We start from the raw sequence: 70,145 nt of genomic DNA on the forward strand, positions 1-70,145 counted from the left end.
CGGACCTTTACAAACAAGGTTGGGGCAATCTCCACAACTTAATTGGAGGCTCCCAACGACACCACAAAGCTTCACCACAATGGACTATGGCTCCACGGTGACCTCAACCGTCTAGGGTGCTCAGACACCCAAGAGTAACAAGATCCGCTAGGGATAAGTGGGGGGAATCAAATTTCTCTTGGTGGAAGTGTAGATCGTGGCCTTCTCAACCAATCCCGAGCAAATCAACAAGTTTGATTGGCTAGGGAGAGAGATCGGGCGAAAATGGAGCTTGGAGCAACAATGGAGCTTTTGGGGGAAGAGGTAGGTCAACTTTGGGGAAGAAGACCCCCTTATATAGTGGGGGGAACAATCCAACCGTTACCCCCACTTCTGCCCCGCAGAGAGCGGTACTACCGTTGGGCCAGCGGTACTACCGCTTGCCACTATACGCGGTACTACCGCTCCTCCTCGCGGTACTGCCGCTTGGCCCAGAGCGGTACTACCGTGGTGGGAGGGCGGTACTACCGCATACGAGCGGTACTACGGCCCCCCACTGCCGCGGCCAGTACCGTAAAACCCGACACAAAAAAAGAGCCCTCGAATCGAGGCGGTACTAGCACGAGACCACCGCGGTACTACGGCTGGGGGCTACCCGTGGTACTACTGCTCTGAGCGGTACTACCGCACCCAAAGCGGTACTATCGCTTGTAGCACCCAAGCGGTACTACCGCTCCGTCCCGCGGTACCACCGCTGGGACCAGAGAGAGCACACAGCTGGGGGCTACCAGCGGTACTACTGCTCTGGGCGGTACTACCGCTCCAGAGCGGTACTACCGCTTGTAGCACCCAAGCGGTACTACCGCTCCGGCCCGCGGTACTACCGCTGGGACCAGAGAGAGCGCACTGAGAAGAGAAACGAGCCCATCATCAAAACGAAAAGGCTCGGAGGGAGGGGCAAAGGAAGTGTACGTGATGATTCCGCCCTAGCCTTTCCAAAACGGACCCCCTCTTGATAGTACGGTGATCCCTATGAAACTAGTCCACCAAACTAATTCGAAAGGACTACACCGTCTTCGCTTCAAGCTCCGAGGGGAGGGAATCGTCTCGTGCCAAAAGGATGAATCTCTGAAAAACACTCAATGCACACGATTAGTCCGCAAAAGCATTGTCATCAATCACCAAAACATCTTAGAGATAAATATGCCCTTACAATCTCCCCCTTTTTGGTGGATTGATGACAATACGGGATTTGCACAACTGGGAAAAGACAAAGGACATAAGCAAACCCCAAATCTCTAAAATATAGACGGGCTCCCCCTAGATGTGTGCCATCAAGATAAGTGCTTTGGACTGCACGACACACATACTAGGATCAACACTCCCCCTGTATTTTAGAGACCAACAACCTAAGCGAGATACAAGATAGCAGGATATATAACATAATAAAGCATGTAACTCATGAGATATCAAATGACTAGAGACAAAGATAAAGATATGATAAGGATAGGGTAGCATATGTCTCACACCATATGATTTGAACTAAGGTCTCACTGAACACAAAACTTCACTGAACACAAAACCAAGCAAAGCACAAGGTAGCACACAACGAAAGCACAAAGGCAAAGACACACTCGCAACACAACGACGCAAATCCCTAAACACTCTCCCCTTTGGCATCGAGACACCAAAAGGGGGCAAAGAGCTAACCTACGGCTCCAGGCGAGAGCATGCTGAGGATCTCGAACATCAGGACTCGGCGTGATCATCTGCACTGCCATCCTCGCTCGGAAACTGCTCGGCATCTGAATCGGTCCACGGACAGTGCTGCTGGATCCACTCCTCCTCCTCAATGATCTGGCCCTCAGAGCCGCTGGTGACTGTCGCACCCATCTGACGCATAAGCTCCTTGTGACGTCCCCTTGCCTTCTTCTCAGCCACATGAGTCATGTACTGACCGTGAGACTCCATGCAGAACAGCTTCTTCATCTTGTGTTTGAGCTTCTTTGCCCAAGAGGGCTCTGCCGCAGAAGGCTCTGTCCCAGAAGGCACATAATCCTCATCATCATCACCGGCATCAGCCTCGCCCTCGGTCTCCATGGCAGCAGCAGAAGATGGAACTCCAGATCTACCCCAATTATCCTTCTTCCTCAGACGCTTGATCTCATGAGAAACCAACTCTCCAGTTTCCAGCTGCTCCTCAGGATAGGTATGTCTCCAGGCCCTCTCAATAAGCAACATAATGAACGGACCATAAATTGGGCACTTGCGCTCAGAAACAGCAGCAAGAAGTTCAGACCACATGACATGAGAGATGTCCAGATAGGCAGACAACTCATAGGTTTCCTTCCTGGTCTCAGGGTTGACCTTTCGAGTATAGTAGGGCCAGAGGGCTTGCTTGTGAGTGGAGGTAACATGTTGGTGAGGACGAAAACCGACTGGAGTCTCGGGCCCTTGATCTTCCACCTCAAGCAGCCCCATGAAGGCCTGCCACTTGACAGCTAGCACCTTCCCATTAGTCATCCAAGTTAGAGTCCTGTCTGCATCAGTTCCTAGGTGAACAGTGGCAAAGAACTGTGCCAGCAAATCTGCATCAAAGTCCTTGTTGAACTGCATGATCCTGAGAATGTTCAACTGAGAGCACATCTGAAGGGCATCACCAAAGTACTCAGGGTCCTTCTCCATAGCATTCGTGTTGATGGAATGAACATTGACAAAGAGGTTCTTCTTAGCCTTGATCACATCAAAGTATGTGGCATACTGAAACCGGTTCCAGAACGGGCGATTGACAAGGTTGGGTTCTTGGTCTTCCTCATATGGGTTATGCCGACGCCTGTCCCAGAATTCCTTGCTAGACATCTCAGTCACCTTCTTGCCACTTGGCTTCGGTCGGCTGGCAATCTTCTTCTTGCGAGGAGGATTAGCACTGGAGGAAGCACCCCCTGGCGGTGGTGGAGCACTGGAAGAACCACCTGCAGTCTCAGATGAGCGGTACCGCTTTGACGTTGAACGCCCGGGGTTGACACGGCGGACTTGCTGCTCAGGATGTTCATCACCTGGAACCAAACACACGGACACAAGAAACAACCAGAAGGAAGGATCAAAACCAAATAAACACAACAAAAATGGATCAATATGTGGTAGGAAACGATGGAACTGGGCATCCGGCGGTAGTACCGTGCCTGTACTGCGGCAGTACCGCACAGGCGGTAGTACCGTGCCCTCCCAGCGGTAGTACCGCTCCGGCGGTAGTACCGCTCCGGCGGTAGTACCGCGCAATATGGGTGGTAGTACCGCCCGAGACGGGGCACGGAGGATCCCTACTGCCATGGTCAGATCCGGCACTACCGAGGATGCCAAATTCAAAAATAAACCTACCAAACATCAATCCAAAGAGTCTAGTTGCCTTCTCCAACCTACTCAAGCCTAGATTTGGCCAAAAATCTAGAGATGCAACTACTACTGCCCCTAAAACGCGAGATCTGAAAACTAGACAAGAAGAGAAAAGGAACGGGGGCAATACCGGCATCCATGGCAAGAGGACGAGGTGGGGATCGACTCCACTGAAGGGAATGGAAAGGAACGGTCCGGAGACGGAGGGCCGCCGGAGCCCTCCCGCGGCGAGATGGCGCTGGAGAGAGAGGAAGAGGAACCAGGGGACGAAGCAAATGGGTATGGGGTGGAGGAAACCACCCCTGCCCACGACTTAACCCCCTGGCCCCGCCCCTCAGCGGTACTACCATGGTGATGGGCGGTAGTACCGCTTAGCCACATAAGCGGTAGTACCGCACCGTAGAGCGGCAGTACCGCTCCAGCGGTAGTACCGCCCCTTCACAACGGTAGTACCGCCCAGCGCAACTCAAAAACAAGACTCAACACCATGGCACAAAACAAAAGTCGGGAGACGACAGCATGAAGACCTACAAGAGCACCAGCAAGAGAACAAAAACCACGCACCTCGATACGAGAGGGCGCTTGCCGAGGCCACCTATGTTTGAGTCAATTGGTATGGCACCGCGAAGAATTATCCTTGGGCCCATGACCAAAGCTCGTCTTTGAAGCACAAGTACCATCAAAAATGGCTAATGTGAAAGAGTGAGATTAGTTTATGCATTATGGGGGGAGGAAGAATTCATTGAGAGAACAACACTCCCCCTAACTCCATGCCTACACCTAGACAAGAATGCATGATGAATGTGAGGGATGTGCAAAGGTTCAAACCACATTGCTTGAATCAATGATATTGAGCTCATGCCTTAACTCGCGAAATCTTGCTTCATCCAATGGCTTCGTGAAAATATCTGCAAGGTTATCATGAGTGTTGACATAGTTGAGCTCGATCTCCCCTCGCCTAATATGATCCCGGATGAAGTGATACCGAATCTCAATATGCTTTGTCTTGAAGTGTTGCACCGGGTTGAGAGAAATCTTGATAGCACTTTCATTGTCACACCAAAGAGGCACTTTGTCACAAATGACACCGTAATCCTTTAAAGTTTGCCTCATCCATAAGAGTTGTGCACAACAACTTCCGGCCGCCACATACTCCGCTTCGGTGGACGAGAGAGACACACAACTTTGCTTTTTAGAAGACCAACTTACCAAAGAGCAACCAAGAAATTGGCACCCTCCGGAAGTGGACTTCCTATCCACTTTGTCTCCTGCCCAATCGGAGTCCGAATAACCTACAAGCTTGAAGTTTGCTCCTCTTGGGTACCATAGGCCAAAGTTTGGGGTATGAGCCAAATATCGAAAGATTCGCTTGACTGCCACAAAGTGGCTTTCCTTAGGTGAGGCTTGAAACCGTGCACATATTCCCACACTCAACATGATATCCGGTCTAGATGCACAAAGGTAAAGCAAGGATCCAATCATGGAGCGATATACCTTTTGATCCACCGCTTTACCATTGAGATCAATGTCAAGTTGGCACTTGGTGGGCATTGGAGTGGAAGCCGGCTTGACATCACTTAGCTTGAATCTCTTTAGCATGTCTTGAGTGTATTTGGCTTGGTTGATGAAGGTTCCTTCTCTTCTTTGTTTGATTTCGAATCCGAGAAAGAACTTCAACTCTCCCATCATAGACATCTTGAACTTTGAGGTCATGAGAGCGGCAAATTCTTCATTGAAGGCTTTGTTAGGGGAACCAAAAATAATATCATCAACATATAGTTGGCACACAAGCAACTCCCCTTTGACCTTCTTAGTAAAAAGAGTGGGGTCGATTTTCCCGATTTCGAATCCACGATCTTGTAACAACTCCGTAAGATGCTCATACCACGCATGTGGGGCTTGTTTAAGCCCATAGAGCGCCTTGTGGAGTTGATACACATGATCGGGGAAATAGGGATCTTCGAACCCGGGGGGTTGTTTGACATATACCAACTCATTTATGGGACCATTAAGAAAAGCACTCTTCACATCCATTTGTTGCAACTTGAAATTATGATGAGAAGCATAAGCAATCAACAAATGAATAGATTCAAGGCGAGCGACGAGGGCAAAGGTTTCACCGTAGTCGATTCCCTCGACTTGGGAGTAGCCTTGTGCCACCAAATGAGCCTTGTTGCGAACAATGATCCCATGAGCATCTTGCTTGTTCTTGAATATCCACTTGGTTCCAATGACATTATGGTTCCCGGTTGGCCTTGGCACTAATTTCCACACTTGGTTATGTTCGAAGTTGTTGAGTTCTTCATGCATGGCATTGAGCCAATCCGGGTCCTCGAACGCTTCATAAACCTTTTGGGGTTCGACACAAGAAACAAACGCATGATGTTCACAATAGTTTGTTAATTGTCTACAAGTTCTTACCCCCTTTCTTAGGCTTCCAACCGCATTCTCCATGAGGTGACCTTTGGTGGTGAGATTGGAAGCGATCTTAGCGGCACGACGCTCCAATTCCTCCTCGGAAGTGAAGTGAGGAGGGGTTACTTGATCATCTTGAGCGTCGTCATGAGCTTGTTCTTGATCTTGAACTTGCTCGAGGGGAAGAACTTGACCTTGGGCATCATTTGGTGGATCACCACCATCTTGAGGTTGATCTTGCCCTTGATCTTGTTCATGAGGTTGAGGGCCTTCACTTTGTTCTTCGGAAGCGTGTGGGTCTTGGGTTGGTGATGGCTCCACTTGAGTGGAGCATTGTCCTTCTCCTTCGGCCACAAGGGGTTCCTCAATGGGTAGGATATATCCAACACCCATTCTTCTTATGGCTTGGGGAGGAATTTCATCACCTACATCACAAGTACCACTTTGCTCCACTTGGGAGCCGTTATTCTCATCAAACTCCACGTTACACGTCTCCTCAATAAGTCCCGTGGACTTATTGAGAACACGGTAAGCATGGGAGTTTGTAGCATAACCAACAAATATGCCCTCATGAGCTCTAGTCTCAAATTTAGACAAACGAACACCTTTCTTGAGAATGAAACACTTGTTCAAGCCTTTGCGGAGATAGAGCCGATTTGAAGCATGACACGCGGTGTTGATGGCTTCGGCCCAAAAGTTGTATGGAGACTTGAACTCCGCCATCATGGTCCCTGCCGCATCCATCAACGTCCGGTTCTTCCTCTCCACAACACCATTTTGTTGAGGGGTGTAAGGTGCGGAATATTGATGTTTGATCCCCTCATCACTAAGAAACTCATCCAAGGTGTAGTTCTTGAACTCGGTGCCGTTGTCACTTCTTATAGTCAAGATCTTTGCATTGTGTTGACGTTGGGCTTCATTTGCAAAGTCAATGACTGTTTGTTGGGTCTCACTCTTCCTCTTGAAAAAATACACCCAAGTGTATCTAGAATAGTCATCCACAATTACCAAGCAATACTTTCTACCCCCAAGACTATCAAAGGATGGAGGCCCAAAGAGATCCAAATGAAGGAGCTCCAAAGTCTTCTTCGAGTAAATGAGAGTTGTGGGAGGGTGAGCCTTCTCATGAAGCTTTCCTTCGATACAAGCACTGCAAGCACGATCTTTAGCAAAACTAACGTTCGTTAGTCCACGGACATGGTCCCCCTTGAGAAGACTTTGCAAAGATCTCATATTGACATGGGCTAAACGGCGATGCCAAAGCCATCCCACGTCAACTTTAGCCATTAGGCATGTCGCGGTCTTAGTGGGTCGCTCCGAAAAGTTAATCACATAGAGACCGTTCTCGACATGCCCAACAAAGGCTACTTTAAGAGTCTTGCTCCACAAGAGGGCCACGGTATCAATATCAAAGAAAGTGGCAAAGCCCATGGTAGCAAGTTGACGAACGGAAAGTAAATTGTATGCAAGGGACTCAACTAGCATGACCTTCTCGATCGTGAGATCATGAGAAATGACAACTTTGCCGAGTCCCAATACCTTAGAAGACGAGGCATCACCCCACTCGACATTGGTGGGCATAGATGGAATCTTGTGCACGTCCACCACCAAGTCCTTGCTTCCGGTCATATGATTTGTAGCTCCACTATCGAGCAACCATGATCCCCCACCGGAAGCAAACACCTACAAGAGATCAATGCTTGGTTTTAGGTACCCATTTTGTAATGGGTCCTTTGATGTTAGTAACAAGGGTCTTAGGAACCCAAATGGACCATTCAATATACTCATGAGGAGAACCAACAAATTTGGCATAAACATGCCCATCACTTGCACGACATAACACATAAGAAGGATTAAAATCGCCGGCTTTGTTGGATGGGGTGGAATTGCCCTTCTTGACACCGTCACCCATCGCATTGTTCTTCTTCTCCTTGGAAGTACCCTCTCCCTCCTTCACAAAAGTTTTCTTGAGAGGGGGAGGTCGTTTGGTCTTGTCATTCTTCTTCTTGTTCTTGGGCTTGGGTGCGAACCCAGTCCCCTCCTTGGCCACAACTTCCTTTTGGTTTCTCAAAAGGTCGTTGAGGTTCTTCTCACCTTGTATGCATGACACAAGGCCTTTCTCAAGTTGCTCCTTCAACTTAGCATTCTCCTCAACAAGATGCACATGCTCACAACAAGAGTTAGTAGCATTTGCATTATCAATTAACACCATATGAGGAAAGGTGGATTTCTCCTTAGTTAGCTTTACTTGGAGTTGATCATGAAACTCCTTGAGGCTAGCATGAGCACCCTTCAAGACTTTGTGAGCCTTGTCGAGAATGTCAAACTCCTCTTTAAGTCTAGCAAGATCAACCCCAAATTTTGCCTTCTCGGAGTTTAGCACACGAGACACAACAAAAGCATGATCAAGATCTTTCTTTAACTTAGCATGATCATCGTTGTATGACTCCTCAAGAGCCAAACGAAGACCACGCTCTTCGTCAAGAGCATTGGAAAGATCCGAAATCTCATCGGCATAGTCACGACTATGCCCCTCCATCTTAGAGATGGTATCTTCATGAGCCTCGATCATGTCATTGGCTTCACCAAGTTGTTCCAAGAGAGCAACGAAGTGCTTCTTGGATTTACCCTTGAGTTTACCCATAAAGATCTCAAACTCATTTTCCTCCACATTTGTCCCCTCATGTTCATCAATGCTATCCGTCGAAGAAGGATGATTAATGATGGTAGTTTTGATGTTGGAGGTTACCTTATTGGTGGCTTTAGCCATGAGGCACTTGGCGGTGATGTTCTCATTGGGTGAGTCGAAGAGAGACACCCGTGGAGTCTTCGCAATGGCAACGGAGGCCATGGCAACCGACTCACCATCTTCATCATCGTCATCATCCTCATTGTACTCTTCTTGTACCACCAACGCCTTGGGAGGAGTCTTCTTGGTGAAGTTGCTCTTGTTGGGGAACGACTTGGCCTTGTCTTTTCTAATGAGCTTGCCACCATTGTCTTCCCTCTTCTCGTAAGGGCACTCCGCAACAAAGTGGCTCACATTGCCACAATTGAAGCAAGTCCTCACCCGTTGCTTGCCCTTTGCGCCACTTGAATTGTTCTTGTTGAAGTTTGGCCTTGTGTTCTTCTTGCTCCAAAATTGCCTTGAAGCAAGAGCCATGTGTTCATGATAGGCATACTTCGTATCTTCGAGGTTGCCCTCCTCTTCTTCCTCTTCATCCTCTTCCTCCATACTAACCTTGGCCTTTAGAGCAAGGTTGGGCTTCTTTACTCTTTGAGAACGAAGAACCGCATTGTCGGCAGTCTTGTCCAAGATGCTCATAGCAACAAATTCATCCAACACTTCACTTGATGACAAGGTGTGGAAGTCCGGCCTTTGACGAATTATGGAGGACATGGCTTTGTGGTAGGGCATCATTGCCTTGAGGAATTTGCGCTTGATCCAATTGTCATCCGTGTCCTTACTTCCATGATCTCGGAGAGAGACCGCAAGTTTGGTTACTCTCCGAAAAAGCTCGCGAGGTTCTTCATCTTCTTTCATTGCAAACTCGTCGGCTTCATCTTGCACCACTTCATAGTTGGAGCGTTGAATGCTTGCGCTTCCGCGATAGAGGAAAACAACTTGGAGGCAAGCATCTTTGGCCACAGTGTAAGGCCGGAGATGAGGAAGATCTTCGGGTGGGATTGCTTCTTGGATGATGAAGAGAGCATTCTCATTGAATTGATGATCCACGACTTCTCTAGGAGTGAAGTTACTTCGGTCATGCGGATAAAAACCCTCTTCAATGATTCTCCAAAGGTTAGTGTTCACATGATTTAAATGACGCTTAAAACGATAGACCCAAGAATCAAAATCTACATTCTTCTCAATCTTAGGGGCCGGGCCGGCATGATTCAAATGAGGGGAAGGGAGCGGTCCACCATAGACAGGTGGAGGTTCCACATGGGCAAAGATGCCGGTCCCATTTTTATCACTAGAAAAAGGAGCTTTCTCGCTAGAAGCTTCCCCCTTGTCGGAGGTAGCATCCGACACCTTGTTAGCGGGATCACCCACTTTCAACGGTGCGGTGGTAAGTTTAAGCCCTTCTAAGAATTTATTCAACATGCTTTCGACCTTGGTCGTCATGGAGGTTTTCAATGTGTCCAACGCCACATTGAATTCCTCACGAGAGACCGCGGTTCCCCCATCTCCCGTAGATGAGACTGGATTCTCACCGGAGTGCTCCTCCACACCGTCTATGATGTCAACCATACTCTTTGGACGGTAAAGTCCTTAATAAAGAGACGAGGCTCTGATACCAATTGAAAGGATCGATATAGTTGACTAGAGGGGGGTGAATAGGCAACTAACAATTTTTAGCTTTTCTTTACCAAATTAAAGTTTGCATCAAAATAGGTTGTCTAGATATGCAACTAAGTGAGCAACCTATATGATGCAATGACAACAAGCACGCAAGCAAGTAAGAGATATAACACGAGTAAACTTGCGGAAGTAAAGGAACGAGATAACCAAGAGTGGAGCCGGTGAAGACGAGGATGTGTTACCGAAGTTCCTTCCTTTTGAGGGGAAGTACGTCTCCGTTGGAGCGGTGTGGAGGCACAATGCTCCCCAAGAAGCCACTAGGGCCACCGTATTCTCCTCACGCCCTCACAGAATGCGAGATGCCGTGATTCCACTGTTGGTGCCCTTGAAGGCGGGGACCGGACCTTTACAAACAAGGTTGGGGCAATCTCCACAACTTAATTGGAGGCTCCCAACGACACCACAAAGCTTCACCACAATGGACTATGGCTCCACGGTGACCTCAACCGTCTAGGGTGCTCAAACACCCAAGAGTAACAAGATCCGCTAGGGATAAGTGGGGGGAATCAAATTTCTCTTGGTGGAAGTGTAGATCGTGGCCTTCTCAACCAATCCCGAGCAAATCAACAAGTTTGATTGGCTAGGGAGAGAGATCGGGCGAAAATGGAGCTTGGAGCAACAATGGAGCTTTTGGGGGAAGAGGTAGGTCAACTTTGGGGAAGAAGACCCCCTTATATAGTGGGGGGAACAATCCAACCGTTACCCCCACTTCTGCCCCGCAGAGAGCGGTACTACCGCTGGGCCAGCGGTACTACCGCTTGCCACTATACGCAGTACTACCGCTCCTCCTCGCGGTACTGCCGCTTGGCCCAGAGCGGTACTACCGCGATGGGAGGGCGGTACTACCGCATACGAGCGGTACTACGGCCCCCCGCTGCCGCGGCCAGTACCATAAAACCCGACACGAAAAAAGAGCCCTTGAATCGAGGCGGTACTAGCACGAGACCACCGCGGTACTACGGCTGGGGCTACCCACGGTACTACTGCTCTGGAGCGGTACTACCGCACCCAGAGCAGTACTACCGCTTGTAGCACCCAAGCGGTACTACTGCTCTGTCCCGCGGTACCACCGCTGGGACCAGAGAGAGCACACAGCTGGGGGCTACCAGCGGTACTACTGCTCTGGGCGGTACTACCGCTCCAGAGCGGTACTACCGCTTGTAGCACCCAAGCGGTACTACCGCTCCGGCCCGCGGTACTACCGCTGGGACCAGAGAGAGCACACTGAGAAGAGAAACGAGCCCATCATCGAAACGGAAAGGCTCAGAGGGAGGGGCAAAGGAAGTGTACGTGATGATTCCGCCCTAGCCTTTCCAAAACGGACCCCCTCTTGATAGTACGGTGATCCCTATGAAACTAGTCCACCAAACTAATTCGAAAGGACTACACTGTCTTTGCTTCAAGCTCCGAGGGGAGGGAATCGTCTCGTGCCAAAAGGACGAATCGCTGAAAAACACTCAATGCACACGATTAGTCGGCAAAAGCATTGTCATCAATCACCAAAACATCTGAGGGATAAATATGCCCTTACAGCTGGTGCTCGTCGATCTCCGCCGCCGCCTCCATGTCCAGCTCGCGCCCGACGGTCTCCTGGGGAAGGGGCTCCATGGCATCCATCGCACCATACTCGGCAAGCATCTCGCCATCTCTTTGGAAAAGGGCGCCACAAGCTAGGCGTGGGTGAACGCGATCTGGGCTTGGACGGGCTCCGTCGTCTCAAGGTATGCGGCGGAGGAAAGGACGGCTGCTCGAACGCTCTCGGCGATTGCCAGCTCTTCGGCCGTGGGTTGCCGACCGTTGTCGGAGAAGCTTCGTTCGATTTGTGCGGTGACCGCCAGGAGCTGGGCGTGGGCGGCCTCGACATGGTCGTGGGCAGCCTCCATCAAGGCTAAGGCCACCGCTGCAGAACGGCCAGCTGTTGTGCCGCTCTCGCCAGTTGCTATCCCCGACGCAGATGTTGGTGCCGCCACCTGAGAAGCAACAGCGGCCGTTTGGGCTGCCTTTGCCACCCGGTCGCAGATTGCAGCCGCGCTCATGCACCTTGTTAGCACGCGCATGGCGGCTGCAGCCGTGCTCTCGCCGGAGTGGGCCACCGAAGTTGCCCTCACGACACAGGTCCACGTGTTCATCTTTCACCGGTGACGATTGAACAGTGAAATGATATTTGGGGAGCGAGCTAGTGTGCTTGAGACGCCAGCTGTGGACTGTAGCCGACGCACCTTCTTGCGTAAGCCATAGGCGTACTATACAACCACGGTGCTCCAGGATATTTTGTGCTACATCTCACATGGTTGCTGATAATAAACTGTGTGCGATCTACTTGATTTTTTATCTTGATTTGAATTACATAATGGGGTCATAGCGGCAATGGACGGTGTTTGAATTGCTAGACCTTTTATCTGGAGTGAACATGCAACTATATGTGTGCCGTAAAAGAATTGGAATTATTCAGGGTTCGTTTGAACATTTTATACATTAAATTGGTTTTCTAGCCATTTCAGGTGCACAATTCAAAATTAAACTACATGCACATGCTCCAGTGCATATAAATTGGTTTAAAAATCAAATTTGTGTCCTTGGGTGCATGCTTAGGTCCCATGCAAGAAATGGGAAAGAATTTCAAACACCAGGGCACCGTTGATTGCCTGCGAAACATTGAGATGCCTGCTTTTTTAAATTCTAGTAAATCCAAAACTCATCTGAAATTCATGAAACTTGGCATGCTATCATGGAGCGGCATCAACATGCCGTGGTAAAAAAATTCCCATTTGGGGTGGGTTTGGGTATATGCTTATCACAAACCGGAGCTTCTCACAACAAGCATGATGGTTTTCGGTAGGGAACGTCCCACCTTTGGGGACGAAACGATATCCATTGCCTCTTATTGCTTTCAAATTTATTCTTGTGTCAACATAGAACAACAGGAGTGTTGTGTCAATTTTGTGATTTTTCAGGGTTCGTTTGGACATTTTTATACATTAACTGAGTTTTCAATGCATTTATGTGCATAATTCAAATTTGAACTACATGCACATGCTCCAGTGCATATAAATTGGTTGAAAAATCAAATTTGTGTGCTTGGGTGCATGCTTAGGTCTCATGCAAGAAATGGGAATGAATTTCAAACACCAGGGCGCCGTTGATTGCCAGCAAAACATTGAGATGCCTGGTTTTTAAATTCCAGTAAATCCAAAACTCATCTGAAATTCATGAAACTTGGCATGCTATCATGGAGCGGCATCAACATGTCGTGGTAAAAAATTTGTCCCATTTGGGGCAGGTTTGGGTATATGCTTCTCACAAACCGGAGCTTCTCACAACAAGCATGATGGTTTTTGGCAGGGGACGTCCCACCTTTGGGGACGAAATGATATCCATTGCCTCTTATTGCTTTCAAATTTTTTTCTTGTGTCAACATAGAACAACAGGAGTGTTGTGTGAATTTTTGTGATTTTTCAGGGTTCGTTTGGACATTTTTATGCATTAACTGAGTTTTCAATGCATTATGTGCATAATTCAAATTTCAACTACATGCACATGCTCCAATGCATATAAATTGGTTGAAAAATCAAATCTGTGTCCTTGGGTGCATGCCTAGGTCCCATGCAAGAAATGGGAATGAATTTCAAACACCAGGGCACCGTTGATTGCCGGCAAAACATTGAGATGTCTTGTTTTTAAATTCTAGTAATTCCAAAAATCGTCTGAAATTCATGAAACTTGGCATGCTATCATGGAGCGGCATCAACATGTCGTGGTAAAATTTTTGTCCCATTTGGGGCAGGTTTGGGTGTATGCTTCTCACAAACCAGAGCTTCACACAACAAGCATGATGGTTTCAGTAGGGAACGTCCCACCTTTGGGGACGAAACAATATTCATTGCCTCTTATTGCTTCCAAAAAATTTCTTGTGTCAACATAGAACAAGAGGAGTGTTGTGTCAATTTTTGTGATTTTTCAAGGTTCGTTTGGACATTTTTATGCATTAACTGAGTTTTTAATGCATTTATGTGCATAATTCAAATTTGAACTACATGCACATGCTCCAGTGCATATAAATTAGTTCAAAATCAAATTTTTGTCCTTGGGTGCATGCTTAGGTCCCATGCAAGAAATGGGAATGAATTTCAAACACCAAGGCACTGTTGATTGCCGGCAAAACATTGAGATGCCTGGTTTTTAAATTCTAGTAAATCCAAAACTCGTCTGAAATTCATGAAACTTGGCATGCTATCATGGAGCGGCATCAGCATGCCGTGGTAAAAAATTTCTCTCATTTGGGGTAGGTTTGGGTATATGCTTCTCACAAACCAGAGCCTCTCACAACAAGCATGATGGTTTTCGGTAGGGAATGTCCCACCTTTGGGGACGAAACGATATCCATTGCCTCTTATTGCTTTCAGATTTTTTTTCTCGTGTCAACATAGAACAACAAGAGTGTTGTGTGGATTTTTGTGATTTTTCGGGGTTCGTTTAGACATTTTTATGCATTAACTGAGTTTTCAATGCATTTATTTGCACAATTCAAATTTGAACTACGAGCACATGCTCCAGTGCATATAAATTGGTTGAAAAATCAAATCTGTGTCCTTGGGTGCATGCTTAGGTCCCATGCAGGAAATGGGAAAGAATTTCAAACACCAGGGCACCGTTGATTGCCGGCAAAACATTGAGATGCCTGGTTTTTAAATTCTAGTAATCGAAAACTCGTCTAAAATTCGTGAAACTTGGCATGCTATCATGCAGCGGTATCAACATGCCATGGTAAAAGTTTTGTCCCATTTGGGGCAGGTTTGGGTATATGCTTCTCACAAACCGGAGCTTCTCACAACAAGCATGATGGTTTTAGGTAGGGAACATCCCACCCTTGTGGAGGAAATGATATCCATTGCCTCTTATTGCTTTCAAATTTTTTCTCATGTCAACATAGAACAAGAGGAGTGTTGTGTGAATTTTTGTGATTTTTCAGGGTTTGTTTGGACATTTTTATGCATTAACTGAGTTTTCAATGCATTTATGTGCATAATTCAAATTTGAACTACATGCACATGCTCCAGTGCATATAAATTGGTTGAAAAATCAAATCTGTGTCCTTGGGTGCATGCTTAGGTCCCATGCAAGAAATGGGAATTAATTTCAAACACGAGGGCACCGTTGATTGCCGGCGAAATATTGAGATGCCTGGTTTTTAAATTCTAGTAAATCCAAAAGTCGTCTAAAATTCATGAAACTTGGCATTCTATCATGGAATGGGACCCGACATGCTGTTGTATTTTTCGTGTCCATTTTGAGATAAGGCGCACTCGAATAATGACAGCCAACAAAGGCATTTTGAAAAAATAGCTGCCACTTTAATATCTCAAACGTTTGTATAATTCAAACCATGTTCGTTCTGTTAACCATTCACGTGACACCACGTGTCTTGGTTTTAATGGATCTAGGAGGTGCCGTGCGGACAGCTGCTTGACCTTGACTGAACAGGAGGCGTGCAAGCACCGTCCGGTGCGCAGGCTAACCGAGAGGTGTGCTAGCTATCCTCGAATGCGCGGGTTCACCGGGAAGCATGCGAGTTGTACGCTACGAAGGCTCACTGGGAAGCGAGCCCTTTGACTTCCATGCCCGCCCGCCTTGCTCGCATCCTCTCCATTAATGGCGCCCAAGTCGTAGTTTAATTCAGTTTTTAAATATAAAACACTCATCGCAAACGTTTTAGTTAGAACACCCGTATGCAAACCGACAACTTCCCCAGGAAGCCAAGAGAAAATGTGCCGAGCAGGATTTCTGCAGCTCTTGATCGCAAACGTTTTTAGATAGAACACCCGTATGCAGAGTGAGAGCAGCGCAAGATTTGTGCATCCCTTCAACGAAAACGGTTGTTTTGGATGACCCGTGTGCAACCACGTACAAACAATTTGGTAAGATTTTTACAACCCTTGTAACACTGCGATTTGTCAAAATATGCAGCTAAAAATCACTAGCACTATCTAATTTTTGCAACTAAAATTCAGTAATTAAGCATAGATTTCATTCATAGATTAAGCAGTCATTCTTAATTTATACAAACAGTTCAACTCGACAGCTGAACCGATCAAACTTTTCCCCAATTGTTGCCAACCACGTACTGAAATAGCTAGTTCAACTATATATACTAGCTAATTTTAAGTATGCTGTACAGTTCCACCACATCTATAGTCAGATGAACTGAACAAAATAGCCCCTAAATACTACTACTACGGAGGGGCTTTGTACTACTTCCGGCTGCCTCTCCTCTGCCGAGCGCGCTCAGTAAGAGGCGGAGGAGGACGAGCCTACCGACGAGCTGGGCAACCGCAATACGGCGCCTGCCGCTGTTGCAGCTTCAGCAACGCTCACCTCGAACGCCCTCTGCCGCTCTAGATGACCCCTCTCGAAGCAGTGGCTCTCCTCGTAGATCTCCTGATTCCTTGCCTCTAAGGCCGCGCGTGTTGCGGCCACGGCAGCGGTAAGGCTCTTTGCATGCTCCATGAGGCGCTCCTCCTCCCGCAGGAACTCGGTGTAGCGCGCAAGGTCGCTGACGCACGTGCGGGCATCCACCTCCGCCTCCCGCCTTCGGGCGGTGGTGGCGGAGCGGGTGATGACCCCGGCGGTCGACGGTGGGCTGGCGGCCACGGCGGCCGATGATGGGGTGGCGGCCACGACCACCACCTCCCGCCTTGGGGCCACGGTGGTGGAGCGGGTGATGGCCACAGTGGCCGGCAGTGGGATGGCAGCCACGACGGCCACCTCCCGCCTTCGGGCCGCGGCGGCGGAGTGAGCGATGGTCCTGGCTTTCGACGGTGGTGTGGCGGCAACGGCGGCCGGCAACAGCTGCCGATGGGCACCGGCGGCGGAGCGTGTGGTGGGTGTTCCGCGCACACGCAACAGGGATGCCACGCGCACTATACTACGCCGGGGACTGCGCTGCCGCCGCGGTGTAGCCTCCTAGCTGGAGCTATCCTCTGATGACGGTGGAGTGGCTCAGCGATGACAACGGACCAGTGCCATTGGCGATTGTGGGAGAAGCAGGCAAGATAAGCTACAGGGAGGGAGGGGAAAATGTGACGCATGACTCGCCAGCCGTGAGGGTTTTTATAGCAGGCCGGTAAGCATTGGGATTTTGGAGGATTTCACCGAGTCGGGCAGGAAGCTTGCGCGGGAACCTGTGAGGTTGCGCGGGAATGGCCTCACCGACAATTCATTGGCGCCACCGTTTGGCCAAAAGAACGCCCCCGCGCGCTGCGCAAGCTTGCGCTGTAAGCCGTCTGCGGTAGCGGGGTGACAAGATGTGCGAGAGGAGGACGAAAGGCCATGTACACATACGGTTAATAAAAAACATTTGCGATTTAATTACCTACTATACCATCATCTTGGTTTATAAGTATGATTTAACTAATAAAATACGAATGCATGTCGCCAAAGATTATATAGTTGGATTTTTATTTGAACATAGTTTCCAATTATATAACTTTTATAACATGCATTAACATTTTGTTGGTTAAATTTGAGGGCAAAGTATGGCACAGAATATAAAGGAGACTAGACTAGATGGAGGTGGTAGCACACGACAGCTCTCTACGCAGGGACGCAACTGTCAGCCGGCTTGTTGGCGACCATTTCCTGCATGTTCAACTGCTCTATTCGTGTGGTTGCTTGAGGTTCAGGCGGCCGTGGCACGCTCTGCTCGCGTCCCGCCGCGCGCGCTCTTCTCTCACGTCCCTCCGGGTGCTCTGCCCTTGTCCCTCCACGCGCGCTATCAGTGTTTGGTGCCGGCGCACGATCACGCACGTTCGTGTGCAAGCGGTTCCACCGGGCGCGACGCGACGATGCAGTTACCCGCTGTAAAAACTACCATGTGGACGCGCCGAGAATCCACGCTGCTCGGCCCCCTTTTATTCCTGCGGCCATTTACCTTCATCTCTCGTCTCACACGACACAATAAGCACACCCACGAGGACACATACAGAGAGCACATCCAGCGGTTCCAATGGTGCTCCCCGTGGCTCCAATGGCACTCCCAGCGGCCGACGACGACAACGGCGGGCAGTTCACCACGCATCACGTAGTGGACACCAACATGAGGGGGAAGGCCCTCTCGGTGGTGTACACGAACGATCCGGTCTCGGTGGAGAGCTCCATCCAAACTATGGAGCAGTTCCTTGCCGAGGACAAGTACCGAGTGGTCGGCTTCGACCTCGAGTACACCATCGGTCGTGCCGGGCACGATCAGAAGGTTGTCGTCGCCCAATTGTGCGTGTGACATGATGTCCTCATCTACCACTACCACCTTGCCACAAGGCCTTGCGAGCGTTTCTCCAGGTTTATCAACAGCTCCGACTACAGTTCCGCTACGGTGGACACCACCAATGATCTAAAAGCGCTCAAGGTTTCGGACTTGAAATGCCCGAATCTTGTCAACATCCAGCACCACTACAAGGTCTGGGGCAGCGAAAAAAACAAACTGAACTCCCTGGTTGACCTCGCCTCGGCCATCATCGACCCCTACTACGCGAAGATGATGGAAGAGAGCAATAAGGACAAGAACGCCTGGCACAGTGTGTGGCATGAGAGACTGGATGAACAACATGTCAAGTACGCGGCCATGGACGCGTACACAAGCTACGAGATGTACAGGCGGATCGTTGACATGAGGAACTGTCTTCTTCCTGACCCAGATGAGGGATCGAACCACATAGCAGTGGCGGGAGCGTCACAAGAACTAGATGACTAGACGATCATTTATCCTACTTTAGAATGCACGCAATTGTTTATTGAGATGTGTGCGAATGATCTGTATAGTCACTTATGTAATTGGAAGTTTATTTCAGTTATACATATATATATATATATATATATATATATATATATATATATATACATGTTATTCTACTGTAGACAGAGCAATTCACATGGCTTATTAGCAGCAATCGTCTGTGTTATTATTGGTCTTCGCACACATTTCTGATTACGGACCTGTTTGCCGCGTATCACACACATCTTGTTCAGTTGAACCATTTCCATTGTGTTGCCTAATCACACGCAGTTCATCCCAGTGAACCGTATGCTGTATATCGCACCCGCCTTCATCTGGCTGCCCATTTGTTTTGTTCCTCCTCATCCCAAACAGCTAATTGAGCTGAACCATATGCCCTGCATCGCACACGCAACTAAATTCTGAACCGTGTTTGATGCATCTGTCATCGCAAATGTTTTGCACCTTTTTGACGGGTTTTTTACACCATCGTTTGCGATTATGGCATCGCAAACAATTTCGTCAAAGGGTCTATGATTGTAGTGTCGCGTTTGGACCATCCTGCAGTAGTGGGTGTCTCGGTCATGTCTACATAGTTCTCGAACTTGTAGGGTCCGCACGCTTAACGTTCGTTAACGATATAGTGTTATATGAGTTATGTGATTTGGTGACCAAATGTTGTTTGGAGTCCCGGATAAGATCATGGACAGGATGAGGAGCTCCGGAATGGTCCGGAGGTAAAGATTGATATATAGGACGATGATGTTTGGACACCGGAAGAGTTTCGGGGGTACTGGGTATTCATCGGATCACCGAAAGGCGTTCCAGGAAGCCCCGTGAGGCTATATGGGCTTAATGACCAAAGGGGGGAACACACCAGCCCACAAGGGGCTGGTGCGCCCCTCTCCATGGCCGCCGGCCCTAGGGGGAGGAAAGGGGGAGGGTTGGCCCCTCCCGCCTTTCCCTCCTCATGAGAGAAAGGAAAGGTGGGGGGCACCTTCCCCTGCCTTACTCCCACGCACAAATAAGGAAAGGGGGGCGCGGTTAGGGCAGGAGCACAAGGAGGATTCAGCCTCCTTGGGGGCACCTCCTAGCTACCTCCCCTCGCCCCCACCTATATATATGAGGGAGGGGGCGCCACACAAGACCACGGCAATCTCTCAGCCGTGTGTGGTGCCCCTCTCCACAGTTTCGTCCCTCGGTCATATTTTCGGAGTGCTTAGGCGAAGCCTGCGGAGATAGCATCACCACCACTGTCACCACGCCGTCGTGCTGCCGGAACTCATCCACTACTTCTCCGTCTTGCTGGATCAAGAAGGCGAGGACGTCACCGAGCTGAACGTGTGCTGAACACGGAGGTGCCTTGCATTTGGTACTTGATCGGTTGGATCGCGAAGAAGCTCGACTACATCAACCGTGTTACTAAACGCTTCCGCTTACGGTCTACAAAGGTACGTAGACACACTCTCCCATCTCATTACTATGCATCTCCATGGATAGACCTTGCGTGTGTGTAGAATTTTTTTTGTTTTCCATGCAATGTTTCCCAACAGTAGCGCCGCACCTTGAGGTTGGGAGGATCTCTATCTTGCAATATGTTGATGATACGATCATTTTTTATAGAACATGGCTTGGATGAGGCTAGGAATTTGAAACTCTTGCTTTTAGCTTTTCAGCGATGACATGTCTAAAAATTAACTTCCATAAAAGTAAGTGTTCTGTTTCAGAGAAGCCAATTAGGTTGCTGCACAATACACAGAATGGTTTTGTTGTGCACAAGGTCAATTCCAATTAATATTTGATAATTCCTATTCGTTATTGGCGTCTCACTAATGATGAGCGGACAAATGTAGAAGTGCGCTTAGAGAAAATGTTGAGCAGTTGGAAAGGAAAATTGCTCTCTATTGAAGGATGACTGATCTTGATCAATTATGTACTCACAAATCTGGTTCTCTACATGCTCTTATTTTTTCAACTTACAGAAGGGTCCTGCAAAGACTGGGTTATTTCACATCCATATTCTTTTGGCAAGGAGACAGTGGAAAGAAAAGGTATAGGCTAACCAAATGGAGTGCGATTTGTTGACCAAAAGACCAGTGAGGTTTAGGCATTCAGGACCTCCAGGTCAAGAATGATGTCTTACTTACTAAATGGTTGTTCAAGCTACTTACTGAGGATGAAAATTGCCAAACCCTATTGCGTAATAAGTATCGATGCCAAAAAGTTATGTCTCGGGCATATCGAAAACTTGTAGATTCACACTTTTTGTTTGGGTTGATGGAGGCAGAGAAGCACCTTTTCGCTTTAGATCTTTCATGATAAAGGACGGCTCGCAGATAAGTTTATAGGAGGAAAAGGGGCCTGGAGATGCCACTCTCCGGGAAAAGTATCCACCCTTGCACCACATTGTACATGATAGGAATAATACTCTAGCGCATGTTCTTAGTTCCTCCCCATCGGATGTATCGTTCAGACATGATTTGACTGGCCCGCGTACTATGTCATGGCAACATCTGCTACCCTGGTTGGATTTAGTTAGCCTAACACATAGAAGGAGTGTGTTTCGCTAGAATTTCACTACATCTAAGTTTTTCACAGTTGACTCTATGTACCTTGCCTTGACGCATTCAGAGATTTTTCATATGATGCCACTAAAAGTTAAGTTTTTCTTGTGATATCTTCGAAAGGGAGTAGTGGTAGCCAAAGACAACCTCGCTCGTCACAACTGGCATGACAAGAAGAACTGTAGTTTTTGTACTCGCAATGAGGCAATCAAACACCTCTTCTTCAAGTGCAAGTTTGCATGTTCTACATGGCCAGTCATCCAAATAGCATCAATTTTGTATCCTTCCACAAGTTTTGTCAATATTTATGGTCACTGACTGGATGAAATACCAAATAGGTTTAGAATGCTAATAAGAGTGGAAACATGTATCTTATTATGGTCGCTTTGGCTATGTATAAACAGTATTATTTTAATGGAAAAAACTCTTCTGATATGCAGGTTATATAGTGTTGCATGCACAGGTTCCTACGTGATTTATGCTTCACCGAACGGAGTACCAACCGATGTTCAAGCCAGAGTGTATGGAGTAGGAGCGGGTGACTAGGGTGGTTTTTACGCAACATGGGTGGCAGAATAATCCTTGGATCGGTCCACCATCTCCTTTGACATAGGCATAGAGCCAGTCTGGTACGTCTTTTGTTTTTGCAATATGTCATTCTTCTTATTTGTGGACTGCTTGTGTTGTCTATGTGCATCTTAATTGTGCAGAGGCCGAATATTGATCATCAATGTTACCGTCACCACATTCAACAATAGTTTTTCTAGCCAGCCTTGTATCTTGTGCCATATTGCTTCCTATATATGCACATTTTTTTGCTCTTCGTGGCTCCAAGATGAACTGGCAAACCAAGATACCTTTCGTTATGTAACTCAGTAGGTATACCAAGCACTTGCGGCGCTTGCTGTTTGGTGTGGGTGCTGCTCTTCTTGTTGAAGAGGGCCGAAGATTTGTCCGTGTTTACTTTATGCCCCACTTTATCTCATACATCACAAGAATCTCTTGGAGCCTTGCTGCACTAGATCACTAAAAGAGGCGATTTATGCTGGTGCACTTCGTCTTTCAATCTCGGCGTGTGCAACATAATAGAGAGGGCCTCCGCACAAAAATGAACAAGTATGGAGATAGAGGATTGCCTTGACCCAATACCCTATGTGAAAGAAAAGGCCTCGTTAATTGCTTATTAACCTTCCCTCGATAAGAGATAGACTAGACACACTTCATTATCAAACTCGTCCACACAGGAGCAAAGCCCATAGTGTTCATCATCATCTTGAGGAAACTCCACTCCACGCGATCGTACGCTTTGCTCATGTCCAGCGTGACCGCTATCAACCCTTGCCTACCCCTTTTCCTCTTGTGTTAGCACCCCTAACAGCCCTATAGTACAAACCCCGCAAGTCACCGAGTCAGGCAAGGAGATGGCCCAAGGCCCAGCAAAGAAGATCATAAAGCCCAACCAGCGTGTCACTGGGGATGAGTGGGTGAACTCTACTAGCGAAGTATAAGTGGCCTAGGAGAGGATCAGAGAGGCATCGAAGATCGATCAGGCTGGCACGACATGGCGGCAGCGGCGGCTACCTATCAATTAGAACCCTAGTTCCTTTCCTTTTCCCTTCCTGAATTTGGCACATTTGTGCTTGTAAGGAGGGAAATTATGTACTCTAAACCACATATAAATCTTAGAGAGTAGTGCAGAGCTAACACTTGGTACTCAGAGCCAAGGCCCAATTTCGCTTCCGTCCTGGCGGCATTCATCATCGAGACAAGACAATAGCGAGTCGATCGCCTACAGCGGGAGATGGAGCCCGTCACCAAGGGTGATCTCAAGGACCTCTTCAAGGAGCTCCACACGGAATGGAAGGAGGAAATCATGTCCTCAGTCGCCGCCGAGTTCGCTTCATGGAGCCCCACGATCGACTCCCGGATCGCTGATCTACAGGAGGCGGTCGATCTGCTCAAGAAGCAACACGCTGACGGCAAGAGATCCAACATGGGGGAGGCGTCAGCGACAGATCATCCTGATCTGTCGGCACAGAAAAGCAATTCGTCTTTGGACGGATCTCAGGCGCGTGATTCTCCTCGGGCCGATGGCCACGGTACTGCCCCATCCCCACGGACGGGGGTCGACGGGTTGTCCAACAGCCCGCCGGCCCCTCCCTCCAATGGTACAATCATTTCCCACCCTGGGTTACCCACTGTTGTTGTGCCTCTGTCACCTCCCGGGGGTTCAGAAAATCTTGCCCAATTTTTTTGCTTCCAGTGCTCCTAGTCCCCCATCTATGCCATTCCCAGTGTTCGATGGGGAGAACCTGCTTCTGTGGAAAGATCTCTGTGAGCAATATTTCTCCATTTGGGATTCCCGAGTCAGTTTGGGTGCAGATGGCCACCCTCAACTTTTCCCCTACTACAGCAGTTTGGTTGCAATCAGTTAGGAAAAAAATTGTGAGTCTGAATTGGGAAGGCTTGTGTTCTACCTTGTCGACCCGTTTCGGTCGCGATCGTCATCAGTTGTTGATCCGCCAGTTTTTTGCTATTAAACAGTCTAGTCCTATGCAAGGTTACATTGAGAGATTTGAACATTTGATGAACCAATTGTTATCGTATGCTGATGAAATTCATCCATTTTATTTTTGACATGCTTCATTGGTGGATTGCGGGCGGATTTGCGAGCAGCGGTCATGGTTCAGCGGCCTTCTGATCTTGACACGGTGTGTGCTCTCGCATTGGTCCAGGAGGAGGTGCACAACGGGGTTCGAGCAGAGGACTTCTGTCCCTCGACTCCAGTGTACCGCGTTGCGCCGCGCCTTCCTCTTCAGGCGGTTCCAATCTATCAACCTCGGCCTCCTACAACACCAGCTGTGGTTGATCGCCGCGGTGTCAACGCGGCTCGCGCGGCACCGGTGGAACAGCCACGTCAAGTACCTGCAGAAACCAATCCGATCAACACTCTCTGTGCGTGCAGAAGGGCTCGTGGTTTGTGCTTCAAGTGTGGGGAGCGGTGGGGTCGTGACCACATTTGTCCGACAGCAATTCAGATGCATGTGTTGGAAGAATTTATGGATTTCATGGGGATCGCACCATCCGAAGGGGAGGGCCCGAGCACGGATTAAACTTAAACTGAAGAAGAAGTGTATGCAGTGTCTTTGCAGGCGTTCAATGGCAATGATTATTCGAAGCTGCTACAATTTACTGCAGTTCTTCAAGGACAAAATGTGGAGGTGCTCGTTGATTCCGGCAGTTTACCTTCTTTTATCAATTCCCGCTGCGTTCCTCAATTGCAAGGGTTGCATGCGCTGCCTAGGCCGGCTCGGGTGAAAGTGGCAAATGGTGCTGAACTCCGCTGTGAACTGGAAGTGCCCAACTGCCCCTGGACTATACAAGATCATCAATTTTCCACTTCTTTCAAAGTTTTACCACTGGGAGGGTTTGACGTTATTGTTGGCATGGATTGGTTGGAAGAGCTGAAACCCAATATTGATTGGATCCACAAAACAATGACTATCAAGACTAGGGATGATCTGATTCAGTTGCAAGGACATGTATTCACTGATAGCACCTGTCCCACCATTTATTCCGAGGAATTACATTTCATGTGCATTCAAGGAGAAGTGGACTACTTGGTGTACATTTGTAATGTTGCTGACAAACACAAACAACCTGAGAAAGAGTCAGTAGCCCCACCGGCTAAAATTCAGCAGCTCTTACAAGAATACTCTCATGTGTTTGCAACACCACAAGGGCTTCCACCCAGCCGAGCGTGTGACCACCAGACCCCCCCTATTATCGGGTGCTACACCAATTAGCATACGGCCTTACAAACACTCTCCCAAAACAAAGACAGAAATTGAAAGACAAGTTGAAGAGCTTCTTGCATCCGGCGTTATTCAGCACTCCCACTGTCCATTTGCTTCACCCGCAATCTTAGTTCGTAAGAAATATGGGCAATGGTGGCTTTTCATAGACTACCGTAAGTTGAATGCATTGACCGTAACCCCAAAGTTTCCCCTCCTAGTTATCGACGAGTTGCTCGATGAACTTTTGGGTGCTAGCTGGTTCTCCAAACTGGATCTCCATGTCGGGTACCATCAAATCAGATTGGCAGAGGGGAAAGAGTACAAAGCCGCATTTCAGACTCACTCTGGCCATTACGAATACAAGGTGCTGCCTTTTAGAGTAGCTGGGGGTCCGGCTACATTTAAGGGAGCCATGAACCACACTCTGAAACCAGTATTACGCATTTGTGCTTCGGTCTTTTTTGACGATATATTGGTCTTCTCAACTACCTTCAAGCAGCACTTGCAGCACCTTTGAGAAGTTTTGCACCTTTTGCACCTTCCAAATGCTCTTTTGCTCAGCAAGAACTTTCTTACTTGGGGTTCGTCATTAGTGAACAAGGGGTGTCCATCGAACCAGGCAAAATTCAGCAAGTCCAACAATGGCTTGTTCCAATCAATGTCAAGCAGTTGCATCAATTCTTGGGGCTTTCAGGATATTATCGCAAGTTCGTTCGTCACTATGGCATCATTGCCAAACCTTTGACACATTTGCTGAATAAACATGTTCCATTTGTATGGACAAGCGATTGCACAACTGCATTCGACACCCTAAAGCACTCTTTGGTGACAGCTCCGGTTCTCGCTGTACCAAATTTCAGCAAGCAATTCGTCATCGAGACTGACGCAAGCGACCTGGGAGTCGAAGCAGTTTTACAGCAAGAGGGTCATCCATTGGCATTCTTGAGTAAACCTTTGGGACCGCGTAACAAGGGGTTGTCCACTTATGAAAAGGAGCTTCTCGCAATCTTGTTAGCCGTTGAACATTGGCGACCATACTTGCAGACAGCCGAGTTCTTGATCAAAACAGATCAACGCAGTTTGGTGCATCTCGAAGACCAACGGTTACATAGCCCATGGCAACAAAAGGCATTCACCAAGTTATTGGGTCTTCGCTAAAGATTGTGCTACCGGAAAGGAGTTGATAATGGAGCTTCTGACGCTCTCTCTCGGCGCCCATTCACTGACGTAGATACCCTGTATGCAATACCACTTTGCCAGCCAGAGTGGCTCAATGAGGTACAACAGCTTATACTCAGGACGCGGCTACCCAGAAGATCATTGATGATTTGTGCAAGGATCCTCAATCCCACTAGCACTACTCCCTATCGGACGACATCTTGCGCTATCAAGGAAGAGTTTGGATTGGGCAAAACAATCAAATGCAGCAACAATGTTACTTGCGGGGTACCAATCAGCAATAGGGGGACACTCCGGAGCACCGGCCACTTATCAGCGTCTGAAATCAGTGTGTGCGTGGCCACGGGTGAAACGAGCCATTGTGGAATTTGCTCAAACATGTGATGTTTGCCAGAGAGCCAATCCAGAGCGATGCAAATACCCAGGCCTGCTTGAACCACTCCCTGTTCCAGTTCGTGCATGGCAGATGGTGTCTATGGATTTCACTGAAGGATTGCCACAATCAGGGCGGTACAACAGTATTTTGGTCGTGGTGGGCAAGTTGTCTAAATACAGTCACTTCCTAGCCTTGGCGCACCCATTATTCTCGGCCTCCCAAGTGGCTGTCACTTACATCGATCAAGTGTATAGGTTACATGGGCTTCCAGATTCCATTTTGTCAGATCGTGACCCCATATTCACCAGTCCGTTCTGCCATGAGCTTTTCCGTTTGACCAACACTACTCTCCAGATGAGCACCCCTTACCATCCGGCCACCAATGGACAAACTGAACGCACAAATCAGTGCTTGGAAACTTTTCTCCGATGCTTTGTTCATGCATGCCCGAAGAAATGGAGCTCGAGGCTACCCTTAGCAGAATGCTAGTTCATCACAAGCTGGCAAAATGCGCACGACAAGTCCCCCTTCTTCGTCCTCTACGGCCATGAACCAAGACACTGGGGCATCGAAGCTTCTTCTGCCACCCAGTGACTGATCTGAAAACTTGGTTATCGGAGCGAGCGGAGATGCAAGCCTTAATCAGACTACATTTGCTACGAGCTCAGATGAGAATGAAGCACCAGGCAGACAAAAATCGCTCTGAACGCATCTTCACAGTGGGTGACTTGGTATACATTAAACTCCAGTCGTACGTCCAAAGTTCTGTAGCTCATCGTGCTTGCCATAAGCTCTCCTTCAGGTACTTCGGTCCATTCCCAGTACAGGCTCGTATTGGTCAAGTGGCATACAGAATTGCGCTGCTCGAAACATCGAAGATCCACCCCGTCTTCCATGTCCCCAACTCCGCAAAGCTCTGAAGCCAGGTGTGCCTGTCTCTTCTATCCTTCCTGATGATGCTAATCAATTTGTTGTACCTGTGGAAGTGCTTGACAGCCGCATGAAAAACAAGGCTAACAGGGTGATCGCCCAAGTCCTCGTCCGGTGGTCTGGTGCTACACTCGAGCCGATGTGGGAAGATCGCGACGAGCTTCAGTCTTGCTTCCCTTGTGCGGCGGCTTGGGGACAAGCCACAACTCAAGTAGGGGAGGGTGTTAGCACCCCTAACACCCATACAATACCAGCCCATCAAGTCACCGAGTCACGCAAGGAGACGGCCCAAGGCCCAGCAAAGAGGATCATGAAGCCCAACCAACGTATCGCTGGGGATGAGTGGGTGAACTCTACTAGTGAAGTATAAGTGGCCTGGGGGAGGACCAGAGAGGCATCGAAGATCGATCAGGCTGACACTGCCCGGCGGCGGCGGCGGCTACCTATCAATTAGAACCCTAGTTCCTTTCCTTTTCCCTTCCTGAATTTGGCACCTTTGTGTGCTTATAAGGAGAGAAATTGTGTACTCTGAACCACATATACGTACATCTTAGAGAGTAGTGCAGAGCTAACATCTTGTGCATCAAATGTGTTATCTCATGAGCTAGAAGCATATTGTCCGTGGTCATGCGTCCAGGAACAAAAGCGGATTGAGTTGAGGATGACTTTCAACCGGTGAGTCAGCTCGGGGAGGGGAGAAAAGCGTTGTGTTAAAGGACAGTGGCTTGTTTTCACAAGCGAAAACCCTTGTCTGGCCTTCAATGGATCAACTACTTTGGATCCCTGGTAAGAAGTCCATTTGCTGGGCATTTACGTAAAGTATCTGGCCAGGAACCGTTTAATTCAAGGACATTGCAGTCAACAGAAATGCAGATACAGGTAGGCATCAGCTGCGCGCGCATCAACGGCGACTTCAACCAAACCGCGGTTCACAGATACATGTCAAATCATACACAGTACCATCGCACAAAGTAGTATGCACCAACACAGATATGAAGGCGCGCAGCCTAGGCCAAGCTAGCTCTGCTCGCCGCCGTTGGCTTGGGACGGCGCCCTCGACGACCGGAGCCGCTGGAAGACGGCCCTCTGCCGCAGGTTCTCGCGCAGGCGCTGCGCGTCGAGGAGCCGGTCCGGCACGACGCGGCAGAGGCGCCACTGGAGCCGGTGGCCCAGGTTGGGCATGCAGAGCGGGCCGTGCCCGATCCAGCGCGCCGCCGCGCGCGCGTACTCGTCCGACGTCGGCACGAGGAGCCGCTGCAGCAGGCCACGGCGCCGCTTGCCGGGCCCCGCGACTATCGACGTCATCTTCGTCTGCACCAACAGCGGGGCCTGCAGTTGCACCACACATATCATGATAGAGTACTGATTAGCAGCGTTTACTTTGGATCCCTACCTGAAGAGTTCTATAGTCTAGCATGCAACTCGGTGGACCAGGTTTCAACCAACTCTCTGACGACCGATAACTGGGTAGATCATGTTCCAACAACCTCTGTGTCGATCAATAAATAGATCATCGCAGTACCGACGCGAATTTCGCCGGTTCTTCCATGTTTGTAATCAACGCGGCCTTCTCGAAGGTCAATCCGTCGGTGTGCAGAGCTCTAGACTCCGGCATTTCGGTGTTGAACATACTAGTACTACTCATGATCTGGAGTAAGATGCACGGGAGCATGGGGCTGTGCAGACCGTAAACTAGTCGAGGGAGTAAAACAAACTCCATTGATTTGGAATCTCTGCAGTCTGTGTGCAGTTTTTTCTTTCTCGAGGACAGTGCGGTCGATCACGTGGGATCTGCACTATGGACCTGCGGTAGGATGGCTCCTAGCTATTTTTCATATGCTCAGGCAGTCAGGCTGCAGAAAGATGATCAGGCTTATTGGTCTCAGTCTGCTGCTCTCTCTATACTCACAGACTAAAATCAGTGATCCCCCCCCCCCCCCCCCCCCCCCCGTGAAATTTTAAACAAATATAGTTACTATAGTAAAACTACAATTTGAAATTTGCATGCTTACCTGGCATTGCACATCGATCCCTTTGCTTCTGTACTCCACGTAGAGGCTCCGGGAGAACTGAGCAACGTACCTGAGATTCAAAACCTGTGTGACTTATCTATTTATTTTACTCAGAAAATCTAGAAAGAGTTGTATAGCACGTAGACTAAGCGAATAACATCACACAGACAGACAGAATCAAGAACATGATGACCATCCAAGAAACAGTTAGCGCAATGAATTACTACAGTTAAAAAAGCAGCAAGCGCAAACCAACCAAAGCGCCTTTCGGCGGGCGACCTACCCAAGAATCCAAGATACGTATGTGCAGTGAAATTGACAAGAGCGTATGCATGCAGTACCGTTTGGAAGCGGCGTAGATGGTGTAGAGGGGGAAGGAAGGGATGGCCTCCGACGACCCGGAGCCTATGTTGACGACGGCGCCCCTGCCCCGCTGCACCATCCCCGGCAGCACCGCGGCCGTCACCTCCGTCAGCGCCCACAGGTTCACCCGCATCATCCTCACCCACGCCTCCACGTCGACCTCGTGCAGGTACAGCGCGCATGGCTTGGCCACCCCGGCGTTGTTCACCAGCACCCCGACGTCCAGCCCCTCCACGGCCTCCCGGAGCCGCCGCACCGCCTCGTCCCCTGCCAAATGCAGTATATATGCTCAGCAGTTCAGTTTATACCGTGGGGTAGATCACAGCCAGCTCCATCTTATTCACATGGATGCCGTGCCGATGCTTGCGTTGTGCACAGTGCGTGCGTATGAATCACCTTGAGGGGTGGCGACGAGCGCGAGGTCGAAGACGACGGTCTTGGTCTGCACGGCGCGAGTCTTGGAGATGGTCTCGGAGATGTCCTTGAGCTTGGCGGGGTCGCGGCCGACGAGGACGAGGTTGAGGCCCAAGCGCGCGAGCTCCAGGGCCATGGACTGGCCGATGCCGGACGTCGGGCCGGTCACGACGGCCCACGCCCCGTAACGGCGGCGGAGGTCCCTCGGCCGGCGCAGGAGGAGGGCGAGGTGTGAGAGGAGGCGTAGCACGACGGCCGCTGTGTACAGTGCGCCGAGGACGGCCAGGGAGACGAACCATGGCTCCTGCCGGAGGAGGGCGTCGGCGCCGCCCATCATCTCTCTCCCTCCCTCTTTCTCCGGCGGGTCGCGCGCGCGTGCCGCGGACTTGTCGCTGCGTCTGCTGAGCGTTGGGGATTCCTCTATAAATAAACGGAATGTCAGGCGCACCGCCCGGGTTGCATGTTTATCTAGGAGTAGGTTTGACGTGAGTCGCTTGAGCTTGGTGTGCAAAATGTACAAGTCGTGTGCTGTGTGCACGCCAATTTGAGGGCTGGCGTGACGATTTTTGGTCTATCTGCTAGGCTGTTGCTATGCGACAGTCCCGTGCCATCCGAACAACTTAATGGCCGCAACGGCTTTTCTCTTTTGCAGTTGTGCATCGTACGAGGTCGCATCAGCTGAAGTAACGTTTTCTGTGGCACCGTGTAGCGGCTTTAATTTCCTCTGTTTGTTGTTGGGGAGGGAAAAGAAACCATGAGCCCGGTGCCCCGGTGAGCAAGGCCGCGTCCGGCATGCTTGAGATCACAGACCAAAACGACAATATTGTGAAAAACTGGAGCTGAACCAGTAGTGACGTCTAAGACCAGCTCTAGAAGAGTCGGCAAAAATATTGAAACTTCATGACAAAAGCAACTCTAGCAGAGTCATCGTATCGGAATATCGACGGTTGTCATAACACGATTAGATATGAAGGTTGCGACAGCTGTGCGCAAGCACAGAATTGCCAAAACGGCTGCCTCCATAAAATTCTTTGTTTTCTCATTTTCATCGATTTCATAGGGGCGCTTTAAGCTCAAAAATCTAACCAACACGTGTATCAGTACAATAGATTGATAGCACCTATATTTAGTGGCCAAAATGTGTCGTTTTACATATAATTTGTGACTTAATGAGATTTCCAACAACATTGCTACCTAGCACTGCTACCTACACTTGTCAGGGTCGGTGTCGTCTAGTCTTCGTCCTCCTCACCGTTGTCATGGTCCTTTTCTTCTTCCTCTCTTACTGCTCCTTCCCCCTCCTCTGAGAGATCGTTGAGGTAGGCGTAGGGGTCGGACTCACGAGCGGCATCCACTGCTCCTCCTCGTAGGTGGTTGCGGAACAGAACACACGGGGGATTCCCTCCTTGTCGCGAGCTTCGAGGACGGAGAGCCACAGCATGACGTCGATCGATTTCCTCGGGCTCCGGCTCCGAAGGGGACAACATCGTTCACCGGGACGAGGGGTAGCGGGATAGACGTGGATGGTCTCCTTCGTCTTGTTCCATATGAGGGGGGCAGCCCTACGACTTCCGCAGCTAGAAGAATCGTTAGCGCCACAGGAAGCACTGGATCCCCGCAGACGCCTGATCTGTCGCATGGTAAGAATGTGCAACTGGTTGTATAACTAAAAGTGAAATCTGGGAGTTGTGGCAAACATGCAATTTGATGCTAATGTCAAACTAATTAGCAGTTGAGCCAGTAATGTCTATCCAAATCTATACTACAATAAAGTTTGAAGGCATGAGAAGTATGGATTTACATTAGCTGTTATCACCTGCTCTATAAAGCCCCTCTCCATGTCGATGGAGAATAATTCAAGAAGTTCACTACAAAAACTTTTGAGGTAATAACACTGGTGGTGCCTAAACTTGCCATCGACGTTCACTTTGGTGCCTAAACTTGAAAAATACACCGAAGTGGTTCTATAACTTGGCGGTATGGTTTAAATACGGTTCAAATCACATCCAGATACGTATGTATTGTTGACTAGACATGCCAGCGTGGCGCGGGGCCCACTTGCAGTACCGAGACAGACTGACATGGAAAGAGTGTGTCTAAATGACCATCGGGTCCCACCAGTTAGTGCACAACCAAAATAAATAAAAATGTAGGGCGGCTGGGATTTGAACAAGCGACCTGTGAGCTACGAAGGACCAGCGCAAACAACTTAACTAGGCAGAGTTAGTTAACTATTCTGCGTCGCTAACATTTATCTAGCTAATTAGACGGCAATGCCAATTTTCCACATGCTAGTTATTTTTTTTTTTAGAAAAATATTCAAACTATAGTGACAATATTGAATAAATAGTTAATGACCCCTCAAAATTGTTAATAAAATTTTACATATTCACAAAATTAAAATAATACAAAGTAATTAATAAAATGGTTTCATAATATTTGTAAGGATTCACATATATAATTAAATAATTGTGCAAATTTTAAAAGTTATACATTTTCGAAATGCTAATATAATTCTCAAAATCTTCATGTTTAAAAAATATATCACGTGATCCTTCTATTAGTTCTTTTTCCTTTTTTACGTGACCCTTCAACGTGTGATTTTCTTTTTAGGTTAGAGTAATTCTAAATCTTATGTGGATTATTGTATTTGTAAACAAAAAATTAAAGCTAGAGTCTTCTTGTCTTAGAAATAATATCCATAAAAATTTTATTTTAAAACATGTTAATGTAATTTTCAAAAATATTTGCGTGTTATTAAAAAGTCATGTAATTAAAATGCTTTTAATTAGACAAATGTATGTGTAGTCTAATTTTTTTATATTTAAACATAAGAATGTATAAAACCCTGGGGGGACACTAGGCCATTGTTTATTTTTTCACACATACTTAAAAATTTATTTTTATTAGAAAATATATCTTTTGACAAACACATATACTTTATTAAAACACGTGAACACTTTTTACAACTAGAAATACAATTCCTAAAAGCATGAACACTTCATATACTACCTGAATATTTTGTAATTTCGAAAATAAGAAAAACACCTAACATGTGGGAAATGGGTGCACTAACTGCAGCCCATTTAACTCCACGATTGTGTCGGATATATAGAATGTTACAGTGCGTAAAAGACATCAAACTTACATGGGGTAGTTGGTTGGCGCATGTCCTTTGTGGTGCACAGGTCGCCTGTTCGAAACTCAGCCTTGCAACTTTTTTGTTTATTTCAGTTGTGCACTGACAGGTGGGCCCCGATGTTCATTGACACGCACACTCTTCTTGTCAGTCTGTCCCGACACTGCAAGTGGGCCCCGCGTCACGCTGGCATGTCTAGTCAGCAATACATACATATCTAGACATGATTTGAACTGTATTCGAACCATACTCTCAAGTTATAGAACTAGTTCGGTGTATTTTTCAAGTTTAGGCACCAAAGTGAACATCGATGGCAACTTTAGGCACCACCAATGTTATTACCTCAAAACTTTTCCATAAGCATATTCTCTTTATTCTACATTTTCTAAGAGTAAATATAGATATGATAATATTGAAAAAAATGATAAGAAAGCTAAGATACATAGTGATGCTACATAATTAACTAGCTATCAATTTTAGTACAACGATGCAGGGCAAAAATGTACTAATGAGAGCAATGTAGAGCTAAACTTCTCTAGTAGTATTGGCTTTATTAAACATGATTATAAGAGTAAATATAGATATGATAATTTGGAAAAAAAATAGTGAATGAGGAAGATAAGATGTAGAGTGATGCTACATAATCAACATGTCAATGTAAATACAGTGACACATGCCAATAGGTACTTACAAGAGCTATAGAGCAAAATTTCTTTATAAGTATTGGATTTATTCTATATTTATGTAAGAGTAAATGTATATCTGATAATCTGGAGCAAATGTTGGATAAGCAAACTAACATGCATACTGATGCAACATAATCAACCAGCTATTAATGTAAGTAAAGTGACATAGGGCAACAAGTAGTAAGAAAAACAGTGGAGTGCGTGGAATAGTTGTGAGATCCAATGGTCACTGAGTATGGTTATTCTTCTTCAAGCAATTTTCATACAAGAGAGGTAGTAAAGTTATTGCTACTTTTCACCGAGTGAAAGTTAGTCGCTGCTCTATCCTAGCTTAGTACACAATATTATTATGTTTTAGGTTATTACTTACTGCTGACAAGAGTATCTTTCATATCAAAAGAAAAAGGGTAAACATTCAAGAAACAACTTATTTCATTCTATTTTAGCATTTTTCATAGTTTATCTAATCACCATGTATTTAAAAATAATAATGTATCTCTATCATAAAATATTCAAAATAGACGGGCGCAACAACATGTGCAACCAATACTCTAGCAAACTGGTAAAAGTGGGATTAACATATCGTACCCTCCAGCCGGGAAGGTCAAAGCTGTGGCCGTGGTGACGACCCTGGCTTCAGCAACCTTCCTATTGGCAGTGACACTTTCATCATGGCATCATTGGGGAGGTCGAGGAAATAGTCAAACCGCAGCGAGAAAAAAAATCATATAACCCATATGCCGGTGCAAGATCACAAAGGACGGGGTTCCCTGGACCTGTTCTCCCTAGCGGTCGTGCACGCGGTCATCGGAATGGAGTCGCCCGAAGCAGCATCAAGAAGAAAGATGGTGATTTAGTGCATGAGGACTGAGGACACATAATAGATGCGATCTGATTAGGTGACTGCTAGGGGTGCCAACACTTTCAAGATATAGGTGGATAGGTAGGGGGCGTGGGGTTAGGCCCATGATCGACTCCGTATCCAAAGGATCATATACGACTACTCGTAACACGTCCGTTAATGACTAATTTCCCATTAATTATCTGTTTCCAACCAGCAAAAACTAAACAAGACATATGATATAGGTTTGAGCTCAACTCTAGTCGTTCACAAAACTCGATGAGCGTGAGTGACGCGGATAACAAAGGCGGAACCCATATGTATCACTCCTCTTCTCATGCTCTAATAGGAGGTCGGAAAGGTTGTCTTGTATCTTGATCTCAACTTTTCTTCATTTTCAGGGTGGTAGTAAACATCCCCATGTTATGAAATTCCACATGAGCTTATAGATTTACCCAGAAATCATTTGGTATATGGGCCACTAGCCCATCTAATATTAAACTCTTTGATCCCTAGTAGCGCCATATTATGGGGAGATTCCTAATTGGGGCTTAAGGCGCTAAATAGTACTTACTCGATACATAACACATGAGTGCTAGTTCCCTAAGTGGGCCAGTCCAAGCAGATTTTTTTCACCTTTTGGGAACCTTATATAAGGTTTCCTTCAATTTTCTTTTTTTTCTTCCGTGCTTTTTTTACCATTTTTTTCATTCGGTTTCATTCATTTTTATTTCTACTATTTTGGTCTGGAAAAAATAGTGAGTATTTTTCTAAAATTAATGAATATTGTTTCATTTTTTGAACATTTTTACAAACTGCTGATATTTAAATTTTCACAATATTGTTTTCCAAATTCTTTTTTTGAAAATTATCATTCAAGAATCTTTTTTAAATAACGAACTTTTCTAAGAAAACCTACGTGTACTTTTCAAATTCCCATTTTTTGTAAAATTCTTTAGAAAATTAGTTTTAAAATTTATGTACTTTTTAAACTATAAAAAATGTAATTGTTTTTTCTGTACCTTTAGTTCTTTTAGGGGTATTCTGAACCATTAGTTGTTGGGAGCAACTAGTTAAGGAGCGCTCCTTCGGGAGCCTCGCAAGGATCAGCGCCACTTGGCGCGCTCTCAGCCATTCGCCACGTGTCGCGTTTGTGGACGCTCCCTTCAGATTTTTTATTTTATTTTTTCGCACGTGTTTCGGCTTTTTAAACGGTTTTTTTCCCGGGTATTTTCGACGTTTTGGTTTTTTCCCGGTCTTCCTTAGCGTTTCGACCAAAAACAATTTTGGAAAAAAAAAATGCGCGAAAAAACGCGTTTACTTTTTTTCCCTTTCGTGAAAAGTCACTTTTTTTCGCGAGAGGCACGGTTGTGCTTTAGCAAGAGTCACGGCCGTGCCTTTCGGAACAAAAAAACGTGTTTTCTGTTTTTTTTCGCGAGAGTCACGGTTTTACTTCCGCGAGAGGCACGGTTGTGCTTTCGTGAGAGTCATGGCCGTGCCTCTCGGAAAGGAAAAAACAAAACGCGTTTTCTTTTCTTTCTTTCGCGAGAGTCACGGTTTTGCTTCCGCGAGAGGCACGGTTGTGCTTTTGCTAGAGTCACGGCCGTGCTCTCGGAAAGGGAAAAAATACGCGTTTTCTGTTTTTTTTCTTTCGCGAGAGTCACGGTTTTGCTTTTGCCAGAGGCACGGTTGTGCTTTCGCGAGAGTCACGGGCGTGCCTCTTTCGAAAAGGGAAAAAATACGCGTTTTCTGTTTTTTTCTTTCCACGAGAGTCACTGTTTTGCTTCCACGAGAGGCACGGTTGTGATTTCGCGAGAGGCACGGGCGTGCCTCTTTCGGAAAGGAAAAAAACCGTGCTCCCGGTTTGGTTTTTTCGTCCGGTTTTTTTTGAAAAAAAAGTTCGTCAAAACCTATCAACATGGGATCTAGTTTTGAAGATCTCGACACGAGGAGTCCAATGGTGAAAATGGTTTGAGATTTGGACGCACGGTTTAAGAGATAAAACGTTTTGAATAAACAAATCTACGAAAAAAGGGAAAACTCCAGGTTGCGACAAGTGATGCGCTGCATGTGCACCACTTGTCGTGACCTGGGAAGATGGAGTGTTCTTTGCAACGAGTACTCCTTAATTAGTGATTTCGTTAGTTGTTGGCGAGTGAGTGAGGTGTTAACCGCAGAGGGAGCGAACCAACTAATGGGCCGCGGCCCGCTTAGAGTCTGCATTAGTGACTGAGCACTAGCGCGCGATCGGGCGCCTGAAGTGCCAAATAAGGCCTCCCATATTCCAGCGTAGCTACGGTTGGTTTTATAGAAGTTGGCCACAATTATTTTCTAACAAATCTATTTGTCATTTTGAGGCTGTTTGGATCGTTTCCATCGACTGCCAAGCCAAAACATTGGCATTGACTGAGACGTGGGCGCCCGTTTGGATCAGGTCCTATTTTTTTGGCACACCCAGCCCTTTCGCCCTCCTTAAGCTGATTTTGCACCAATTTGTTATCAAAACCACGAAATCACTAATTGAGTAGTACTCCTTGCAAAAATTACTCCCACCTTTTTAGGTTGTGACAAGTGGCGCGCTGTATATGCGCCACTTGTTGTAACCTGTGAGTTTTTCCTTTTTTCGTAGATTTATTTATTCAAAATGTTTTATCTCTCCAAATCTCGAACCATTTTCACTGTTGGATTACTCGCGTCGAGATCTTCAAAAACCGTGTCTCTCGCGAAAGCAAAAAAACATGTTTCCTTTTTCGTTTCTGAGAGGCACGGTCGTGCCTCTCGCGGAAGCAAAAAAACACATTTCTTTTTCCGTTTCCCAGAGACACGGTCGTGCCTCTCGCGAAAACAAAACTGTGCCTCTCACGGAAGAAAATAATAAATATTTTTTCGCGCAAAAAAATATTTAGTTCAAAAGCTAAGGAAGACCGGTGAAAATCCAAAAAAACCCAAAAAAAAGCCAAAAACGCGTGTGAAAATAAAAAATCCAAAGAAAGCGCCCACACGTGATGACGGTTGAGAGCGCGCCAAGTGACGCTGATCGTTGTGAGGCTCCCGAAGAAGCGCTCGCCAACTAGTTGCTCTCGTAAAACTAGGGCGCACGAATCGGTCGCAATTTTTTGGCCGGTCTGCGATTTGGCGAGGCGAATAGGCAGCAACCAAACAGCCCCTTTCTTTTCTCATTTTGAGCTTGGTCCTTGACGAAGATATACATGTAGCACCCGTCACGCGTATGCACCGACGGCGAGATTTGAACCAAACCGCGGTTCAGAGATACAGATAATACATAGCTGGTTCCTATATAAAAATATCATAGCTTCCTATATAAAAATAAATATCATGTCATAGCTGGTTCTTTCGGCCACGCCGTATGCACGCGCTCGGGGCCAAGCCTAGCTCTGCTTGCCGCCGTTGGCGTGCGGCGGCGCCCTCGGCGACCTGAGCCGCTGTAAGACGGCCCTCTGCCTCAGGTTCTCGCGCAGGCGCAGCGCGTCGAGTAGCCGGTCCGGCGCGACGAGGCAGAGGTACCACTGGAGCCGGTGGCCCAGGTTGGGCATGCAGAGCGGGCCGTGCCCGATCCAGCGCGCCGCCGCCCGCGCGTACGCGTCCGACGTCGGCATGACCAGCCGCGACAACGGGCCTCGCTTGCCGCGTTTCGCGGCTCTCGACGTCATCTTCGTCTCCACGAACAGCGGGGCCTGCAGTTGCTCGTAAAATTATGATGCGAAATGTGGAAAAGAATGCCTGCATTTTTCTTTCAGAGTGATGTCCTTGGGCGAAATGCTGGACGATTGCATACACTCCTCACCTGGCATTGCACGTCGATCCCTTTGCTTCTGTACTCAACGTAAAGGCTCCTGGAGAACTGCGCAACGTACCTGAAATTTAAATCATGTGTGATGTATATATATTTATCTCATAAAATCTAGAGAGAGAGAGAGAGAGAGGGGTAAAAGGTGCATTGTGCATGAGCACCGCAAGAGAGAAAAATTAATAGCATGATGGCCAGCCACCTACACCAGAATCCCAGATATGTCTAGTGTTTTTGGATACCGTTTGGAAGCGGCGTAGACGGAGTAGAGTGGGAAGGAGGGGATGGCCTCCGACGACCCGGAGCCGATGTTGACGACGGCGCCCCTGCCCCGCTGCACCATCCCCGGCAGCACCGCCGCGGTCACCTCCGTCAGCGCCCACAGGTTCACCCGTATCATCCGCACCCACGCCTCCACGTCCATCTCGTGCAGGTACACCGCGCATGGCTTGGCCACCCCGGCGTTGTTCACCAGCAGCCCCACGTCCAGCCCCTCCACCTCCTCCCGGAGCCGCCGCATCGCCTCGTCCCCTGCCAAATATAACCAGCATCAGTTCATGCAAGGTGAGGTCGACGATTACAACAGTCAGCTCCATTTCGATTCACAAGGTCGCTTGCGTTGAGTGCGTGTCGGTTCATCCTAGCTAGTTTTATTTACCTTCAGGTCTGGCGACGAGCGAGAGGTCGAACACCACGGTCTTGGTCTGCACGGCGCGGGTCTTGGAGATGGTCTCGGAGATGTCCTGGAGCTTGGCAGGGTCGCGGCCGACGAGGACGAGGTTGAGGCCCCTGCGCGCGAGCTCCAGTGCCAAGGACTCGCCGATGCCGGACGTCGGACCGGTCACGACTGCCCATGCCCCGTAGCGGCGGCGGAGGTCCGTCGGCCGGCGCAGGAGGAGGGCAAGGTGTGAAAGGAGGCGGAGCGCCACGGCTGCTGAGTACAGAGCGCCGAGGGTGGCCAGGGAGATGAACCATGGCTCCTGCCGGAGGAGAGCGTCGCCGCGCATCATCTCTCTGTCTCTCCACAGCGTGTCGCGCGCGCCGTGTATGTGTCGCTGGCTCACTGCGTGTGCTAAGCCCTCGAGGTTCTCGTATTAAATAGACGGATTTGTTATCCATAACCACTTTAGTATCGTTCCTCAAAGAAAAAAAAGAATACTACTCCTCCATAAACTAATATAAAAACGTTTAAATCACCAACGTTAGTTTATTATAGAGGGAGTACTAGTTTACGGGTCCCTTGTTTATGGGGATGTGGTTATGGATGAAGTTTGTCATGGGAATGTGTTGTAGATTGCGACCAATCTCCTCTTTACCCTTTCGCTTGCTTCCCGGGAAAGCAATAAACACATGAATATAGGGTCATGAGCTAGATTACCATGTGTTTTTGAGTAATGTTGCCATGTGAGATTGAGCAATGTTGCCACAAAATTGTAAAAGAGTTGACATGTGATTATGTGCCATGTGATATTTCTGTAAGAGACCGTTTTCAGGACTTGAACCCGTGACCTCATGGTCACAAGGGCTTCTAACACTGACAAATAGTGTGGGAGAAAAATTTGCCATGTGTTAGAGAATGTTGAAGGGTACTACCATGCAGGGGCGATGTCGCGTGTGTGAAAAAACAAATAAAGGCATTACAGAGTTGACATAGTTGCTCTATACGTTTTCCAAATTTATTCCGTCCCAACCGGGTTTTTTTTAAATCGGATTTGCAGGTCGCTCTCGTTGGCCAGAACCTACGCTTTTGAAGCTAGAAATGTCTGTATTTTGTATTGTGATGCTCTGAATTTTTGTTTTGGGTTTGCCAGCGCCATCGCTCAGTATAGTTTTAGGACGGGTAGTTGTGCCTTTGGTTTAAAAAATGGAAGCTCTAGTTTCCAGTTTCAAAAAATATGTATATCCGCGGTGCACACACAAAGTCCAAGGGTCAATACGCCTCACAGGCAGCACTTGACTGCTTCGGTTTCCTTGCTTACTCGCCGCTGCCTCGCCTCGTCCTCGTCCTCGACGCACCCGACGGCGCTGCCGCCGACGCTGGGCTAGTATCACGGATCAAAACGAAAAGATTGTGAAAAACCGGTGACGCCTAACCAGCCACTTCCTAGTGGATTTCCGATTGCATGATGAGCGTATCCCATGGATATCGAATTCATACACAACTCGTGAGGCCGATGACGGACAGAACCTTGGGACGAGGCGCCATTGTACTAGGTTTTTTTTCTTCTTTCTGGCAGCATGCAGTAGCTCATTCAGCTGTGCTAGTGGTTAGCGAGACGAAAGGGAGCGTGTTCTGGCGCTTTGTTGCTTCGGTTTTTGTTTGAGGGTGTCTTCAAACTGATTGAAGTATAGCACTACCCGTATTCAACAAATCTCTCGCTTCCTCCCAAAATTAACTACCTAGCTCTGCAACACTGAACACTAATATCAAGAACTTCCGTAAACTTGACATCTGGCTTAGATGAAGTTTATTTACACTCGAACTCTGCATAACCTTTTTTCAAAAAGAAAGTCCAGACACTTCTCACCAAAACAAGCAGCAAAAGCAACAGCGACTTTTGCTATGAGCCTATATAACCCTGGCCCATAAATAGGCAGTAATATAACTTTATTTGCACAAAACACATACAGTAGCTCAACAAACCTTTTTCGATCCACGCCCAACGCGCGCCTAACATCTGTAAATGGCAGTGGAAAGGAGTGAAGGAAGGGGTCACGGTATCTGATATCTCTATCATGGGTCGATCGGGACAAGATACTTTCGGTCGATCAGCAACTACATACAAAAGATACTTCAGGAATTACAAGGGCATGGGTGTGATCATCACATACATATTTGTTCTACTAGGGTTACGAGCTAAAAATTCTTGATACTGGGGACAGGAGACTTGATGAGAGAAACTTCAATCCACTAGAGCCTCCAGGGAAGTAGGATATGGTGTAGTAAGCAAGAGCAAGGACCTGGAACAAAAGCGAGAGCAAGGTAAACAGGAGGCTTGAGCGCGCCACAAAACATACCAAAGTGCAAGTGCACACTGAATTGTTTCCAAGAGTTAGAAAAGCATGCTTAGATCAGGATAAGGAAATCATTATGCCAAAAAATACAGAAGGGGTAAGACATTATAGCGCTGGTCATCAAATCATGGCCCTGATTACAAGCTTGTTAAAAGGAAATGGTGCTGGAATGAAGACAAGAAAAGATAAAAACAAACACCTGGAGGATCGAGAATATCACCGACAGAAAATAGCTGTGAAGCACCATAGAGACATATATCGTGCCAACCATGCATCCAGTGAACCCCACTGTAAACGGTAGCCTCTGAAGAAAAAAGTTATGCAAGTTCTCTTATCAGAAACCGCTTGCATTTGAAGATATTGCATTGCATCCTCTTAAAAGAAAACTGAGCAAGTACAGGGCCATTCACTACATTGTATCAACAACTTTTGTCAAATGCTTACGTGCCTAAAATGGGCGCTTTTGGTTTTCCAAGTAGAAATAGGAAAGAGCTGTAAATTTGTACTTTATAAGCAAAATCCAGTGAATTATAACATTTAAATGTTCCTTGCTGAATTGGAGCAAAACAGAATCAGAAATTCCATGCATCGACAGAAACCATTGGTAGTGCAGACCAGCAGTTACACTCGAGTCAAACTGTACTCATCCACGTGCCACCCTGTGACTTCCACAAGACAAACAAAGGAAAAAATTGAACCCATCGACAGGAATTGGGATAATGCAGCTGATTCCAGACATCAGACTGAGCCAAATATTCTGTCTGCTCATAGGTGGGGGAGAAAAAAAAATGCCAAGACTCCTTATGTTGCGCACCTGATATTAGGAGAACCCACATCAACAGGTGAGCTCACCGGAAGGCCTGTCAGAAGGTTGTCAACTTCCACTGCTCTCACCTCTTTTGGTGTGTTCAGATCATAAGCTCTACAATACATCCTTATGCTATTTTTTCTTATATTTCTCTCTTTCTTTCAAGTCTCAAGTTATTTGGATTCTTGCAATAATAAACTGTGATAGGCCAGTTGTTGCGGAATACAAGTTTGATGCTAATGGTTCAACAGCATTCAAAATAATTATTTTAGAAGGACTTTACAAAGTATTTGCAGTTTTCCAGGTTGTATAAAACTATAACAATAAGGGGGTTCCAAAGATATTTTTGCTGGGACAGTTCATGAGTTAGAAACGTCCTTCAGATCTATAATAAACCTTCAAGACCTGAACCACCAAATACATCAAGAGCTAAACCCAACAACCAGATTGACTCCAGGCGAATGGCACTTTAGACTAAACACTGAGTTTGAATAGGTTGACTGAAGGAAAGCCCTACTTGATCTGTGTGCTCAGTTTCTCTACATTGCCCTTTCTGACTTGCTTATTTAGAATTAAGCACCGCAATATTGCTCAGTCACTCCTATATTAGTTTCATTCAAAACATTCTATATAGACAATAGAAGGGGATAATTATCCCTTAAACTCTTCTTCTCAAGTGAAGAAGTTATGCACGCAAAGATCCACGCAAGGGATTCATATAAAGAACATCCTTGATGTAAGATCACAGTCTCAGAGCTATTGGTTCTCTTTCGTAAGAGGTAATGGTATAATCGGCTCAATTTCGGCCTTCAATTCGGGTAGTAATGGTTACTTTTTTTGTTATCAGGCACTATGAGAAACTAAAAGTGTTTTGTAATGGGAACCCTTCATATGTGTAGCAAGTTTCATACAAATAACTTGTCAGCATAGATTTTCTTTCTCTAGGTTTATAGGGCCCTATTTTCGAGATTTGGGGAAGAAAATACTTACCAAATCAACTCAGAAAGATTATATGGAGCACAATCAACCAAAGAGGACTGAAGGACAATATCATAACTACGTTGTCTATTTGCCAGTCGATCCACCCACGTTTTGTCTTGACTCATTTTTTCCTATCACTATCCAAAGCACTACCTAACTTCTCTCGGCACAACCAAATGACCACCAGCTATGCTACAGCTGATCCTCAAGAAATTTTCATTACTATGCAGGTCCCATGATGTTCATATAGACAGGACGAAACTAGCAGATGACAGTGTTTAGCTGTCTGCATTGAGCACTTAGTAATGAATTAAGATTTGTAACTTGTTTCCACATGTTCCAAAGCTGTAATCGTACTTGACTAAAAATAACAGCGGATGGATTTTGAAAGAGTAATCTCTACTCCCTCACTAGCAAACAAGACTATTTGTAATTTCTTCAAAAACTAAAACAAATGAACAGCCATAGCTGCAATCTGCAGCAATAGAGTACCTCTTTTGACGTCATATGGGCGAGCTGGTTGGCGGGACCTTTGAGCGCGAAGAGCGACGCGATGATGAGAGCACAGCCAAGCGTGAAGCAGATAGCGAACTTCTGCGGCATGAGCACCATGACGGGGAGGAAGAGCGTGAAGGCGATGAAGACGAAGAAGATGCCGGTGGCGAGGAAGAGCCCGAAGTACATGAGTGCCTTCCCCGAGGGAAAGCTGCTGGTGGCGCCCTGGAAGCTCCCCGGCAGCTCCCGCACGCCCTTGGACATCCTGCAGCCCACGGATCAGAACGCGCTAGATCAGGGGCAGAGAGCTAGCTAGCTAATCGCACCCAGATCCCTCGGCTCGGAGGGCAGCGGAGCTTGGCGGGAGCGGAACAGATCTGAGGGGCTAGGGCTGGGGAGAAGGGGGCTTACACATTGAAGGTGCCGGAGACGGTGTCGTTGGCGGAGCGGACGGCGGCCTCGATGTCGAACGGGAGGGGGGAGGAGGAGGACACGTCCGAGCGGGTGGCGGCGTAGGAGTTCCAGTCGGCGAGCAGGGAGGGCTGCGACTCCGCGGCGGTGCTGGGGGAGGCGGTGCCGCCGGTGAACCAGGACTGCGCCGTCTTCTGCATCGCGGGGATGCGGGTTTAGCTGCCGGCGGCGAGGCGGGATTGAGGTGGGCTGGGACGCGGCTGTGCGTGTCGAGTCGCGGTGGATGGAGGGAGCGAAAGAGATCGAGGGAGAAAACGAGCAGACTCGTAATTATTGAACGTTTTTGCAAGACGATGATAACTTTCCGGCGAAGTATATCCAGCGAAAACCCGAAAGCTTTCCTTCAAAAAGAAGACACCAAAGTGCATTTTCTCTGTGAAATCCCCGGACCAAAGGTACAAATACCTCAAACGTAATAAAACTTACATCAATGTCTCTCGACCACCGAACAACCATTGCGTTGCAACAATGAACCACTGACGCATTAATGTCATCGCTCTCATACCAGAGGCGGACTGAACTTATCGACCATAATTGAAAAGTCTTCGTGCATGTACCCCTAAAGATGAAAGCCTTAGAGTTATAGTTGTCAACATCAAACCCTTGAATCTGGAGCACCCGATACCGCCGTCACAAACTTGTGCGAACTCTTGATGCTAGCAAGTATTGATTTTACGGCAACATCTAACATGCTTAATTCCACAAACTATTTTATATACTGGGTGACATTTCTGGTCTATTTACGATAAGTGTAACATTCCAACCAAACCCATCGGTTCAACCATAAGTTTCTGGTTGTTGCACACACACATGACGAAAAACCCTAAGCTTGTCGGAGCTTCGTCGACTCCGTCCTGATGGACGAACTCAAGGAGAATCGAAACTCAGGAGACCAACTTGAGGATGAAGCACCGCCGTTTGTCCAAGCGCCGCCCACGCGAAACTTAACAAATCCTAACCTAAACTTTTAGGCAGAGTCGAGGCGTTGGGATTCCCCTCCCCGCCACGATCATTATGCTAAGCTAACGGATGGGTCTTGTCCATCACATCATTCTCCTAATAATGTGATCTCGTTCATCAAATGACAATACATGTCTATGGTCAGGAAACTTAACCATCTTTGATTAACGAGCTAGTCTAGTAGAGGCATACTAGGGACACTTTGTTTTGTCTATGTATTCACACATGCATCAAGTTTCTGGTTAATACAATTCTAGCATGAATAATAAACATTTATCATGATATAAGAAAATAAAATAATAACTTTATTATTGCCTCTAGAGCATATTTCCTTCATGAATAAGCTACAACGCGGCGCTCCACACCAAGTTGATCTCCACCCTACACGACAACGCGGTGGGCGGCCACTCCGGTAGCACCGCAACCTACCATCGTTTCAAGAAGTTGTTCTTCTAGAACAACATGAAGGCCGGCGTTGACAACTACATCAAGCCGTGTCTGACCTGCCAGCAGGGCAAGCATGAATAGGGACACCCAACCAACAAGCTCGCCCTGCTGCTCGTGCCATCTGCGCCCTGACAAGACCTCACGATGAATTTTGTCGAAGGCCTGCCCAAATCCGAGGGGTTCGACTCCATCCTCGTCGTCATGGACAGACTCACCAAGTTCGCGCACTTCATTCCGCTCGACACCCGTTCACGGCAACTCAGGTTGGCCGGCATTTTGGGACAATGTGGTCAAGCTCCACGGGCTGCCCCAATCAATCGTCTCCAACTGCGACCGCGTCTTCACAAGCGCGCTCTGGCGTGAGCTCTTCACCAACGCAGGGACAAAAATCAAGCGAGACACTGTCATCATCGGAAACCACGTTCGTGAATTCTTCACACTTTGGATGCTTGTTCATGATTTCCATCTTGACGAGTTTGCCGAATATGACATTGTTTGGAAGGACTCCTTGGACGGGATATACTCGGCGGCCACCGCCTACAAGGCGCAGTTCCTTAGTTTGACTCTCTCTCCCATGAATTTCATGGTTTGGAAGGTTTGGGCGTCCCCAAAGGTTAAGTTCTTCGCATGGCTAGTCTTGCAAGGCCGGATTTGGACCACCGATCGCTTGGAGCGCCGAGGTTGGCCAAATTGTGGCATATGCCCTCTTTACAAAAGAGAACAAGAAACGGGCATCCACCTCTTCGTCAAAATGTCGTTTCACCACGAGGCTTTGAAACATGGTCATCGCAAAATATAGGCTCGTGCACATAGACACCACCATTTGGCATCTTCATGAGTCGCTCTTCGGTTGGTGGGATAGGAGAACCGACATTACGAATCCCAACAGGAAGCTATGACCTCCTTACCATGCTAGTGTCTTCAACTATATGAAACAAGCGAAATGCTAGGATTTTCAGGCACAAGAGCGCGCCACCCCTGATCCTCCTCAAAATAGTGCCTTTGGGTTACCGCCGGTGCTAAGAAACTAGGAAAAATTGTATTAAGCAAGTAATTGCCATGCCGTGTGGGGTGAGGACCTGTAACCGACTTAAACTCTATTCTTCTCTCATTTAATAGATGAGGCAAATCTTTTGCCTCCGTTAAAAAAAAGGACAAAGACACATTCACTCTCTCAGCTTTCACCATTTCTACCCTGGACCCGCAGCAGAATAAAAAGAAACAGAGCAATCTGATCCCAGCAGGCACAGTCATCCATCGTGTCCACGCGTTGCGTGATCCGTGTTACCAACGTCTAATAAAACAACTAATGCACATCGCAGCAGGTAGAGAGTTCTGCAAAAGAATATGTTTGCACAGCACAACAACATCAGACCATGTCAACGTCCACAGACGTCCCATTCGATGAACCCTTCGTATCTCCGACATCTCTGCTCTGAAGTTCCTCGGAGGCGATGTCAGCCTTGACCTTGCGCTCCACCTTCCGCGACCCGTCGATGGTGCCCGCGTCGATCGCCTCCAGGTACAGTGCCCTGGCCAGGCTCATGAACCGTCTCCTGAAGCTCGGTATCCGGGACATATTGGCCACGATCCCTTGCAACCTGTTGATTGATGAATATGTTACTCATTCTGTAGCTGTTTCAAATTTATATTTGGGAGTTGACTGTGGCAAAGTTGGAAGGGTGTATAGAAAAAGACACCTTCTGATGATCGCCTGTAGCTGAGCTCTCTTCACGCCGTCGCTTGACGGGAAACCGCAGTCGTCCCAATCCGACGGTTTTTCGTTCGCGTTCGTCATGATGAGCTTCTGCAAGCACAGCTCCTCGTCTTCGGTGAGCTCCAGTTTCTTCATCTGCTCCTTCAGAACCAGCAGTGGTCCGAGCATCCAGTCGAACACCTTGTCCTTTGGCCAATTGAAGTTGGTCACCTCAACGTCATCAGCTGCAACCAACAAGGAAATGGTAACCATGAACCATGAAGTTTTAAATTGCTTAATGTTATGCTAAGGCTGCCAGGGCATCATGCATACATATGAGCAAACCGTGCGTGTCGTGTTTCGCGGATCGTATCAGACAGTGAAGAATGCACCAGGCAGGTAGTTTTATGCTCAGCTTCTTTCCCTTTCCTTTGGTTATAAATTCCTCTATATCTTCAGAGCTTATCAGTCCCTCGCTCAGTAATATCCTCCCATTTATCTCGCAAGATCGGAAGAGCCAATCCCATATCTGTGCAAGTTCAGTCGTCGAGAGAATGGTTAATCTTAGCTGTTAGAGCAGAGATATAATCGTATAGATCATTGAAGACGACGAGATGTTCATGTACTTGAATGGGTCTTAGTCTTTGGATAGTTTCCATGAATGTCTTTGACCGGTGTAGAACCCTCCTATGCTTACGCTGGCCTTGATGTTGCTTCTCTGCAGATGCAGCTGTAACGTTGTGCTCATCTTTGTTGCGGCCGGTCTCATACTTCGCAGAACCCGCTTTCCGGTACTTGGGCCTGTCTATTGGAAGTAGTTTACTGCCAAGTAGAATAATTGCTATGCATGATCTTCTAAAAATATTGCTATGCATGGAAAAAGGAGGTCATGCAACTAAGTACTAACAAACTTCTAACATATGAAGCCATAATCGCAGTAAAAATAACTGCTAAATCACACCTTGGCAAACAAGAACCTTCTCTCAAATAAAGAAGATCATTTGTGTATTCATCATACAATGCTACTGCAGAGATCATGTATGATAGCCCCATTTGAAATGAAGCCTCCTGCACACGATTACAGAGATGTATAAGTAGTGGTTCAAGTGAGTCGAAAGAGGTTCACTATTATTTAACAATAAAAGACCTGATAAGCAATTAATCCAGCATGGAGGCCAAAGAAGAAGCTGCTAAGAAATGATGCAATCACTCCTGCAATGACGGCAAGCGGCCACAATATAATGGCCAAACCAGCGAAAGGGACACAAACAGTCTCTAGAAAAGGCCCTTCCCTCCCTACTAGATCCTCGCAGAGTCTTTGCCATCCTTTCAACAACATGCAGGGGCTTTTCCACAATGCCACCCCAGTAATCATCAATACATCCAGAGGAACGGCAACCAGCGCAACAAGGAAGCTCCGCGGTAGATAAGACAACCTTCAATCATAGAAGACAAGCAGAATGTATTAGTGCTAGAGGATGTTTCAAGGTGAGTGCATAATTAGGACCCGATTCTCCATTTTGACGACATGAATATTTAACATGTCATATACTTGATGTCAGTAGGTTCTTCGTCATCCCCCATTTTCTCGGAAAGCTCGTCCATGAAGGAGAAGTATGAGTGGAAGCAGAAGTCGGTAACATCACGCACCACCATACAAGCTCCCCTTATTGTGCTAGCAGTACCATCCTGTGACATAGCATTACTCCGTTAATTGGGCGCATTATTTTGATTTGTAGTACTCCCTCAGACTCGGAAAAGAAGGCACACACGCTTTTCAAAATTCAAGTTCAAACATGAATTTAACCAATAAATTTTGGATTTTGTGCCACAAAAATTATACCATCAAATTTGTGTCCACTGGTATAACGTTGATGGTCAAAATTAAATCTTGAAAAACATGCATGTCCTCATTTTGAAGTCGGGGTAGTACATCCAGAAAACTTAATGAACCAAATCCACATTCCAAGTTTCAGCAGCACGTACGTACCAAAAAGCAATGAGAGAGCTTGTCCGCGACACCCTCGCCAACAGCCTCAAAAGTCGCCATGAGGGGAGTGAACACTCCATAACCGATACCAACCAGAAGGCTCCCTACAATGCCAAGCACCGGCAACAGGAGCAACGGCAGTGGCAGGAATACCACGGCAAGGATCTTCAGAACCGGCCCAATTCGCTTCGTGCTACAAACCAGAGTTTGCAGAATAGTTTGATCACATACGACCAACACAACGTTTCACTCAAACTTATCCAGCAAATTTTAACTCGTTTAGGAATTTAAATTTGTTTAGGCGTGCAGGCATTAAAGAGAAAAATGTGGGGGGGAGTCGGCATGATGAAAAAAACTGAAGATGTAGTGGCAAAGTGTGGTGTAGCAGCATGTAACGGTTTTCTCTAGAAAACGTAGACCGCCTGGGTGCCCATATGCGATGAACAATACAAAACGGTTTCAGCCTAATCCAGGCCATTAATTCCTGAACCGAGCACATCGGGTTGTGGCACATGTGTATAAAATGCCCGGTCTGGACCAAGCGCTGCAGCCACACACCAAAACACTGCAGCGAGGCCTGGGGCCGGAAGGGGAAGGGATAGTGTGGGAGCAAGGTATGTGCTGCTAATGTGTTCATCCTCGATCTTCTTCTCCTCCTAAGATATAGTTTCCTCAAGTGCTCATCCATTTCCCTTCCCCTTCAATGCTTGTACAGGACATCCGTGGAGATGGGCCGTGGGCGATCAAAGGCGTACTCGCCAGTACCTGCTCCCAATGGAGCTCCTTCTTCCATGAAGAGGACACCAGTTGTGAACACGGCGTTACTTCAACTCCATCATGCTGCACTTGTGGGGTACTGGAATCCTCTTTGTCATCAAAGGTGTGTTTGTTGGTACCGGCGTGGAGGATCTGTTCAAGTTTAAAAGTGCTAGGGAACAATAACCGCATTTTCTGCATGGTTCCCATTTTTAGGATAGATCCAAGAACCATGATGATGGACATGGGGGGTGCCCTATAGCTTTGGCTACTTTCCTAGAATTGCGGCTGTTGGTTGGATCTATCCTAATGAGAGCCATGGGGAAAATGCGGTTGTTGTTCCTAACACTTTTAACTTTTAACTTGCACAGATCCTCCTTGCCGATACAAGCGAGCACACCTTTGATGAGAGGATTCCAGCACCCCGCAAGGGCATGATGGAGTTGAGCGCCGTGCTCACAATCGGTGTCCTCGGGAACAGGCACTGGCGAGTACGCCTTCGATCTCCTGCGGCCCATCTGCACAGATGTCCTGTACAAGCATTGAAGGGGAAGGGAAAAAACGATGAGCACTTGAGAAGACATACATCTTAGGGAGGGGAGAGGAGGATGAAGACACACTGGCAGCACATACATTGCTCCTACCCTATCCCTTCCCCTTTCCCTTCCGGCCCCAGGCCTCGCCGCGGTGTTTTGGTGTGTGGCTCGGCTGGCATTTTATACACATGTAATGAATAAACGAATAAAAAATGTGGGGAAAGTAAGTCGGCATACGCTAGCACGCAGCAGTACGTCCAGACGAAATGCGCAGGCCACAGGCCGATGATGACGGCTGAATCGCCGAGGAAAACGATGGCCGCGACGACCGGGCCGATCAAAAGAGCTGCAAATAAAAAGAAACACGCACACTTTCTCAGCCATCGTCAGGATGGGTATCAAGTATCATGAACACAACGAATACTACTCCGACTTGGAGGACAAGGCAGCGGTAACCGCCTCGGACATTAGAGGACAGGGGGAGGCGGGGATGGTGTTGGTTGGTTACCTTTGGCGGAGCCGAGCAGCAGGAGGAGGACGAAGAAGGGCAAGAATGACACGAGGCTCCAGAGCTTGGCGATGAAGCCCACCGGGACGTTCATGGATCAGCAGCAGCCAGCCAACCAGTTGCTTCCTCTTGCCCTGACCCCTGAGCCTGACGAGAACGAACCAGAGCTTGAAACCCAGAGAAAGGGAAGAAGGAAAAGGAAGAAGCCGGAGGTCCCTGTCGGCAGGTGAGAGTCCCGAGCGGTGTGCTGTGGAGCTGCCGTGGCGCGACACGTGCTGCTCTGCATGGGGCGCTCTCCAGCACACGCATAATTTTCTACTCCAAAGGCCATGGCGAGCACACCTGTTTCCCTGCAGCAGATCTCAAGAGTTTCAACGCACAAGGGAAAATTCCTATGACTTGCGCCAATTTGTAGTCATACGCATCAACAAGATTGTGTTCTCGTCTCCTTTTGGTCCATGTTGTGAAGAGAGAAATGAAGATAGGTCAAAGTCAAAAAATACTAGTGCTTCAGCGGCAGGAATCATAGGGTTTCAGAACTGCAGAAACTTGAAAATAGACATTACACGTTCAATTCAAGCGCCTTTGCGTTGGTTAAGTTGACCGGTCACAAACGTCAGGAAATAGGGACAACAGACTTGCACCCCATCAATTATTTCACCCAAAAAAATAGCAGGTATAGCATGTGACGGGAGAAGAGCCTGTAGTAAAGCTTAAGCTAGCGTGCATTTTTTTTGGGTCTAAAAATGCAAACAACAAATTCTGGGGTTTCACTCTTTCGACAAACGCTTGCGGCCCAGATGGTGGTGGCTGGAAACCGGTACACAGGACAAGCAGCGCTCCATGTTCAGATGGCCTCCGCTTCGTCGCCGCCCCCGACAGATTAAAGCTATCATCTATCTTACGTGAATGATCATCTTGTTCAAGAGATCCTTGTGCTCCGGAAAATATTCCAGCAACTCAGCTTTGGTCACCCACGCGTGGTCCTCGCACCTCCTGATGTCCAAATGCGTGGTGCCGATCACTTGCGACTTGAAGAAGAACCGCTGCTAGATGCATATAACAGGATTAAGAGACCATCGGGTGACACTGCATCAAAACTAATATGCCGATTGCTTGACAAAATGCAAACAAGTCTTCTTTTAATCAATGATACCCGTCCTATGTGTATTCTAGTACTAGTAGAAGAAGAAAAAATGGTGAACCAAGAAATACCTTGAATGGTGAAACAGTGGAATCCTCTTTTTGTTCAGTTACCATGTGAGCCATTGGAGCGTTGCCAACAAAATATGTATTGTCAAGCCCGCCGAGAACAGATTTTAGGGCTGACTCGGCACACTGAAATCAAATACACACAATATGAATACGCATGATACTATGAAACTACAATTTTATACTACCAGAAATTTATCAAATAATACTCCCTCCGTTTCTTTTTAGTCTGCATATAAGGTTTGGTCAAAGTCAAGCTTTGTAAAGTTTGACTAACTTTATATTAAAACATATAAACATTGACAATATGAAATCAACATTATCAGATGCACCACGAAATGTATTTTCATACTATATAGTTTTAATATTCTAGATGTTCATATTTTTTTATATAAATTTGGTCAAACTTTGTGTAGTTTGACTTTGACCAAATCTTATATGCGGAGTAAAAAGAAACGGAGGGAGTACAAGGAAATAAACTGGAAGTGAACTAAAGCATGGATCATCTAATAAAAATTAGAAGGCTTTTTTAGGAAGTGCATACCAAACGCAAAGAGTCTTCATTTTCATAAACTTTTTCTGGAAAATGCCAAACAGGCTTGCCATCAGGAGCCCCAAAAGTTTTGCCATACAGGAGAAGATAGAGCTTATTATCCAGAGCTCGTTGTAGTGACCTACAGAAAACATTGGATTAGCATAAGTTTACAGTGTTATACTCACAGAGCAGCATTGTCATGAAAGTTGGTTCACAATATATATATTTGAGTTTCAGGACATGATGAGTGTTTTGCAGGTAACACAAAATATCAAATAAGATACTGCTGTATGAGCTATGTCTACCATCTTCGGGCTAGGAATGAGTAAAACATAAAAGAGCTATCCAGAATACTAAAGATAAAATTATGACAACCATGTGTATATTTATAACTGCTGGTGATGTGGACAGGATGGTATCGGTTTGCATAGCAGAAGGAACAGTGCAGACCGCCCTTCCTATTTTCTCAACTATGGGCAAAAGCCGACTATACCACTCCATCACCAAGCTTTTCTTCGTTACGCTTGGTAAACATGCTTTCAAGGTTCATGCCAAACACACTTGCCCATCTTACCCAAATCCAAATGGAAACAATATGATCAAATCATCCTTTCTTGGCTACCTTGGTCTCCATTGAGATCTCTGATATAATATGAATATTGATGTGACTGCCAAAACAATTAAGGAGAACTACTCTCACAGCAACAAGGATGAGTCACATTGGCACGCTCACATCCAAGGACACATTGCCACAAGTTAAATGGTGCTAGCCAAGCAGCCGCCGTTGCCAACCTTCATCGAGGTGCTTTACTCAAGGAACATGTCACATGAAAGTGAGTGCAACTCGATGAACCTTGGGAAGGCCGACAGCCTATGGCAGAGGCAGAAATATAATCTGTGGGGTCAACCCTGAAACTTCCAGCCTTCCAAGGAGGGGAGACTAGCTAAGTGCGTAGAAGAATTGTTAGACTAATCACCGAGCTATTCATACATGTATATGGTGATAGTGCACAACGCATCAAAGCGGATTTGGCGTGACAATGGTGTATCTACCATGATTTACTATACCATGCTCCTACTGACATACATCAAAGGCCAACAAACCTAAGTACAGTTACATAATTACAAAGGAGAGAGAGAGGGGGGAGGGGGGAATGAAATCCGAAAACCCTAGAGTTTTAGGCCTAGGCTATAGAGGAACAATAGCAACAATCCTAGACTTCAGGCTGGGCTTAACCATATGCACCAGCAGAGAAAACACTTCTTTGAATCTGGACACGCAAGAAGGACAGGATGGCGGCACACTTCGAAAAAGCTCATATTTTCCTTTCTTTTAATATACCTTCATCCATCATAGGTGTAGATACACCTAGATTGACCAGGACATTTAGCTAAATTCAAAGGGGATCTGGTACACAGGTGTATCTAAGCCTATGATGATCAAAGTACTTGTAATATTCAAAACAGTTCAGAGTAGTAGTGTATAAATGTAAAGGAACATGCAAAAAAATTGTACAAACTGACTTGTACAGTGCTGTAAAAAGGAAAAAAAAGATTTCACTGTAGCAGCAATTTTTGTCTTCTTTGTACAAAACAATGTACAGGTCAATTTGCATAGTTTTGCATCTACTCTTACATATACATCTACTAATGCCTGTGAAGCGTTTGAATATTTTCTGAATTGCACAAGTACCTTAATCCATCATAGGCGTAGATACAGCTAGGCTGACCAGGACATTTAGCTACAATGAACTGGTGGGTTATATAGTAAGCTTACAAGCAAAGCTCAACTAGATCTATCCTAATTCACAAAGGTTGTGGAGGTGAGTCACAGCGTGCATGTGACACAGACAACCCATGAACAGTAGATGGCCATGTTCATACACTACATACGTAACATGCGTGTTGGATGACTTGGCTTGCTGCACTTCCCTCCATGTCATGCATTAGGATAGGTCTAGGTGCTACCTTCACTTGTGTGTCTATGCACGGACATGTTCAACATAGCATGTATCACAGGCATGCTAGGTGACATGGCTTGCTGCACTCCCCTACACAATTGTCGTGCATCAGAATAGGTTTAGTTGTTAGCTTCATTTGTAAGGTTTGTATGCACATGTACTTGTACATATATACTGAATACAATAGTGATTCACGTTGCAGATTTTCCACTCCCTATCTTATCACTCGGCCTCAAGATTTATGGTGTACCTCTTATTGCTATCTTGACAAATACTCCCTCCGTTCCTAAATATAAGTCTTTTTAGAGATTTCAATGCGGACTACATACGAAGCAAAATGAGTGAATCTACACTCTTAAATATGTCTATATACATCCTTATGTAGTCCTTATGGAAATCTCTAAAAAGACATAGATTTAGGAATGGGGGGAGTATAATGTAATGCACACTTTCTCGGCTAATGGCTATCATATCGAGCTTTACATTACGTGAAAGATACAGGGAGAGATCGAGCCAAGTGGCAAACAAAGGACAATGTAATTATTATACTTCTGCCATTTGACATATTGGCGAAGGGCGGGCCTGGTGCATGGTACAGTCTCTCCACTTGTGGCCTGGAGGTCCTGGTTTTAAACCAGCCTTCTTGCAGAATTATTACGCAAGGGTAAGGCTGTCTAGAAATTCCCTTCCCCAGACCCCACATTGTGTGGGAGCTGCACTGGGCACGCCCATTTGATATATTGGCAAAAGTGGAAAAGTGCCTAGGACATTATCCCTGAGAGCATATTTGCAGCACAACTAAGAAAACTAGCACCAGTAAAATTAGTTGGAAGCTCGGAGATCACAGGAGATGGATACATGTGTTTTGATGCTAGCAACATTGATAGCATATAAATAGAATGGGATGGAGAGAGGAAGAAGGGTGGTGAAGAGAATGATAGTTAAGCTGAAATCAGCTCTGATACCATGCAAGTCAATACGAATGTCCATTCATGCAGCTGAGGAGAGTAAGAAATCATAAGTGGGCACGTGTTATTTGTGTTACTCTAGTAGTGACAGATACATGAATGTGCATTCATGCAACTGAGAAGAGTAAGAAATGGAGAGAAATAGGGTCATGTGGATATGTTTGTACCCCAGGAAAGTACATGCAATTGTAACCGATACAAGGTCACATAGGCTCAAGCATCCATGCAGGTAAGGCGTGGAAACACTATCACTAGCAAAAAAGGAAAATGATGGCAAGAGAATATCACCAACATGATACTGTGGTTTCGGCCTTTAGAATAAATAGTTCATTAGACTTAAGGTGAGAAACAAAAGAAATAAGCAAAGAAAGCCTGTTAATGGCATAGAAGGTACAGGGAATGAGAATCTGGAGCTACAACCTTAGAATGCAGTGCATGTTCGAAGGGCAAAACAGACTAAGCAAAAAATAATATGTACTAAATCACAGACATATCTATATGATACTATCAATAGAATTAGAAACATTCAGGACAATGTGCAATATAAGTTAGCACATGCTTGCATAACAAGAGTGTAACTGACACTGACAATAACCACAAGAAAGTATGCACCCAAGCAAGCTAAGTTATGAAATAAAGTGACAGGAATGGAAGCTGGAAACTTACTTCCTGTCATTTGCTTTGTCAGCTTCTGTGATTCTTGGAGCAGGCACATAGTCTATCTGATAATCACCCTTGCCCCTGCACACATAAACAAGCATGTTTCATGTACTACATAATGGCAACTGAAAAGACAATAATTGAATCAAAGCCTGTCTGCACATATTCCACTGCCGCATTGAAGTTGTTGTATATTCACAAAAGCCTATTGTGATCTATGTTATGGAGCAGATGATTTTGACAGTAGGTACAATTTCTGATCACGGGGATTCTGCCAAAATCATGATTCATTAGCATGGAATGGGACCCAAATCCTTTACTGATGCTCCTTCTAAGAACCATCACAGATCAATGTGAACAGCCAGAACATTTGCGTGCAAGTTCTATTTCATGGATCTAATTTGGCCATTGGATTCTAAAAATCATGCTTCTAAGAACACATGGGATTCTATATTTTTGCCAGTTTTGGGTCAAGCATTATTTACTCACTAAGAAGTTGCAACTATTGGCATTGCTTGTACAAACTACTCCATGTATCAACTTCCAATTGCTCCCCACGTTTACCTGGTAAATACTAATTGTAAAAGCTGCATGGCCAGTGTTGTTCATTTTGCACACGAAACAAGAATAACTATTCCCCTCTCCTTGAAATTCCCAATCTATTATGATACAAGACTCTTGTGCCGGCATACTCAATCGAATACTGCCCACAGGCAAAGCAAAGAAAATATGCTACCCTTACCCAATAATGCACTTAACCTATTATAAACTTCAAATCTATAAGCGAGAAATGACCGATGTGCAAACAAAAACATACAAAGAAATCGCAAAGCGCGAGGGCGAAATGTCACCTCGCGTCCGCCTTGCCTAGGACATCGTCAGGGTACTGCCGCCTGTACTGCTGCCTCCATCGGAACCTAGCAAGGGGAAGAAACCAAACCCCGCGCGGAGGACGACATCAGCCCAACGAGCAAACAGCAGGCGCCGCAAAACTAGAGGGGAGACGGGCGGATCTGGAGTACGAGAATTCTTGGAAGGCGTAGACGACGGGGTGGATCTTGGGGATGACGACGGGGAGGCGCTCGAACACCACCGAGGCCACGATCTTCCCGTCAGCCCCTTCCTTCGCGACCGCGGCCGGGGCTGAGGACGAGCTGAAGCCCCGCGGCCACCGGAGCGACCGGAGGTGGAGGCTTGCCGGCGATCGCGGCAGCATCGTGTGGGGTGGGAGGGGGGCGTTGGGGTTGGGTCGCGCCGCAAGAAGGGTGGGAGGAAGGAGCCAGTGAAGAACCCTGCTTAAACCCGGCTCGTGGGCCGGCCTTGTGCTCTCCTCCACGGGCCGCATCATTTCGCATTTGATTTGGTACATTCCCTGCATGAGGCCTGGTCTGGCTCACGGGACGCAAACGGACCGATTAGTTGCCTGCTTTTACTGTTCGGCTTGCATGGCACGAACCTTAAAGCATTCCTGGCCTGACTCCCTGGGAACGCTCGAATCGGCAGTTTCTCCAGGGCCAGGCCCGAGCGGTGCACGTGGGCGGCGGCGGCTGCACGCGCGTGGCCACGCTCGAGAAACCGCGTTGCTTCCCGAAGCGCCGGCAGTTATTAGCCTCACCGCCCCTCACCGCTTCCTCTCCCCACTCTCCCCCACTCTCACAACTCTCACCGGCGGCGGTGGATCGGAGGAGAGCAAAAAGACCACCGGACTCCATCACGGGCGAGCGGATCATCACCTGGCCCGCGGCAATGGCGGTAAGCACTTCTCTGTTTGTCATGCACTACTTTTTCCCGTTCGATCCGGCGATAGATTGGATCCACGATGGAGAGGGGAATGGGGAATAGAGGTAGATAAGCATGGCAGTTCATACGAGTTCATACTACTTCATACTAGTTCATGCAAGATCGGAATAGAGGTAGATGCAGGTGGAGTAGAAGGGGGATTGGGGGTACACAACGGACACCGGCTAACCGCGGCGGCCATCACGGGCGTGCGGAGCGGCGGGTCGAGTGGTTGGCCTTCATCTTCTTGTTCATCGCTGTGCGGGGCGGCGGGTCGTCGTCGTCGTCCTCGGCGGAGTCGAGATCGATCTGCCAGGTACGATGGCCTGGCTCCGGCGCCTGTCGGTGTCAAAACCGACAGATCTCAGGTAGGGGGTCCCGAACTGTGCGTCTAAGGTCGATGGTAACAGGAGACGGAGGACACAATGTTTACCCAGGTTCAGGCCCTCTCTATGGAGGTAATACCCTACTTCCTGCTTGATTGATCTTGATGAATATGAGTATTACAAGAGTTGATCTATCACGAGATCGTAATGGCTAAAACCCTAGAAGCCTAGCCTGTCTGACTATGATTATATATATGTTGCCTCTACGGACTAAGCCCTCCGGTTTATATAGATACCGGAGGGGACTAGGGTTACACAAAGTCGGTTACAGAGAAAGGAATCTTCATATTTGGTCGCCAAGGAGAGTCCCATCCGGACACGGGTAGAGTCTTCGATCTTTATATCTTCACAGCCCATCAGTCCGGCCCATGGCTAACAGGCCGGACGCCCGAGGACCCCTTAGTCCAGGACTCCCTCAGTAGCCCCTGAACCAGGCTTCAATGACGAGGTGTCCGGCGCGCAGATTGTCTTCGGCATTGCAAGGCGGGTTCCTTCTCCGAATACTCCAAGATAGTCTTCGGACACAACGATCGTGTCCGGATCTGCAACACAATTACCACACTCAACCGCGGAGAGTATAATACTTCACGAGTCCCATCCGCTGACAACTTTTTGGTAAGGTGACATCACGTCTGTCCGGTCATTATTTCGAACTGTTTTCATCCGCCGTTCCACGTTTCGAGACGCGGTTTTCATTGGCACGTCTTGTCAAAGCAGAGATCGTGTCCCCTTATTGCGGGATTCTCATCAATACGGGCGTGGGTAATCCAACCATGCCGTTTACACAACCCTTGGGAATAGGCGAGTTTGAGGCTTGTGGGGAGGCGCTTGATATTCACTGCCTTTATAAGGGGATAAGGATTCCCTTTCTTCACCCACGCCTTCTCTCTTTCTGTGCCCTCCCATTCTCAAGCTCCAGCGCCCAAGTCCATATCTTTTCCGCCTCAAGAAAGCACTCAACCATGTCCAGATCGGGAGCGCAAGGCAAGTGGATGGCCTCCTCCGTCAAGGGGAAGGACATCACCGAGCTTCGGGAGGCCGAGTATCTGGCGAAAGTAATCGCCCACCGTCTTCCGGCCAAGGGGCAAGTCGTCCCCACCCCGAAACCCAACGAGAGGGTGGTGTTCATCCATCATTTCGTCCGCGGGTTACGGTTTCCTCTCCACCCTTTCGTCCGCGGACTTATGTTCTATTACGGGCTAGATTTTCATGATCTAGCCCCAAACTCCTTCCTCAACATCTTGGCATTTATTGTCGTGTGCGAGGCCTTCCTCCGCATTTCTCCCCACTTTGGATTATGGCTCAAGATCTTTAATGTGAAGCCGAAGGTGGTGGATGGCCAACACGCGGAGTGTGGAGGTGCCATGGTGAGCAAGATGCCCAATGTCACATGGCCCAAAGGCACGTTCGTGGAGACCGTCAAGGAGTGGCAGAAACAGTGGTTCTATATCACAGAGCCTCGTGACGCCACTTGGGCCGCGGCTCTCGAATTCAACTCCGGAGCTCCAATGCGGCTCACCTCCTAGATAGAGAAGGGCCCAAATTGGTCTTCGTCGGACGAACTGATAGCGCTGCAAACGCGCATCCAGAGCATGGTGGATAAAAACATCAAGCACGTCAATGTGATCCATGTGATGCTAGTTCGCCGGATCCTTCCATGCCAGAGCCGAACATGCCCTTTATGGGAATTTGATTCGGAGAAGCACCAGACTTTGGAGAGGCTCGTCGGAACCACTCACGAAGATGTCTGGAAGTTGCTCTTTAAGGGCAATGAGACGCCGCCGGCCATAAACTCGGACTGCGGGCACGATCTAGCCCATCCTGCTAGTGTGGTAAGTCTTTCATGTCTCAAGGTGCGTCCTCTTCTTGCTTGTTCAAGGAAGATATCTAAAAACTTCACTGTTTACTTTTCAGGCATGGACAGAGAAAGCGGAGCGGATCTGATGTCCGGCTCCGCTGCCCGAGGAACCAGACATCCCACTCCTGGCGAAGATGCTGGTTCCAGCGCCCTACAAGGCGCCGGAGAAGAAGGCCAAGAAAAAGGCCAAGGGGTCCGGAGTGGCCCCCGCCGCAAGGGAGCTTCGGACGTGTCGTCCGAAGACAAGACTCACTCCTCTGCCGCCGAAGACGACGACGAGGAGGAGGAAGAAAGCAACTCCCCCCTGAGGGGGGAAGGAAGAAGAGGGCGGCCTCCACAAATTTGGAGGCGGAGGCGCCCAAGAGGGGGAAGGGCCCCCTCGCGGATAACCACTACAAAAAAAGACACATCCGTGACATTTTGGGCCGAACGATTTTTTTCTGTCATACTTATGACACTTCTATGACAATAATTGTGACAAAACACGGTATCATCATAGATGTGGTGGGGTCCTACTTCTATGACAAAAAATCATGACAGAAAATGGGCTTTTCTTCCTGAGCGGGCCGGAGACGCAGCTGCATGACATTCTTTGGGCCGTCCATGACGGAAAAACCGTGGTAGAAGCGAGGGCGAGGAAAATATCGGGGTGTTCCCGGTTACGGTGGGTGGTCGGGGCCGAGCGATGCGCGTTTCTCTCATACACGCACGCGCGTGGGTGCGAGGCGTTGGGCTCTAACTAAACCCGAGCGAGGCATTGGGCTCTAACTGAACCCGAGCAATTGCACTGCAGGCTACGCGTTACTGAACCCGAGCAATCGATCGATGGCTGTTAACTGAACCCGACCGAGCGATTCCTTCGCTACTGCTGCTAACTGAAGCTGGTCGATACTGCCTCTGGATGAACAGTGAGCGTTGCTGGGGGTTTGGATGAACAGTTCCCGGTGGGGGTGGATGAACAGGACCCCGTGGTGTTGCCTCTGGATGAATAGGACCCCGATCGATCGGGCCGGTTGGGGCTGGATGAACAGGACCCCGTGGAGGGCAGGATGAACAGGACCACCCCGTGGAGGGCAGGATGAACAGTAGACGGTGGAGGGCTGGATGAACAGTAGCCCGTGGAGTGGTGGTTGAACAGGAACCCGTGGAGAGGGCTGGTTGAACAGTAGTCGGTGGAGTAGCGCGCGGTGGAGGCTGGATGAACAGGAGCCCGTGGATGAACAGTCGCAGGTGGAGGCTCGAGGAGGTCGACGGTGGATGAACAGTAGCCCGTGGAGGCTGGAGGGGGTCGACGGTGGAGATGAACAGTATCCCGTGGAGTCCCGTTTTGCGGTACGCCACACCCCTCCCGATCAACAGGACCCCCGTTTCGACCGTAGGAGGTCCGTTTCCTCCGTTTTGCGGTACGCCAGACCCCTCCCGAAGAACAGGATCCCGTTTCGAACGTGGCCAGTCGAACACAAGGCCGTTTCCTCCGTTCTGCGGTACGCCAGGCCTCGTTTCCATCGGCTGTTCGGTCCAAGCCCTCCCGATGAACACGACGACGCATTCCGTTCCGACCCAGCCGGGTGGTTCCTCATGAACACGACGACGACGCAATTTCTCCGTTCCGACCCAGCCATGTACACGAGCCCTGGCCGTACGTATGCGCGAGTAGGCATTCGAGACCCTGCCCGTATGTACGTACGTGGCCGTATTTTCTTTCTTGCACACTTGCCGTTGTACGTACGTGTACATGCTACGTGCGCGCCTCTACTACGACACGTGCGCGCCTCTACATCGACCAGTATGTACGTACACGTTCGCGACCAGAATGACAACGCTATGTACGCTTCGACCAGGTGGGTCCCGACTGTCAGGCACTTCCTTGCGTGCGAAGATGTAGCTGGTGGGTCCCAGCAGTCAGGGGGGCGAATCGTTTTGTTTTTTTACCCGGACGCACTTCCTTGCGTGCGAAGATGTAGCTGGTGGGTCCCAGCAGTCAGGGGGAAACGTTTTTTTCGCAAAATACGGTGGCCCGTCCGGTGGGTCCCCGCTGTCAGGTGGAGGAATAATTATTTTGCGCGTAATAAGGAGGCACTTCCTTGCTGCGGCCGTGGACCCAACTGTCAGCCTCCCACGTACAGTCCACGTCCGATGGAAGCCGTTCCTTGAACACGTTGACCACGTCGCGCCGAGAGCACCAGGGCGGTGGACGACAGCGAGGCCTAGGAAGGGGACGACGCGGAGCCAGGGAAGACACGGCAGTGGATGCCCACGCAGAGAGGAGTACGGGGGTTCACTGGTTCGGCTGCGGTGTGAGGCTGCCGTCGCCGTAGAATAACAGGGGGTGTGGGTGAGTAGAGGGATGGCCTGGCCAGCGGTGGGAGTAGTAGGGTGTAACACCCACGATGCGGCTATATCTCTCACGTGTCGAGGCACGACTTAGAGGCATAACCGCATTGTAGGTTTTATCGCAAGAAGGGTCATCTTCACACAATCCCATATAATGAACAAGAATGGGATAAAGAGAGTTGGCTTACAATCGCCGCTTCACACAATTCATAAAAATTTCATACATCATTCAAGATACACACATAGACCGACTACGGTCAAATCCAAATGAAAAGAAGATAACCCCAAATGCTAGATCTCCGATCGTCCCAACTGGGCTCCACTGCTGATCAACAGGAAACGAAACAACACAACGAACAAGATCTTCATCGAGCTCCCACTTGAGCTCGTTTGCGTCATCTGCACTGGTATCCTCGACACCTGCAACTGTTTTGGTAGAATCTGTGAGTCACGAGGACTCAGCAATCTCACACCCGCGAGATCAAGACTATTTAAGCTTATAGGAAGGATGGGGTAATGAGGTGGAGCTGCAGCAAGCACTAAGCAAATATGGTGGCTAACATACGCAAATAAGAGCGAGAAGAGGAGCAACGCAATAGTCGAGAAGCTAGAAGTGATCAAGAAGTGATCCTGAAACTACATACGTTCATACATAATCCAAACCGTGTTCACTTCCCGGACTCCGCCGAAAAGAGACCATCACGGCTACACACGCGGTTGATGTATTTTAATTTAAGTCAAGTGTCAAGTTCTCTACAACCGGACATTAACAAATTCCCATCTGCCACATAACCGCGGGCACGGCTCTCGAAAGTTTATACCCTGCAGGGGTGTCCCAACTTAGCCCATCACAAGCTCTCACGGTCAACGAAGGATATTCCTTCTCCCGGGAAGACCCGATCAGTCTCGGAATCCCGGTTACAAGACTTTTCGACAATGGTAAAACAAGACCAGCAAAGCCACCCGATGTGCCGACAAATCCCGATAGGAGTCGCACGTATCTCGTTCTCAGGGCACACCGGATGGGCAAGACGTCGGGTTGGCATAGACCCTGGTTGCCCAGGGGCGCCGGACATCGCCCGGTTTGGACCAGCACTCAGAGGAACACTGGCCCGGGGGGTTAAAATAAAGATGACCCTTGAGTCTGTAGAACCCAAGGGAAAAAGGCTTAGGTGGCAAATGTTAAAACCAAGGTTGGGCCTTGCTGGAGGAGTTTTATTCAAAGCGAACTGTCAAGGGGGTCCCATAAATCCCCAACCGCGTAAGGAACGCAAAATCAAGGAACATAACACCGGTATGACGGAAACTAGGGCGGCAAGAGTGGAACAAAACACCAGGCATAAGGCCGAGCCTTCCACCCTTTACCAAGTGTTTAGATGCATTAATTAAATAAGAGATATTGTGATATCCCAACATATCCATGTTCCAACATGGAACAAACTTCATCTTCACCTGCAACTAGCAATGCTATAAGAGGGGCTGAGAAAAAGCGGTAACATAGCCAACCAACGGTTTGCTAGGAAAGGTGGGTTAGAGGCTTGACATGGCAATATGGGAGGCATGATATAGCAAGTGGTAGGTAGCGCGGCATAGCAATAGAGCGGACAACTAGCAAGCAAAGATAGAAGTGATTTCGAGGGTATGGTCATCTTGCCTGAGATCCCGCAAGGAAGAAGAACGAGTCCATGAAGAAGACAAACAGACGTAGTCGAACGAATCCTCACAACTCCGGAACGAAACCGAAGCTAACGAGAGAAGCAACCCGGAAAGAAACAAACAACATAGTAAACAACCACCACATACACATGGCATGATGCACAAACAAGTATGATGCATGTCCGGTTTAAATATGCATGACATGGCAAAGTGCACAAACAATACTACAAGTTAAGTGGAGCTCAATATGCAACGAGTTTCATATTGACAAAACACCACATTCGGATTTATTTAGTTCGCTCTCGTTTATGTACCCAACAATATTAAATGTTATTAAACATGGCAAGGGATGAAGCATATGAAAACTACCTATCTAGGCAAGTTTAACTGAGGCCGGAACAACAAACAACAATTCCGGAAAATCCCCATGTCCATTTTTTAGATTTGGTACTGTTCTGCCTAGAACCATATTTTATTATTGTTAAACAGGAAAATAAAGTGCAACATGTTAATCTATGCATTTTCCTACCCCATTTACATATAAAGTTTATTTAAAATGGAGCTACGGTTAATTAGTTATGAAATAAATCATTTTAACATGGCATTTAAACAAATTAAAGCAAACATCAAGTTAAACATTTTTAACATAGATGAAAGTGGCAGATTATGAAACTAGATGAAAAACTAAGCATTTTGCATATATAAGTTGTTTTAATCCGATGCATGGTTTGTGAGATATTAAATGCATGAACATGAGGGTTTTTCTGCAAAACGGTAAATCACTGGATAATGCTAAATTCGCAGAACTGGAAAAAACATGACACGGGCCGAAACTAGTGGGCGCAGGACATCACCAGTAGCAGAATCGGGCCAAGCCCAAGTAGGAACAGGGGAGGGGGCGTTGGGGGTCTGCTCACCATGGGCCAAGGCCCAGTCGGTGGAGAGGTGGACCGTTCAACGGGCGAAGGGGAGATGGCCCAGGCGCGTGGAGGCGAACGGATCCGGGCGGAGCCTCGCCAGAATGAAGCAGGAGCGGCGGCGTGGGACTTGAGGCGCAGGGGCGAGGCGAGCTCGAGCAGATCCGGCGGGTGGCACTGCTCGGAGGTCACCGGACGAAGCAGGACGACGCGGCGGCGCCATGGAGCTTGGGCGAGCTCCTGCTCGTTCCTGGGAAGGAGAGGGGGCCACCGTGAGAGGGAGAGGGGAAAAACAGGAGGAGGAGAGGTCGCGAGGTTGGCCTGGACCTTGTGACGATGGCTGCGGCTTGTCGTTCGGCGCAGGGTGAAGCAGAGGAGGCAGGAGTCGGGTTACGGCAGGCCAAGGCGGGGCACGGCAGCATGGCGCAAGGGCGTCAGCGGAACGGGGTCGCGCCGGGGAAGATCTGGGGTACCGCGGGCGGCGTTCTCGTCGAGGTCCTCCGGGAAGAATATGGCGGCGTCGTTGCTACAGAGAAAAGAGAGGGAGTCCAGTGAGACAGAGAGCTTCAGCGAAGGAGGTAAAAGGGGCGGGGCGGTGAGGACGGCCTGCTGGTTCGGGCGAGGAACGGAGCAGCTCCGGTGATGGCACTCGCCGGTGCGGGGAGGTGGTCCTAGACGAGGAGGCGTGCTGGTTGGCAGCGAATGGAGGCCGAGGGGATTTGGATCGGGGGCGCAGCCACTGATTGGATGGGGATGGATCCCGAGGTGGGAGATTTGGTTGGCGATGGGACAAGCTCCCGAGGAACATGGGTGGCGGCGGTGGGAGGATTAGATGGATCGATGGGACAGGGCTAGGGTTAGACTGCTACTTATAGCATTGGATTTTTGGTTAGGGCTATTTTGGAACCTCCGATTAAAATCGAACGGTCAAGAATAAATAGCTTAGGAGAGTCTAACGAGAAATCGATGATGATTTAGGGATGTTTGGGGATGATCCGGATCCAACGGTCATGACAGTGCGGGTCGGGTTTGGAGAAGTTTCGGACGCGCGCAAGTGGTCGATGAAATGTGTAGAGAGGCTGGCCGTATAGACGAGAGGGGAAAACGAAGACAACGGGGTCTGACAAAAGGCCACGGAGAAGACAAGAGAGAAGAGAGCGGTCCGGTTGGTCTGAGAGAAGGTCAACAGAGACAAAGAAGAGGCGGCAACCACGAACGAGTCCAAGTTTTGAAAACATGACGACAACGAGTGCCGATGCAATGCGGATGATGCCATGATGAAATGCAACAAACAAATGAAACACACACGATGAACTCGAAAAACATGGAAGGCGTCTGGAGCATCGGTCTTGGGGCGTTACAACGCTCCACCACTACAAAAGGATCTCGTCCCGAGATCTAGGATGGCACCGGAGAGAAGCGGAAGAGGAAGAGGTAAAACAAAGTTGCTTCTACGACAAACGAGTGAAACCACGAGTCTTGAGAGGTCGAACAAATTGAAAGAAAGAGTACAATGGAGATGAACAAGGTTGCAAACACTCCGTTAGCAAAGAGAGACAAGGAACATTACGAGAACCTTGGGGTTACAAAGACATGAATGAAGAGCTCTAGCGACAAGAAAGGACATGTAACCACTCCGGTTAAATGGATAAGCAAGGAAAGAACATGATCTTGAGAAAATGAGACAATGGGTCGAAGAGAGCAACATCACAATGCCTCCGGAAAAATGAAAGAATGGAATGAAAAAAACGGAGAAGAAAAATAACATGTTCTACTTCAAGTGAATTTGAGAGAGCATCCTTAAAAAGAAGGATAGAACGGAGTTGTTGAAAAATCAACAACGAAAACAATAAGCTGCTTGTGGGCTTATGAAAACATCTCAAAACTTGAGGTGAAATTCTGCCACTAACGAAAACAATTGCTTGCTTGAGATCAACGAAGAGATGAAAACTTCTCTCGCTGAGAGGATAGGAGAAAACTGTTGGGGAACGTAGTAATTTCAAAAAATTTCCTACGCACACGCAAGATCATGGTGATGCATAGCAACGAGAGGGGAGAGTGTTGTCCACGTACCCTCGTAGACCGACAGCGGAAGCGTTATCACAACGTGGTTGATGTAGTCGTACGTCTTCACGATCCGACCGATCAAGTACCGAACGTACGGCACCTCCGAGTTCTACACACGTTCAGCTCGATGACGTCCCTCAAACTCCGATCCAGCCGAGTGTTGAGGGAGAGTTTCGTCAGCACGACGGCGTGGTGACGATGATGATGTTCCACCGACGCAGGGCTTCGCCTAAGCTCCGCAACGGTATTGTCGAGGTGTAATATGGTGGAGGGGGGCACCGTACACGGCTAAAATATCGTATATCAAGTTGTGTCTTTGGGGTGCCCCCCTTGCCCCCGTATATAAAGGAGTAAGGAGGAGAGGGCCGGCCAAGGGGAGGTGGCGCGCCCAAGGGGGGAGTCCTACTCCCACCGGGAGTAGGACTCCTCCTTTCCTTGTGGGAGTAGGAGAAGGGAAGGGGGAAGGAGAAAGAAGGAAGGGGGCGCCCCCCCTCCCTAGTCCAATTCAGACTAGCCCATGGGGAGGGGTGCGGCCACCCTTTGGGGTCTTTCTCTCCTTTCCCGTATGGCCCATTAAGGCCCAATACGAATTCCCGTAACTCTCCGGTACTCCGAAAAATACCCGAATCACTCGGAACCTTTCCGAAGTCCGAATATAGTCGTCCAATATATTGATCTTTACGTCTCGGCCATTTTGAGACTCCTCGTCATGTCCCCGATCTCATCCGGGACTCTGAACTCCTTTGGTACATCAACATACATAAACTCATAATAAAACTGTCATCGTAACGTTAAGCGTGCGGACCCTACGGGTTCGAGAACTATGTAGACATGACCGAGACACCTCTCCGGTCAATAACCAATAGCGGGACCTGGATGCCCATATTGGCTCCCACATATTCTACGAAGATCTTTATCGGTCAGACCGCATAACAACATACGTTGTTCCCTTTGTCATCGGTATATTACTTGCCCGAGATTCGATCGTCGGTATCTCGATACCTAGTTCAATCTCGTTACCGGCAAGTCCCTTTACTCGTTCCGTAATACATCATCCCGCAACTAACTCATTAGTCACAATGCTTGCAAGGCTTATAGTGATGTGCATTACCGAGTGGGCCCAGAGATACCTCTCCGACAATCGGAGTGACAAATCCTAATCTCGAAATACGCCAACCCAACAAGTACCTTTGGAGACACCTGTAGAGCACCTTTATAATCACCCATTTACGTTGTGACGTTTGGTAGCACACAAAGTGTTCCTCCGGTAAACAGGAGTTGCATAATCTCATAGTCATAGGAACATGTATAAGTCATGAAGAAAGCAATAACAACATACTAAACGATCGGGTGCTAAGCTAACGGAATGGGTCATGTCAATCACGTCATTCTCCTAATGAGGTGATCTCGTTAATCAAATGACAACTCATGTCTATGGCTAGGAAACATAACCATCTTTGATTAACGAGCTAGTCAAGTAGAGGCATACTAGTGACACTCTTGTTTGTCTATGTATTCACACATGTATTATGTTTCCGGTTAATACAATTCTAGCATGAATAATAAACATTTATCATGATATAAGGAAATATATAATACTTTATTATTGCCTCTAGGGCATATTTCCTTCAGTCTCCCACTTGCACTAGAGTCAATAATCTAGTTCACATCGCCATGTGATTTAACATCAATAATTCACATCACCATGTGATTAACACCCATAGTTCACATCTCTATGTGACCAACACTCAAAGGGTTTACTGGAGTCAATAATCTAGTTCACATCGCTATGTGATTAACACCCAAAGAGTACTAAGGTGTGATCATGTTTTGATTGTGAGATAATTTTAGTCAACGGGTCTGTCACATTCAGATCCGTAAGTATTTTGCAAATTTCTATGTCTACAATGCTCTGCACGGAGCTACTCTAGCTAATTGCTCCCACTTTCAATATGTATCTAGACCGAGACTTAGAGTCATCTAGATTAGTGTCAAAACTTGCATCGACGTAACCCTTTACGACGAACCTTTTGTCACTTCCATAATCGAGAAACATATCCTTATTCCACTAAGGATAATTTTGACCGCTGTCCAGTGATCTACTCCTAGATCACTATTGT

The 70,145-nt window shown here is 47.7% G+C and overlaps 5 protein-coding genes across 7 annotated transcripts; all 5 read right to left on the minus strand.

The window, feature by feature from the left end:
- Positions 1 to 28,575: 28,575 nt before the first annotated feature.
- On the minus strand, positions 28,576 to 31,047 carry LOC109765204 (very-long-chain 3-oxoacyl-CoA reductase 1). The gene is made up of 4 exons (XM_020323986.4): positions 30,538 to 31,047; positions 30,120 to 30,408; positions 29,779 to 29,848; positions 28,576 to 29,095 (listed from the first exon to the last, which is right to left on the minus strand). Exons 1-4 carry the CDS (start codon positions 30,890 to 30,892, stop codon positions 28,784 to 28,786), a joined length of 1,026 nt encoding a protein of 341 aa, XP_020179575.1. The 5' UTR covers positions 30,893 to 31,047; the 3' UTR covers positions 28,576 to 28,783.
- A 7,511-nt stretch (positions 31,048 to 38,558) lies between these two features.
- LOC109765210 (very-long-chain 3-oxoacyl-CoA reductase 1-like) lies at positions 38,559 to 40,614 on the minus strand. The gene is made up of 4 exons (XM_020323992.4): positions 39,688 to 40,614; positions 39,272 to 39,560; positions 39,027 to 39,096; positions 38,559 to 38,916 (listed from the first exon to the last, which is right to left on the minus strand). Exons 1-4 carry the CDS (start codon positions 40,037 to 40,039, stop codon positions 38,611 to 38,613), a joined length of 1,017 nt encoding a protein of 338 aa, XP_020179581.1. The 5' UTR covers positions 40,040 to 40,614; the 3' UTR covers positions 38,559 to 38,610.
- A 987-nt stretch (positions 40,615 to 41,601) lies between these two features.
- Positions 41,602 to 45,090, minus strand: LOC109765206 (uncharacterized). 2 transcript variants are annotated; one of them, XM_020323987.4, is made up of 4 exons: positions 44,740 to 45,084; positions 44,326 to 44,593; positions 42,244 to 42,348; positions 41,602 to 41,990 (listed from the first exon to the last, which is right to left on the minus strand). In XM_020323987.4, exons 1-4 carry the CDS (start codon positions 44,937 to 44,939, stop codon positions 41,880 to 41,882), a joined length of 684 nt encoding a protein of 227 aa, XP_020179576.1. In that variant the 5' UTR covers positions 44,940 to 45,084; the 3' UTR covers positions 41,602 to 41,879. The 2 variants fall into 2 exon arrangements, with proteins under 2 accessions (XP_020179576.1, XP_073361956.1); XM_073505855.1 differs by lacking the exon at positions 42,244 to 42,348 and having other exon boundaries at positions 44,740 to 45,090.
- A 2,328-nt stretch (positions 45,091 to 47,418) lies between these two features.
- On the minus strand, positions 47,419 to 51,992 carry LOC109765207 (uncharacterized membrane protein At3g27390). Its single transcript, XM_020323988.4, has 10 exons — positions 51,693 to 51,992; positions 51,422 to 51,530; positions 49,893 to 50,085; positions 49,455 to 49,591; positions 49,050 to 49,338; positions 48,864 to 48,970; positions 48,529 to 48,703; positions 48,236 to 48,431; positions 47,907 to 48,147; positions 47,419 to 47,807 (listed from the first exon to the last, which is right to left on the minus strand). The coding sequence occupies exons 1-10, from the start codon at positions 51,784 to 51,786 to the stop codon at positions 47,576 to 47,578; spliced, it is 1,773 nt and encodes a 590-aa protein (XP_020179577.1). The 5' UTR covers positions 51,787 to 51,992; the 3' UTR covers positions 47,419 to 47,575.
- Positions 51,993 to 52,223: 231 nt separating this feature from the next.
- Positions 52,224 to 58,343, minus strand: LOC109765208 (uncharacterized). 2 transcript variants are annotated; one of them, XM_020323990.3, is made up of 6 exons: positions 58,051 to 58,343; positions 57,880 to 57,945; positions 57,035 to 57,109; positions 53,449 to 53,578; positions 52,908 to 53,030; positions 52,224 to 52,738 (listed from the first exon to the last, which is right to left on the minus strand). In XM_020323990.3, exons 1-6 carry the CDS (start codon positions 58,242 to 58,244, stop codon positions 52,589 to 52,591), a joined length of 738 nt encoding a protein of 245 aa, XP_020179579.1. In that variant the 5' UTR covers positions 58,245 to 58,343; the 3' UTR covers positions 52,224 to 52,588. The 2 variants fall into 2 exon arrangements, with proteins under 2 accessions (XP_020179579.1, XP_040250023.1); XM_040394089.2 differs by having other exon boundaries at positions 52,224 to 52,741.
- Between the last annotated feature and the right edge of the window lie 11,802 nt (positions 58,344 to 70,145).

The sequence above is a fragment of the Aegilops tauschii genome, chromosome 7, assembly GCF_002575655.3.
Source record: "Aegilops tauschii subsp. strangulata cultivar AL8/78 chromosome 7, Aet v6.0, whole genome shotgun sequence".
Taxonomy (NCBI): domain Eukaryota; kingdom Viridiplantae; phylum Streptophyta; class Magnoliopsida; order Poales; family Poaceae; genus Aegilops; species Aegilops tauschii.

Excerpts from the sequence above, each read along its gene's own strand:
- LOC109765204 (XM_020323986.4), bottom strand. The coding sequence starts at position 30,892 with ATGATGGGCGGCGCCGACGCCCTCCTCCGGCAGGAGCCATGGTTCGTC. Across the intron at positions 30,409-30,537 it reads GCTCGTCGCCACCCCTCAAG|GGGACGAGGCGGTGCGGCGG; the intron begins GTGATTCATACG and ends TGCATTTGGCAG. Across the intron at positions 29,849-30,119 it reads ATCTACGCCGCTTCCAAACG|GTACGTTGCTCAGTTCTCCC; the intron begins GTACTGCATGCA and ends TTTGAATCTCAG.
- LOC109765210 (XM_020323992.4), bottom strand. The coding sequence starts at position 40,039 with ATGATGCGCGGCGACGCTCTCCTCCGGCAGGAGCCATGGTTCATCTCC. Across the intron at positions 39,561-39,687 it reads GCTCGTCGCCAGACCTGAAG|GGGACGAGGCGATGCGGCGG; the intron begins GTAAATAAAACT and ends TATATTTGGCAG. Across the intron at positions 38,917-39,026 it reads GGATCGACGTGCAATGCCAG|GCCCCGCTGTTCGTGGAGAC; the intron begins GTGAGGAGTGTA and ends GAGCAACTGCAG.
- LOC109765206 (XM_020323987.4), bottom strand. The coding sequence starts at position 44,939 with ATGCAGAAGACGGCGCAGTCCTGGTTCACCGGCGGCACCGCCTCCCCC. Across the intron at positions 44,594-44,739 it reads GTCTCCGGCACCTTCAATGT|GATGTCCAAGGGCGTGCGGG; the intron begins GTAAGCCCCCTT and ends CGTGGGCTGCAG. Across the intron at positions 42,349-44,325 it reads CCCATATGACGTCAAAAGAG|AGGCTACCGTTTACAGTGGG; the intron begins GTACTCTATTGC and ends TTTTTTCTTCAG.
- LOC109765207 (XM_020323988.4), bottom strand. The coding sequence starts at position 51,786 with ATGAACGTCCCGGTGGGCTTCATCGCCAAGCTCTGGAGCCTCGTGTCA. Across the intron at positions 48,971-49,049 it reads CTGGATTAATTGCTTATCAG|GAGGCTTCATTTCAAATGGG; the intron begins GTCTTTTATTGT and ends AATCGTGTGCAG. Across the intron at positions 48,148-48,235 it reads CACGCACGGTTTGCTCATAT|CTGATGACGTTGAGGTGACC; the intron begins GTATGCATGATG and ends TGTTGGTTGCAG.
- LOC109765208 (XM_040394089.2), bottom strand. The coding sequence starts at position 58,244 with ATGCTGCCGCGATCGCCGGCAAGCCTCCACCTCCGGTCGCTCCGGTGG. Across the intron at positions 57,946-58,050 it reads TACGCCTTCCAAGAATTCTC|GTTCCGATGGAGGCAGCAGT; the intron begins GTACTCCAGATC and ends TCCCCTTGCTAG. Across the intron at positions 57,110-57,879 it reads CTAGGCAAGGCGGACGCGAG|GGGCAAGGGTGATTATCAGA; the intron begins GTGACATTTCGC and ends TTATGTGTGCAG.